The following is a 72089-nucleotide window of genomic DNA, read 5'->3' on the forward strand; positions in this document are numbered from 1 at the left end:
ATTTATTTTAAATTGAAATATTCTATTAAATAATATAAATATGAAAATATGGTGTTAGTTTAAAAATAATTAATTATTTTTTAAAATTTAAAATTTAATTAAAAATAATTTATATTTTTTAATAGAAAGAGTAGTTGAATCAATATTGTCACAAGATGTACATATTTCAACAAGTTGCATTATTTATGAATTATAAATAATATACTATTTATTTTGGAAATTCATTCAACACATAAAGTGATAAAACTCAGGAATTTGTACTTTTATCTTTTTCTTCCACGTGAATGGATTACATCTTCTTGTTTGTTAAGTTTAATTCATGCAATATTACAATGCAATATTTTAATCTTGTTTTTTTCAAAAAAAAAAAGTTTAATATGTGATGTAGCGCTATTTCTCTATTTGTCTCAAACTTTTCTTTTCTTTTTTTTTTTTGCCTTGTCACGGATTGATGTCTATGATTATTACTTTATAACCATTAAGTTTGTTTCTCACAGAACTTTTGAATAATACAATTCATGATCTAGGATTATTGCTCCTACTTCCACTAATTAAGAAATGATAGTTACATTCTTAAAATTATTTTATAAGATGTAATCTTTTAACTTGACCCTTCTTTACAATTAATAATTAAGGACTATAATAAATTGCTTCCTATACATTAGAATCGTAATAAATAAATAATGGATAAAATTGAAAAAAAAAAACTACTACATGACATTACTTTATATTAAAGATAAAAAGAAAATCCTTTTAAAGTCACCTTATATTAATGATTGTGAGGAGTATGTTGTATATACACTTTCTCCCATTCTAAAGATAGGAGATAGATAACCAAATTTTATATATTGAAAAATTAATTAAATTACTTATTTATAAAATAATAAAATAATTTAATTTTTTATACTTCGTGTAACACACTTGACAACACAATCACATGGACAATTTGTGATAATTAGGGCCTAATAAGGCATACACTTTTCTTTGTGGCCTATGCCAATGTGCCTTTATGTCGTCCCCATTCGTTGCATTGCATTGTCTTATTTGCGCTAGTTAGTTATGATCATGTTATGATTGATTATTTATCTTAGAATTTTTTTCTCTTTAAACAAAAATTATATATACACAATATATAGATTCATTATAATTTTTTATAACATCATGAGTGGATATAAAAAATTATTGAATGTTGATTTCACATATTTTATGTTTATTTTACCAAAATAAAAAAGAATGGTTAACATACAATTTGAACTCTAAACTATAAATTTAGGAACCATTTGAACCACAAACTATTATTTAACACATTTTAAATTATAAACAATTAAAATTAATGCAATTTTACTTTCATTGTTAAATTAAAGTAAATATCTGTTATTTAAAAAAAATAGGTTTAATGAGCTACATAGGGTAGGAGAGTGAAATTTGGTAAGAATCGTATATTAAATATCATTTTTTAATCAAATGATAGACATTTATTTTAATTTAATGGTAGGTTGAAATTACATAAAATTTAATTATTTATGATTTAAAATGTGTGAAATAATAGTTTAGGATTTAAATTATTTCTAATTCTGTAATTTAAGATTTAAACTGTATATTAACCTAAAAAAATGTAGAGGATCTCAATCGGTTTGATGCTATTGGTTTGAAAAAATATAGACGCAGACGTTGTTATTTTATTGGTCGGATGGTTTCTGAGTCATTACTTTCGTATTTTACTGACCTGCACGGCACGCAAATTCCATCTTCACGTGTCTAGCTTCGTAGTTGAATGGTGCAATTAAAAAAAAGGTATATGAGATGTTTTATGGCATATTTTTTAATCCCTTTTCGATTTATTATATCAAATCTATTTTTAATTAAACCTCTTAAAGAAAAAAATTACCGTGCATTCCATGAGCATGGAGGAGGAGAACTTGTTCTCATTTTGTTTTAATCTCACTTTTAAATATATCCCATGAATTATTGGCTGGCAAAATTTCATATTAGAAAATATTTTAGAGCAAAGTTAACTTAACTACAAACAAGTGGCAAGCATCTTAATGATGAAAAATTGAAAAATTAAAAGTTAAAGCATCCAATTCTTGTATAATACTCATTCCGTTCAATTTATAAAATAATTTTAAATAAAATTATACATGTTAATGAAGTTTATTAAATATAATTTACAATCTTAACTTTTTTACAAACTGTCTTTATTTTGGGATAGTATTTCACTTTTAAAAATATCCTATAAATTAAGATACTAAAAATAATATCTATTACTTCCTCTATTGCTTATTATATGTTCCAATTTAAAAATTTCCTTTATAAAAAATCCAAACTATCTATCTCACTCATGATATTTAAAAAAGCACTATTTCCCTAATTATTTAATTAAAGGTAAGAACAAAAAAGAAAAGCTAGTTTTACCAATCACATGAATTTTAATATATATTTAATTTATGTATTTTTCAATTATTTATTCTAAAATTATAAATAAATTACTCTTTTGTCCTAGATTACAGGGCATTTTTTGGCAGAATTGCACATATAAATAAAATTTATTAAATATACTTCACATTATAATTTTTTAAAACATAAATATAAATTTTTAAAAATACTCTTTAATTAACATAACCTTATTTTTGAAACATTAAAGAGAATGACAAGATATAATTAGAAAGGAAAAATAATATTAAACCTAACACTTCCTCCATCTTAAATTATAAATATTTTTTAATAAATTTTAATATTTTAAAATATAAAAATTTTAATAAAAATAAAATTTTATTAGTGATATTTTTTAATATTATATTTTTTATATATTATCCCTTTTTAACATTTTTTTGAAATAAAATAATAAATGAAAGGTGTTTTTAAAAGTTTATATTTTTATTTAAAAAATAATATCATAAAGTATATTTAATGAGATTTTATTTAAAAATATTTTATAAATTGAGATGGAGTATGTATAATTAATAAAATATGAATTTTAACAAAATATTTTATAGTTTGAAATATCTTATTAATGTTAAAAAAAATCTTATTTAATTTTGTCATTTTGTGAAGTGAGTCTCGCATGTGCCGGATCTGCCTTTGTGTCATTAACATCAGCCGCCCCTTATGATTGCCCCGGAAGTGGGTCTTTTCACTTTCTTTTCTTCCATTTTTCTACTTCTCTCATCCTTACCATTTATTAATTTTTTTATTTAAAAAAATTGTTTAATAATAAAATTTAAATGATGGAGATGGAAAAAATCGAGAAAAAGGGAGAAAAAAAAAGGGAGAGATCTGGTCTTGATTGCCCCACCCCTCCAAATGGGACTCGACTTTGATCCCCCATGCTTCATGGCTCCGCTGAATAGTAATGGAACATGCATAGTTTAAATTAAATTTTTAAGGTCTAAATTTAATATTTTATTTTTATCAAAATAAAAATTTTAAAAATAGTAATTTTTTGAATAAATCTGATTACACAGTATGTTTAATATTTAATTTTTTAGAAATTAATTATCCAAACATTAATATTCTAAACAGTTCAGGTTTAATATAAATTGTTCATATTTAATATTAAAAATTAAAAAAACTTAATTTAAATTCCTATACTTTATTTAAATTTTGCTATAGGTACTGTATTTTTTTTAATGTTCTAAGTTTTTATATTTTTATTTTTAAGTGTTATAAGTCCCTCGGTGTTATACGCACCTAGAACAACAACAAAAACAAAAGCATGAGAATTTAAAATATAAAAAAAGTGCATGGGCCTATAACATAATTTGAATAAAATGTAAAAATTTAAAGTTATATTTTTCTTAAAAATTTTATAAATTAACTACTTAGATATATTTTAGATAGTGCAGATATCTACTAACAAATACTTTTGAAAAAAATTATTATAAAAAATTGGATCATTAATATTAAATGTAGATTATTCAAATTGATAATTAGATTTATTAAAATTTTTATTGTATTTATATTTTTTTAATAAAAAATAAAATATCAAATTAGGATTGCTTAGATTCTCCTGTTGTGCTGAGGAGCATCCGAGGAGGGAGGTGTCAGAGGAGCAGATACATATCCCTTCAAATGACGGTCCCTCCCGCAGCACTCCTTTTCCAATCTTGTTACTTCTCCATTTATTTCATTTTTCCTCGTATAAAATATTTTACAAATATATCAGTGGATTTTATCTCAAAAACTCTTCCTCATTTAACTGATGAAGAAAGTGTGAGTTATAGATGCTACTATTAAATGAAGTGTGGTTTTAAAAGTTTATACTCTTTTTTTTTTGTTAACAGAGTAAATAGGATTTTAAATTATTTTTAAAAAAATCATTTTAAAATTTTAAAATATATAAAATGAATTTTAAATTTTTAAATTTATAACAAAATAAGCCATGACTGTTAACTTTTTAATACTGTTATTATCCACATAAGTACTGTTTAATGTTTATTGTCCTATAAATTTAGCCTTGACTGTTACAATACTCACATGGACAGTAACAGTATTAAAAAAGTTAATAATCAGATTTATTTTGTTACAATTTAAAAGTTTAGAATTTATTTTATATATTTTAAAAGTTTATGGTTTAGGACAATTTTTGAGCAAGAGTTCAGGATTCTATTTGCTCATTAACCCCCTTTTTTTAAATATAATTTTTAGTCCTTATAATTTTATCATATTTTACTTTTACTCCCTATTATTTTTTGGATTTTTAGTCCTGATAAAGATTAAAAACTATATGGACTTGAAAAACAAAAGCCATACAATTTTTTTTTTGAAACTATAAAGGTTAAAAATACTGAAAAAATTATATGAACTAAAAAAAAATCTAATCAAATTATAGGACCAATGACAGTGTTTTTTTTTTTTGCAGAGATTAATATTTTAAATACATTTAATTGTTTTTAATGGTCTTTACAATTTTTGAAAAGACATCTTATAAAAGGTAACATACAAGGTTTGTACTTTTTAATAGCTACTATCCTTGATTTTGGACATGAGAAATACTGTTGGTTTTTACTATATGGACTGAGAGAATCATCAAATAACTTAAGTTTCTGCAAAATCAATCTATTCCTTTTCTAAAATGTCCATGTGTTCTTTAAATGAAAATTATTTGACCGCTAATAAGTATATCAATAAGTGATAAAATTAAAAACAAAACATTTAATACTTTCGTGAAATATGAAAATGACACTTCGTTTTGAAGCATGAAAAAGAGATTTTTCGTGACACTTATTTATTACAAAATGGAGGGGGTGAATAGAATAACGTACAACCTCACCAGAGTTAAGTAATTATCCTTTTTAAATGTATCACAAATTGGCATTTTTTTCGAAACAAACGCCTCTAATTCAACCGTTCAAACTTTTACTTCACATTCATTGATTTCTAATTACCACTCTATATTATGAAAGGTACAAAGTACAGTTGAAATAATATGATTAATGTATTAGGCACGGACTTTTTATTTTATCCATTTTATACTTTCTAGCAAAACAAGTGTCCCACAAATGTGAAAGGAATATTCTATTAAAATATTTTATATTTTTTTAAGCCACTCAAAATATAATCATTTATCAAATATTAATTCTTGTACTAACTACTGTTGCTCTTGGAGCACCAGCCCAAGCACAAGTTTTGAATTTGAATGTATAAAATTCTTTTCATTTTAAATTATAAAATATTTTAAAAAAATTGATATCTTAAAATATAAAATATTTTAATAAAAATAATATTTCATTAATAATGTTTTTAATATTATTATTTTTATTATATTATTTTCCTTTAATATTTTTTATAAATAAAATATTAAATTAAAATTATTTATAAAATATATTTAATAAATTTTATTAGTATAGATAATTTTGTTTATAAATATATAATAGAAGAAAGTAGTAGTTTTTTTTCCCTCTTTTATCCCCTTTTTCCTGCTGGTATCCTTTCGTTCAATTTTTGTGGGAATAAATGAGCGCGTCTCGGCTCAAGCACTTGCGTGACTGTTGGGCTTGAGATCCAAAATCAAAAAATTCACTCTCCTTCAACTACCCACGCCTCTGTTTCTTCGCTGCTCTCTGCATCCTTCACCCTTCCTATAACTTGGCTTCTCAATTTATAGCGCCAAATTATCTGAGCTTCTTTTCCCCTCCACAAATGTCTCTTCCTTCATAGTACCCCAACGCCTTCTTCTTATTCTTGTTCTTCCTCCCACCCTGTTCCTTTTCTCTTGAACAATTCTAAAAGGTTTTGCCCAAATGGGTTGCTGTGAGAGTACTAACAGAGATCTATCCTCAGCTTCATCCTCGCCAAAACACCAGATTTCTCTTGTCCGCAAGAACCAGGTGCCACTGGGATCCAATTCTTCTTCCTGTACCAAAGCTTCAGAAAACAGAGCACCCCCTGACGTGGAGACTGTCAAGGAAGTTCTCTCAGAAACCCACAAATGGAAGCCCCGAATCACCAACTTGGAACCTCAAAAGACGCCTCAGAAATCCCAATTCCATAAGTTTCCAGAAGTGAACAGCAAGATCAGCAAGGTGCCGCTGCCCGTGAAAAAGGAAGAAGAGATCTCTGAGGTTTCGGAGGTTTGCAGCTTGAGCGAGAGTATGATGTCGACCACTACAATAGCTGACCGGAAAGAAGAGGATGACGAAATCCGCCAAAGGGTTAGCTCGTCTCCGGCGAAAATGCGGAAAAATCGATCCTTTTCTGGCGACGGAAGGGAGAGGATTGTGGGCAAATCTCCGACCAAGAGGCCGGAGCAATCCCCGGTTCGGAGGAATATCGGGTCGGCGAGGCTAACTCCAAGCAGAGACCAACTAGTTCGGAGTCAAACAATGGGCAACAGAGGAATGAGGAACGAGCCTCGCGGGCGGAACGCCGTCGAGAATTCCTGCCGGAGATCCAGGTCGCCTGCCATGCGCACGGACAACGGAGCCACTAGATCCGTCATGGGTCGGAGCCCATCGAAGAGAAGACCAAACCAGTCCCCTGTCCGTACCCGAGCCGCCACACCAGAGCGTGTCAGCCGGAGGAAAGAACATCCTGGAACGGAAGGCAAATGGCCGTCAGCGGCGGCGAACGAATCATTGGAGAACCCTCTTGTGTCACTGGAATGCTTCATATTTCTCTAAAGAATTCATCCAATTCCAAGGTGGCGGGACTGGTGGCACCTCCATTGCCGCCGGAGTGTTGGGGAGCTGAACGACGAGTCGTATATCAAATAAAAAGTTCTGTACTGGAATATTTGCAGTTAATGTAACATGAGGGTGTAAATATTTCTAAGTCAAAGGTCAATTGTAGGACATAGAGGAGGGGGCAGGGTATGGCAAGGCCTAAAGTCCTTAACTACGAATCGAGTATCTCAACAATTTATCCTGATGTTAACTTTTGGATACTGGAATACGTAACTGTTATTAGTTTACTGACCCGTTATCATTTTACATCATTGCTCTGTTTTCTCTTCTGCAAGTTGATTCCTTCTATTGCAGGGCTTCCCAGGTAAGGAAAGATTGCGTTTCTGCCATTTAGGATTCTCTGTGTATCAAGAGGCTTAGCTTCCCTTCCAGGACCAATCAAATACTACTACTCAATGGTTGCAATAATTTGTTCAGTACACACACTAGTAGGAAGAAGAATCGTACAATGACATAACTGTACTAAAGTTCTTTATGCAGAGAAAAGAAAATGGGTAGGGTAAATTTGCAAGGATATAGAAATTTTTTCTGGGCCAGTTAGGAAGTGTATTTATGGAGGTAAAATTTCCTATTTCATCACATGCACCGGATTCGACTGGTTTCAATTGGCAAGTAGCAACGCCTATCATGGTCAGCTGTTCCTGTGTGTAATGTTTATTAGCAAAACACTTTCATTGTTTGAAAAGTCAGAATTTACAAGAGTAACTACACTCATTAGTGAGTCAAATTTTGTTCCTATTTTCAACAAGCATGGACGAAGAAACTCAATATTACAGTAAACTTATTTCAGCCTGCACTAGATTTGGTTGAGAGATGGATGGAAAATTCATAACATAGCCGTTACTTGAGGGGAAAAATTCATGGATAGTGGTCCACTGATATTATAATAATAATACCATCGATGCTCCTTTTCTCTTTGTGGGCTTCTGGTGTCTTAATACTAGATATGTCATTTTGGATTGTTTCGCAGGTCGTCTCTTTCAGTTATCATGTGGAAGTGGAACGATTTGTTTGTTTTTTTTTTTTTTGGAGGGGGGGAAGACGAATGTCTCATTATAAAACCTCCGGAGTTCTTTTTGTAGACAAACAATATATATATATATATACACACGGATCGATGATTTTGGCGTTATTTAGTTTTGGGATTATTCATCAACATCTTCCACTACCACTACTGAAATTCAAAACGTAAATCACGGGTTCTGGCTACAGTTGAAATTTGCCCTTGGGGATTTGGAATTTTGGTCAATAAAATGTCAGTGGAAGAAGCACTTCGGCCTGCTTTGGCTAGGAGTACTAGTAAAGGGCCTATATTTAATATACTTATATTTGAACAGAAGGATTACTCACATTGGACTGCTCTGAAAAATAGCAATTTGGGAACAAAATGAAGCGATACTTCTTTGTCCACAGAGGAAGCAAAAGCATAGACTGTATCAGTTGAGAATTTCCATTCTTGTGGGTGGGCTCAAAATCACTAGCATAGTCTTGATTAAAAAAAAAAAAAAGTAAAACCCATCTTCTCTAATTTGAAAGAGAGAAGTAACATGAATAGTCGCAGGAGGCTACTCTATTGAAGAACTATTCCAAAAACAAAAACCAACGAGGTAGAGCGAACTGGTATGGATTTAACTAATGAATCAGGGAGCGCGCGCTGTGTGTGTGAGAGAGACTAGTGAAGAAAATATCTGATAATGATCTCAGAACCCCACTTGCTGTCTACATTTGAGTCCGACAAGTTTAGAGAGGGCACTGGTGGGCCATCATCCCATAAAAGGTCCAGTAGACTGAGCCCATGCTTGCCTTTTCATAGGTCCATTACTGATCCTTATGTCCAACGCAGACCAAGGCATAGAGCTGGAGGCAAAAGAAACTCAACAAATATTAAGAATTTGGTTTTTGGAACTGTTAAAGTTTTTTATCTACGCTGGAGAAAAATTAAAAATGGTCAAATATAAGATGTTGGCGTGTGAACGAACGAACGAGCAAAGAGAAGACCAGAGTCATGGATGGCCAATGTATGATGAACTTCAATCCAGCAACAAGCTCTTACCTACCAGAGTAGAAGTTAAAAGGCCACAGCTTGATTCCTTTTTACAAGGTTTACAATTTTGATAGGGAAGAATTACAATATGGAGAAACCATTTAACACTCATCCTCCAATTCCATGATCATGGACAAGAAAAAGGGACGGAATTTGATCTTAAACCTTGATAGCCTCACTGTCAAACCCAGTTTCCCCTACGCTATTTACATGCTAGGAAAAGGCACTGCTCCGAGTAAAAATATAAGTAAAACCTCAAGAACAGTCCCAATTCTTGTTTCTCTGTCTTCAAAGATGCTTCACCAATTCTTGTTCTCTAACTCATACTTGGTTAGTAATAGAGATGGCGTTGGAGGTGGAACAAGGTGATGATTTGTGCTCGTGGGAAGGCCACATAACTCGTTCAGGGCAACACGGTATTGGAGCTGGGTGAGCGATGAATCTGGGAATCTCATCTCCAGGCATCAGAACTGAAAGCCCACTGGAATACACACTCATCTGCAACAAGACAAGGAAACCAAATGAGTTGACGAGGCTTCACCTCATGAGTGATATCAGGTTCAGGAGATTATTGATTTGAAGATGAACAAAACCAAATGCATTTATGGCAACATTACACAATTCACAAGTGAAACAAAAAAAGGGCCTGACGCACTAGATTTACAAGGTCCACAGAATCTTTCTCCTGTTTCACTTTGCTCAGACCAGAATAAGATTAAATATTCCTACACAACAATGGAGAGAGCTTTCAATTTGAGAAGCTATCATCAAAGATCTTGATTTGCCTCCGAAATATTTCAGCACCCAGCATATGTTGACATCAAGTCTGACTTATATTTTTCCCTTGATTTACACTTTAATCCCCTCTGCTTCCTTTCTAATCCACTTTCCCTCTGAGATCCTTAAGCCCCAAAACACTCTGATCCAAAGCTTTCTGAGATCATTTCCTATGAATAACCAGTTATTAAAATATTCATTGCCATATCTCTAGCTCCCTGTTCATTCCTCCTCCAACAAAATGCTGTACTTCGATATTACACAAATTTTGCTCACAAGAAAAATGTTGCCCAATATGGTTTCCCTGAGTAATATCACAACCATAAACAATAGTAAAAGATAAAAGAATCCCCTTCAGAATCCCAAGTAAAATAAGCTTTTCATCAGATTACTTATTCTGCACTCCATTAACACCATGTCCATCATAAGATAATGTAATCTAAATGTCAAACAATTAAACTATGAAATTCTATCCTAATGGAATTTGAGAACTTTTTCATCCACAAGTCCAACGTTAGAGAATCATGATGCTATAGGCTATGCATCAATCCTCTCATTGAACACGGAGGCTGGATGAGTAAGTGGGCCTACCATGTCCCCATAAAAGATTGGCATGAGGTAGACACCACAACGGTTGGAGAGTAGTGGCTCATCATAGGATACTGCATTGAAATTTTGAATATTATAATGACATTCACACTTTTATCTACTAGCAACTAGTATGGTAGAGGTAGACAATTAATGTTATAAGATAAGAAGAAAATAAATAGGACATGGCTTGAAAGGTTGACCATCTGTCTCCAACCACAGACACAGGCCATGCACGGTATCATTAAAGATTGGGAGTGATGGGAGGGAGGGACAATAAGGACAACGGTGGGACTTATTACAAAGATGTTCATATAAAAGTCTTAAGACTGATGGCTAGAGATTAGAGAGTAGAGAGACCAATCATTCAGAAGAAAACTCCAAGGGAGGACCATCTGGTGACTGAAGACAGCACAGTTTGATTATAATGAAAGATTTTGGCAGAACGTGTAAATGAAGATGAGAACGAAGTTAAAAACTTTGGTGGGGTTAGGGTAGAACTCCAAGATTCAATGTCGACAAAAATCAGAAAAAGGAAAAACCTGAGATTTTCAGATGCCATTCAGATTTAACATCGTTCACTCTATTCTTAATAATGAAGGGAGCATGGGGTATGGTCGGGTGGGTAGTACCTTTCTTAACCAAATCAATCATCATCAATCCATAAACAAATATTTTATACTCAGACGCACGCGTATTGAAGTTTGGCCAATTGAAGAGAGGATCAACATGTACAGTAAAATGCTATTTTGCATTTAAGCAGAAAGAAAGAGAGCAAATGAAACAGGAAAAGAGTAACCCAGGAAGATGGAGATGTAGATCGAAGGACAGAAACTGTTTGAATTAGTCATGAACCTCGGAGAAACTACATTAGAGTGGGGAAAACAGAGCAAGACTAATAATTTTCTTCACAGATCCAGCACTCTAATAAACTAAGAGTTGATAGCTTAAGCAATTTATGAAAGAGGCATTTAAATGAGGAAGATTTCAAGAACAGGCAAGCATACTAGCAATATAAAAAAAAAAGTAATAAAAAAAACAACGAAACCTTTCGTCAGAGATAATTATCAACTTCCTCAGAAACGAGAGTAACCACCCAAATTATCATTCCAAGCTAAACAAAGTACGCAGAATTTCCATAGGGAAGAAAGAGCATCTCACATTTCCCAGTTAGGTTCAGGAGAACCTAAACTGAAAAAGAAAGGACGAGCTAAAAAGGAAAAAGCCTCTACATGCTAAAAACTTCAAATCTAAAACGAATGACTCACTTTAGGGGATGGGAAACCAAGCTTCCCCATCTGCTGTGACTCAACATCGCCTCTGCTCCGGCTACCTGGCGGCGGCGGCGACGCCACCGGCGAGGCAGGTCTGAGGAACCTCTCGAAAATAGCCATAATCAAGAACATGGAAATGAGAATGGCGGTGGCAACAAAGCCAAACGACACGGCATTGACGGAACTGTCGAAGCTGCTCCAATGTTCGTCTCTGGGAACAGTGAGAGGAGCCTCCATGGGCGGCCACCCAACATAGTTATGGTCCTCCATCACCATTGTTGCAGCTAAAGCTAGCAGCTTTTGACCATAGTAATAGTGTAACGTAGAGTGGAATTCGCAGGGAAGGTGAAGAGAGAAGAGACTGTTTACACTAGTGCAGTGGTACTCGGAGAGTAGGAGTGGAGTGTGGCAGGGGTAAGGATTTACGCCATTACCGAAGCTCGTTGGAGTACTTAAACTTGGAAATTAAGGGCCTTTTGGAGGGGAAGGTGGGGCGAGAGAGAGAGAGAGAGAGAGTAGCCGAAGGTGAAAAAAATGAAGAAGCTTTGGAATTTGGATGATTCTTGGTCTTCGGCTTGCTGACTATCACTATTCACCAGCGCAGAAAACTCCCTGACTGTAAAAGTTTGACCCTGTACTTGTTTTTAAACCTTGTTTTATACTACAGCTAAAGCAGTACATACAAATAAAAATCACAAAGGATAATATCTTTAAAATAATTTTTAATCATATATTCGCTAGTATTAAATTATAAGATATTTTTAAAAAATATTTAATATATTAAAATATAAAATTTTTGATAAAAATAAAATTTTATTAATAAAATTTTTAAAATACATTTAATAAATTTTATTTATATATATAATTTTATTTAAAAATATTTTATATGGACAATATATTTTAAAATATTACTTTCTGTAACCCTTCTTATCATGAAATTCAAGAAGTGAGACATCTTTGTATTTTTATAAAAGTTTATTTTGTGTATAAAAATATAAGAAATGTCATGATTTAAGAGACTTTTAAATAATTGAATAATTTTGCTTTTAATATCTTGACAGTACAAAAGATATTAATTGTGTATATTTATTATTATGATATTAATTATGATATTATTATTAAAAAATTAAAAAATCATTGATTTTTTTACCTTTTCCTAATGTGGGAAAACAAGCTAATCTATCTGATTGAATTAATAAACCATTAATTTAGTATCTTAATTGATTTGATAAAATGCTTTGTTCATGATCAATTTGATTATGATTCTATTATATTTTCTCTGGTCCTATTTATGTAATAAAAATAAATTTTTTAAGTAAGTTTTAATCATATACTCACTGGTATTAAATTATAAGATATTTTTAAAAGATATTTGACATATTAAAATATACAACATTTTGATAAACATATAATTTTATTAATAATTTTTTAAACTATATTTAATAAATGTTATTTATATATATAATTTTATTTAAAAATATCTTATATGGAGGAAATGTGTTTTAAAATATTACTTTTTGTAACCATTCTTCTTATCGTGAAATTTAAAAAGTGAGACGCCTTTGTGTTTTTTAAAAATTTATTTTGTGTATAAAAATATAAGAAATTTCATGACCCTGGAGACTTTTGAGTAATTGAATAAATTTGCTTTTATTGTCTTGACATTGCAAAAGATATTAATTGCATATACTTATTACTGCAATATTAATTATGATATTATTATTAATAAAATTAAAAAATTATTGATTTTTTTAGCTTTTTATAATAGGGGAAAAGAGTCAACCTGTCTGACTGAATTAATAAACCATTAATTCAGTATCTTGATTTATTTGATAAAATGTTTTACTCATGGTTGATTTGATTATGTAACAAAGAGATTTTTTTTTTGTTTTATTCATATGTTACCTCATTAAATTTTTATCATAAATTTTTTCATTTAAACTTCATGAAATATTAAAGAGAGAGAAAATATATTATTAAAGTATATATATTTAATAAGAATACAGTTAATAAATTATTAAATTTTTAAACATAGTTAATAAATTTTAATATTTTTTAATTTAAATAAAATATGTTAAAAGTGCTTTATAAATAATATAAAAAGAGTAATTTTAATCATTAACTATTAAACTGTACCTTAATTGGTTCAGTGATTATTTTAGTTTTCAATATTTTAAATTTTATAATTAAATAATAAACTTTTATTGATAGATGTGATTAGATAACTAAATTTAGGGGGAGGGAGTATGTTATTGGTTTTATGTTATACATAAACTAAATGAAAAACATTTCGCCAAAAAAAAAGTGAATGAAAAATAAATTATTTTTATAACAACATTATTATAAAATTAAGCAATTAAAAAATAAAAATACTAGGAGAAGAAGTAGAAAGAAGAGAATGAGAGGATTTTTTATGGATTATTATGTCCTTTAATATAAATTACATACTTTATTTATAAGTATGATCTTATGTATCAAAGGTTGTATAAAATGATAAAAGCAAATAAAAGACAATCATCTCTTATGATAGTGAAAGTTTTATAAAAAAAAATGAAGTTGGAGACGTGATGAAAATAAACATTTACTATCCTTGTAATATTCCTAACAGACATTATATTTTTAACTGATAATTATATTTCTTGTGATTTTTTCTAAATTAATGTTTATTATATTACAATGTGGATTTAAGTGGATTTTTTGAACCGGCGAACTTTTGTTGAGTAAAAGTTTAAATTTTTAGGATGTGATAATTTTAGACAATCAAATCATTTAACAATCTTTACATAGAAATATTTTTAATTTTAAAATTTTCAGCCATATTAAAAAAATAATAGAGGTGCCAGATGTTTTAAGCTGCACATGATTTATAGGTTTTTAGTTTTATAAATTTTTAATATTTACAGAAAACTCAAGAATCATTTTTTGGCCAATACACAAAACTCAAAATCATCAAATAATAAGCAATTTGAAATTTTTATAGACCAGTAAAAAAAAATAATAATGCAATAAAAAATAAAATAATAATATGGGGAAAAATGTTGGTAAGCCGTTCTTACTGTTAAATTTTTTTTTCCGAAGAAAAACTATTTTTTAATTTCTTTTGCCAACATTTTGCTCAAAAAAAAAAAATTCTTTTGCCAACAATTAGCTTTCGTTCCTAATGCGTAATATTAATACGGATGCTTTACATACATACATATATATAGAGGACATGAAATAGCATTTCATTAATTATTCTTTCCAAGACCAACAATACGAACGATATTACTCATAAACTAGTAATTCATAAATTGTGAACCATGTAATTTATTTTTCAATTTTTAAGATGAAAAAAATCGTTTGGTTGTCATATTTAGAGATTTTAATTGTATTAATTAAAACGCAACATAGTTCATTTTTAATATTGGAGGATGTGAAGTAGTATTGAGATAAGAAAGAAGGGCCTTTTTATGATGCTTTTGATTAATGGAAAACAACATTCTGCGTGTCTAATCAATTTCTGAATCATTGAAATTTGCATGGAGGCTGGGAACATGAGATGACCCAGAAAATGCTTCCACTTTATTTTTATTTTTTAAAAAGATGCTTTTTTTATTAATCAATAATTTAAAAGTGGATGTCCAATCAAATTTCGACAAAACTTTTAATTAACACGTTGTGACTAATTTCCCAATCAAACGACACCACTAAAGTATCACACTTCCCTTTCACCTTCCCTTGAAATTGAAAGCCCCACGCCCATATTTATTAAACTATTTTTATATGATTTGTTTGGATTATATTTCAATCATCCGATTGTTTAACAAATACTATTGAGAATAAAATCTCCTTTTTTTAATTTAAAATAATGTTTAGTGCAATTTAGCCCGACCAATAAATATAATATTAATAGCCACTGTCTTGTGGCCATTCTTCATTCTGTCGTTGGCTTGATTGATATTTTCCATAGGTATAAAAAAATAAAACAAATTTTAAATTTTGAACCGTTAAAATTAAAATAAAAAGGAATTATATTTTCGGTGGATTGATGGCTGCTGCCACTTGTGGTCCCAAATTGGGCCCTCCTTGTAGCGGGCCCCGCCGGGCGCCATAATCCCCTTGGTGGGCCCCACTCCCTAAATAGCAGAATAGCAGTTCCCTGCTTTTCTCAGTACTTTTTTAACCTATTATCAAACCTCGGCCGAAAAAAAAAAAACAAAAAGAAACAATAAAAGGCCCACATTTTCTCACTCTTTATATATATATATATATATATATATATTAAAAAAAAACTCACAAATAGCAAAGGGAATGATTAAGATTTTTTTTTTTTTTTTGGGTTCAGAAACAAATAGGAAGCTAATGACCAACCTGAAACATTAATCTGGAGGCAAACAAATGACATGGCCGTCATATCTAGTTTGCTACTGCATTCCATTTCTCATCTTGTTCACTTCGATGTTTATATTTATGCCTTTAATTTTTTTAAAGTATAAAAAATAGGCTTTGTGGATAATAGAGTATATCTTCCCCTAAAATACAGAGAATGACAAATTGACATCTCTTAAGTTCCAACTAAATTGCTACATATATAAATTAGAATTTGAAGTTTCAACTATTTATTTAAATGAATATTACCTCTATTACTTTTGCTAACTTTAATTAGTTAAACTTTTGTTTTTCTAATGACAACTCAATATTTTGGACCTGTCTTACGTTAAGTTGTGAAATTTATATTATTGACATTCATATATTCCTAAAACTTGAAATCCAGATGTGGTATCTAATTCATTTCTCTACGTCTTCTCCGCAATTCCCTTGTTTTAAAATCCATCCGATGAGTATAAAATACAGCTGTAAGGTAATGTTTGGCATTTTGCTGAGAAGGAAATGAGAAAGACCAATTCTGTTTCGCATTTTATTTTGAGAAAATATTTTTTCCCATATTAAATATTGCATAAATTTTAATATATTAACAGATGAAGTAATTATTATTGTTGAATGAGGAATAACCAACAAGAGATCCGAAGAGAGGCACAGGATCCCCCACCAAACACAAACACACTTTGAATTCTTTCGTTTTCTTTCTATCATGTTTCCCTGTCCCCTTCATTTCCTTTACCCTCACACTTTCCTCACTCCAAACATCACCATACAACTGGCACACACGCCCAAACACAAATCAAAATATGTACATATTTCTTTTTTCTTTTTAAAAACAAATTATGCATTAACAAATTAGGAAAAATAATCCCATGTTATTTGTACTTTATCTAAAACAGGGGAATGCGTTGTATTTAATTTTCTTGGTTGATAATATAAATATTTTATTTGTTTTCTATTATATGCAACCTTTAATCAACTCACCGTGGAACATGGAGTAGAAGTTAAATCACCAACCTTATATAAAAATAAAATAAATTTTTGAACTTACCAGTACTTAAATAAAAAATTAATTAATAACATCAAGTTTATCATAACTTTCCTAAACAGCAAGCACATGACCGCTGTTTCATTGTCTGTACTGGGGATCCTGTATTAAATTGCCACGTGTCGAGTCCACACTCATTCATCTTCCCCGCCACGTGGCATGATGGATTATTGGATCGTTCGGCATTTCAAGCGGAGAAAAAAATGTAAAAACTGAAAAATGAGCACCAAAGCGGGAAAAAAACAACTCCTCTCTCTCTCTCTCTCTCGTGTCGGCCTTTTCAGATCCTAACCCAACAACATGTCCCTCGAGATTGTATCCAATCGAGCGGTCCAGATCTCTCATCTAAACAAATCTCGCCCGTCCATCTCGTTCCAGCGTGGTCAGCCCGTCAAAGAAGCCAAAGACATCAGGCTCAGATATTGATTGCACGGCTGACGCGTGCAAGGGGAGCATCTCGCACGTGCGAAGGCCCCTTGCGTGACCCAGTCGGTTGAAGTGACACCGTACAAGTGTGGTCAGAGCGTGGGGCCCATCCGGTCAGGGTGGCTCGTGCCACCAACTGAGACTACGGCTCACGTGAACCAACCAACCGGCTCTCTTTTTACGGTTTCTCACTTTACTTTCTCTTCTTTTCATGAAGGCAATAAAAAAGCTTTTGAATCGTTGACCACTTGACAGTTTGAAAACCCTCGGGGTCCTTGCTGGGCTTTAAACTATTTAGGGCCTCGTTGTGGGCTTCAAGAGTTTGTGCTTGAGCCTACACAAGACAGTGCGTGGGGCCCATGTTTTTTGTCTTGGGCCCACCAGAGCCTAGTCTGTTCTACGACATATGGGCTTCATGTCTAGGGTTTGTGGTGTGTGCTTTGCCGAGAACTTCCAACATAATTTGAAATTTCCTCCTTTCAGTGAGGTATGGTGGGACATTGTTTGTTCAATTGACATCAAGCACTGATTAAAAGCTTCGTTTAAACAGTCATTAATGAGTAAGAGTAAAAATAATTTATAGAAAAAAGAATAATTTTAAAGAGGACTTATTAAAGGACCCAGTCATAATGTCGAGAAACATGAGCTTTTGCATGTGACTTTATTAATTAGGGTTATTGGGTACATGCAATAAAGTGTTTAGATAGATCGAGCTAAAGATATTCATGATTTGGAACACTTTCTATGTTACTGGGGATAAACATCGAGAAGTACACAAAAGAAGGGGAAAAAAGGCCTCTCAATAAAGAAGATAGATAGATTGACATATATTTATCATATATTGGATATGGTGGTCTTAAGTCTTAATAAACCATATTATATACTGGGTATGAAACCTGGTTTTTTTATTATTTCATATTAAATTTGTTTTTAAACAAAAATGAAAGAAGAAAAATTAAAATTGGGTTGTTGGTTCTTAAGTAACTATTTTTCTTTTCTATTTACAAAACTAACAGTGAACATTCAAGAAATTGGGATAATTTAAAAAAAAAAAACAGAGAGAGAGGAAAAAGCATTGAAGAAGGTGTTTGTTTCTGATTTGGCAACTAATAAGGTATAGACAAGTGCATGTGGATTGGTGAATAATATACACACAAATTGTGAATTAACATGAGAAGTCATTTCACTGGTGGCAACATGTAGTCCAAGACTAAAACACAAACTACTCCCACATGTCTTCTTTCTCCAACAAAGCTTACAACACAGTTATATTTGCCTGCATGCATGCATGCAGCAGCCCAGCAAATCCCATTGGTTCCGATACCTCCGCGTGTCCGTTCCGGCCAAGGTGTCAAACATGGGTTGGATAGCTGTCACATGTCTGGTGAGAGAAAATGGATGAGAGAGAGGGGGCAAAAATGGAGGCCAGGTTAGGTGAGGTGTGTTTGTTGGGAGCCAATCAGCCACAGTTGAGAAAGTAGGGTTTCCAATGTTGTGGAAAAGTGTCCATTTGTGTGTGCGCTTACTCTATCAACTTCATCCCAAAGCTTTCCTATCAGATCAAAATGTCCCTTCCCCCAAAGCTAGCTTTGGTAATTAATGGGATCTGATCTTCATTGATATAACTCACAGCCACACGTATCTCAGTTCTTGTTTGTGTCATTTGTGTCTGTGTGTGTGTGTGTGTGTGTGATAGACACATCACCTGAACTAACTGGCTCCAATAATTAGTCAAGCTGTACTGTTTTGTTGTGCATTCCATTTTCCTTTTCCGAAGTCATGGATCAACCGCATATACTCACTTTTCCTTGTCAAGTCACACAAGGGTAATACTACCCTACATTATATATTAAATTATGACTTTCATCATTCCATGTTACTTAAATTTTATTAAATTACATACTTTTAATGGCAATTTTATCAATTTTTTCCTTACAAAATGTTCCTTCACAATTTGTTCACTTCAAATGTATGGGGTTGGATTCTTTAATAAAAATTGATGAATAACTACTTTGGTTGCAAGTCAATATATATATATATATATATATCATATAGCAATTCAATGTTTTTAATAAATAATAATTAAAATATTAAAAATTCATTTTTTTAATATTAAAATAATTCATTCAAAAAAAAATACATTTTTTACTCCATGGTGTGCGGAATGTGGCCTCATTGAAACGTGAGACACTGCTGAAGGTATTGTTGAAATTTTGATAAAGGGTTATTTTATATGGAGTGTTTTGTTATATATATTTCAAAACTTACGTACTTTGATTCTTTTTATGGTTCAAAGTATATCTCATATAGGTCTAAAATGTGCAGACCTAGCAAACTTTTTAGACTAACGTTGCATCATGAATAAATAGATTATATTATTGAATCCAAATCCTTGAGACAAATTATGCACATCATATGGCTACAACCACACATATAATTGCAATAAAATATGAAAATATAGGCTCTTCTTTTTATTCCATCAACTGAAGATATTAAAGAGATGACAAGAGACTTGTTTTTGTGTGTGGGTGTGTGTTTGATAAATTAAATAAAAGGAAAACGCAGAAGATATTGAAATTATGGTGCCTTGCATTTGCCAGGAAATTTTAGAAACGAACACAGAAATCGAAAAAGAGAGAGAAAGAAAAAGACTGGCTGAGATCGAAAAAAGATCCTGAAAAAGATGAAGAGCAAATCCTAATGAGATGCTAATGCCATGATACTACGAACATGATCTTCCATAAATCACACTTTGATTTCTTTAAATAATAAAATATAATATTGTTTCTCAATCAGAAAACACACACACATCCAAGCTAGTTCGGCTCTAAGCATGTAGGTTTTGCTTACCCAAGAAAAATTAATAACATATTAATCGATCCTTTCTTAGTTTATTAATCATTTGCTTTAGTCTTTTTATACAAATTGAGATTTTTTTTAACAAATACCTCCAATTTAATGTTTGACCTTCTACTATTCTTAATTACTATACACCCAATATGAACGTATAATTAGAATAATGTAATTAATGCACCAAATATAAGTTCTTTGTTTCTCATAATTTGGACCGTAAACAAGTTGATCTCCTAAAATTCCATTGTATTTAATACTCTCTTTGTTTAAACATATAAAGTATTTTTTAGGGGTTGAGTGCCAAGAAAATATAAGGCAGTTTTTAGTTTTTTAAGGTGCAATTAATGTATTTTTTTAAAATATTCATAATAAATAAATTATTTTATATTTATTTTAAAGTGAAATACTCTATTAAATAGAGATAAATTTAAAAAAAATGATGTTAATTTGTAGACAATTAAAGGGAGAAATTTAATTAAAAATCTTATATTTTTTAAATAAAGAGAGTATAAGACAATATATATTATTTCTATAGTTTTTTAATTACATGGTTGCATATACAGTTAAAAAAGATCTTGCCCCATACTATCATACAACAAAGCAAACATGCCTTTAGTTCAACATATAAATTCTGCATATGAACTAGTGGTGGTTGGGTAAACCACCAGGTGCTTGCATCAACTAATAAGAAAATTGATTAAATTTAATTGGATTTATCAAGTTCGAGTCTTAAATATATAGTAAAAATTAAATTCTTGATACGAGACATACTCTTAAGAATTTTTTTGTAAGTTGCTGACTAAATTAATTAGGATCAAAGACTTAGATGCTGAACTTAGCAAAAACGGTCGTTGGATAAAATAAAGAAAATTTGGTGTATGTTGAATGTGTTTGATTATTTTGGGTTAATACGTTTTTGGGTTGGAGGTGAAAGTATTAAAAGCCCATTGTGGTCCAATGGAAGTGTGGACCATGTGGACTGCACGAGAGGGAAGCGTTGCAGTGACTACAAGTAGTTGCATTCCCAAGCCCTTCTGTCACGCCTCAAGAGGCAATAAACAAGCCGGATATTAATTAGGAAAAATTAACTATTTAATTCATATAATTTTAATTCAATTGAAATTTAATACTTGAACTTTACTTTTTATAACTCAATATTTAAAATTTTGATTTAATCATAACCCAATTTTTTAAATTTTGCAACTCAATTCTTATATTTTTAATCATTTAAAATATTAATCCCTATATTTTTAAAAAATAAAAGTATAAAAATTAAAATTATATTTAAATTTATAATTAATATTTTAAATTACTAAAACCTTTTAATCTTTAGAGAGAATGTAACTATTAAAAGTTTAAAATATTTTTAATCTCTATAATTTAATTTTTAAAAATATAGGAATCAATATTTAAATAATTGATCAAACTATAGAGGTTGAGTTGCAAGAGTCAAAATTAAAAAATTGAATTACAATTAAATTAAAAACATAAAAATTATAAGAACTGAATTACAATGAGTTAAAATTTAGAGATTGAGTCATAATTGGATCAACACTATATGAATTAAATGAGAAATTTTTTCATTAAGTATTATTATTATTTTTTAGTTCCCAAGATGTATCCACAGTTGGTATCCACAAAACTAATTGTTGGAGAAATTTGAACATCATGAGGTTGTCTTTTTGAAGCAATGCTCTTCATGCATACCTTCAGCAATTGAACTTTGAAATAGCGCTTAATTTAATTATTATTATTATTATATATATAGTAAACTTAATTTTAATGATTTTAAATTTAAAAATTATTTTAGGCGAATAGTTTCAAATAATTCTACAATGGGCACAACACATTGATTGCGATTAAAATTTGAAGTTTCTGATTTCTTTCAAATGATTGTGAAATAACCCTTATTTTTTCTTGTCCAAAAAGTGAAGAAATTAATGGTATGGTCCTCAAGTAGTAAAATTTCCATAAAGGAAGCAACAACTCTCTGTAAGGATGAAATCTTGAAATTGAAATCACTTGAACCAAGAGGTCAGATATTTTTTATTAGGTACATAATAGATGTGGTCCATAAAATAATTGTGGCAATATGTTATTTTGAAATGTACATCAGCGCATGTATCTTGTCCAGATCTGCTGGGCAAACCAGAAGTAGAAGAGAACACAATAAAACTAAACACAATTCACATTTCAAATGTTAATTGAAAAACATAAAAAATACTTCTCACAGTCTTTTTTTTTTTTTTACTCAAGCTATCCTCATAGCTTGTAGCTGTAAGACTTATCCTCCGAAAAATTTGAAGGTCATTTAAGAGATTACTTTCTTAAGAAATGCTTTTCTATACACATTTTCAAGAATCAAATCCTGGAATAATTGATGCTTAATAAATCCAAACTACTACCATATGTATTACACCCACTTAGTTCCTACTGGTGAAGTTGATTGCATTACTTTTTCGCTCTTTCTTTACAAAATTTTTTGGCGAGTTAGGTTTCATCAGGATTTGCACTATAATCAGATTATTAGGGCTGATCCGACGGGTGCTTACAATTTACAAAATACTCTATCTGGTTTTAATTATAGGCAAAAATTTTAAACTTTATTTAGCCTTAATGAAAGACAAAGATGTACTCCATTTGGTTATTAAGGCACATTTTAAAAGAGATTGGTAGTCCACCTAATTTAAAAGAGACAGGGACACCAGGGTGAGTAATGGTTTTTTTTTTTTTTTTGGGGCCAATAATAGCATCAAGTTGCAATTCCTAAGTCTAAGCACACTTTGTTGTGATAATTACTTTTAGTTTATTGTGATCATTAATTTTAGTGAAAAGGAAAATTGAAAAATCAAATATTTTTTAAAGTTTAATAATGTTTACTATCATTTATTAATAACTTTATTTTATTTTATAATTAGGACCTAAAAGAGTACTTTATCATTTGTAAAGTACTTCTAATTATGTAGTACATGACTTGTTAGAAGCAATCAGATATTGTTAACTTTGTATGAAAATATAATAAACTTTTAAGTTTACTTTTATTTAAATAATTTTTTTAAAATTTGTTTTATATTCTCTTTCATGGTTAATAAATTTAAATAGGTATAATATTATAAAAAATATACTTAATAATTAAGGACTAAAAAATTCTTTTAGAAAGCACATTAGGCTAGTATTAACTATGCGCAGCTGATACTAAGGATGAAGAACCCTGAACTTGGTCCGATCCCTCTGAGAGAGAGAGAGAGAGAGAGAGAGAGGGTGAGAGAGAGAGAGAGAGGGTGAGAGGGTGAGTTATAACAGTTTATTGAAGTGGAAGGAGGAAGAAGAAGAACAAAGAGAATGTGGGGAGAGAAGCGAAAGCAACAGGGCGAAGGAGAGAAATCAGACGGATGCACCAACCAGAGACACGAGAGAAGAAGACGAAGACGAAGACGAGTCCAATTAATATAATGGTGAGTGATTGTGGGGTTACGTACCTTGACAGAATCCATGAGCGACCACTATCAAACTATACAAACACATATATGTGTGAGAGTGATGAAGGTAACTTGACACTGCCAAATACGTATCATAATGAAGCCATAAAAAAGGTCCAGCTATCACTGATAGGGATATGCCTTTCACTGTTACCATTGTCACGCTGCTTTCCGTTTCACCCGACATCTGGATTGTCCCACATTGAGTTAAAAGGACTTTAACATAAGCTTAAACTAATCTAGATCAAAACAGGTCAGTATTCTTTCAGATAAAAGCTCTATATATATATAATCACTAATACTATTATATTTTAAAACTTAAACTCGAGATCTCTTATTAACTAGCCGGTATAACTTTCTTGCCAGTTGACATAAATATAATGTGGTTGTTCCTCTTTTAGTCTTACATGTTTACCAAAAAAATTATATATCAATCTTTCACTTACGCTATATTATATTCTATATTTAATGGTAAGTATCATAATGATAATAACTACGCAAATTTGACAAAACAAGATTTACACATTAGTGTGTTTGGATTAATCATTAACTTCTGCAAATTTAGAGTTTGCAAGCTGAAGTACTGTGAGCGAAAGTTAATCCAAGTTTGCAAACAGTTGAACAAACATGTTTTCTTAGTCTACATTAAATCAAACTACTCATGAATTAAGAGATAATAATATCATGTGTAAACGCGCCAAAAGACAGATACACATGAGTACGACAGAAGCGAGGCAGCAGATAAGGCGTTGGATTCTGAGAAGAATGACAAGTCATATGCAAAGCAAAGCTGGGACACGAGAATACGAACTCCTCAATGAGACAAAAGTGGATGGCCAGAATTCAGAATGCGTGTGAGTATAAGTATATGTGTGTGTGAAAATTTAAAAAAGCACAAGTCAAAAAGGCTTTTTGACATGAAGACACACAGAAAACAATAAGTTAAATAAAAAAAGTTGAGAGAGAGAGAGAGATAATGACTTCAATGATACATGTGCATCAGAAGAGAACAGAAGAGCACAAGTTGATGAAGGTAAAGGAAGAAGAAAAGAAAACAACCACCAATATGGGTTCTGGTTTGGTTGTGGAGGACAGAGAGCAGGGGGGGAGTAAAAAGGGAATGGCCTTTGATTTGATGGATCATGGGATCGTCATCTATCACATTAACTGTTTCACTTGTTTTTTCTTCAGTGTTTTTGGACCTTACTCTCATTTCTATATGTCAATCCTTTCATTCTTTTGCTACTCTTTGCCAAGTGCTAATGACTCTGTCCTTTGTTTAATCTGGTTATGTCTCAAGCTCTAGGTTCTGCCACTGTAATTTTCATCTTTTATTGCAAGTAGGCATTTTTGCTTGTTTCGTGCTTGAATATGATCAGGAACAATAAATTATCTGAATTTTTAATGGGTTATTTTTTAGTTTTGAAAACAATGTTAGTGTAAAAAAATATAAAATTGTTAATAAATCATGATTCCAACCGTAAGAAAAAAAATTCAAATCATAATGGTGTGGACTGTATATGCACGTATCTTCCAAGATCTTGTCTATTTCTATAGAGACATATTGTAATTAATGCAAATGCAAAGAATTTATTGTAATTATTTTAAAATAACAGTAAAAATATATAACAAAAATTGAAAAATGTTTATTTTTCTTCAAACATGTCAAATGCAAAGAATATGATGTCTGTCCTTTTAAAACTGCGCAAATATAATGTAGTAGTTTCCAAAGGAATTAATTAATTACCATTTACAAGAGGACTGAGTCCCTTTCTATCTGAACCAGAATGGAATTCAGGTTTATATGATCCATATTTTTAATGTATGAAAAGTTCAAATCAACAAATGTTAATATATTCATATTCTTCCGCTAAATTAACCCAATAATCTTTACAATATCAAAATTTTGTCCAAACCAAAACAATGGCATTAAAAACTAACAAGATATCCAGTGAAGTGCGAATATCAATTATTAGTTTTTTTTTTAAATTTTTTTTTACATTATTGTCTTGCAAAATGGGAATAGCCGAATAGGTGGAAGAAATTGTAACTAACCCAGAGATTACAGGAGAGAATTTGGGGTGACTGAGGGTTCATTTAAGGTGGTGAGAGAAAAACACAGCAAATCCGTTATGTTTTCTCTCTCTCTCACTCTCTCTCTCTCTCTCTCTCTGTGTCTGTCTCTCTCTGTGCGCGGCCACAATCCCCACCACCATCTCTGCCCATGGAATTTTAGCATCCCAATGTGACTCCACAGGAAAAAGTAGACATTGCAGCCATGTCTGCGGGTCTTCTTTGAAACCCCTCAACCCACCTTTTTTCTCTCTTCACTTGCCACCTTCCTTTACTGCTCTATAATCATCGTCAGAGTCTCGCCATTCTGGTAAAATGGGTTTCATGGGAAACTTGGAATGGGGCAATTACTTCGGCAAGAAGCGATGCAAGAGCCTGTTCTGGAGACTGAGAGCCAAGCTCAAGAAGGCTCTTAACCATGGGGCTACCCACAAGAAGCAGCTCAGGTTTCAGTATGATCCTTCCAGTTATGCTCTTAACTTCGATGATGGCTGTTTCACCACAATATTGAAGACGGAACCAAGAAGAGAACTTTCAGGAACGTACAAGTCCTGGGATTTTACACTGATGTCAACAACACCACTACCTGGGTTTGTGTCGTTTGGGACCTATTTTAGAGTTCTAAAGCTGTAAAAGCCCACCCCCATCTTTTTCTTTTTCTTCTACTTTCTCTTTTTCTGCTTTTCCATTTCCACTCTGTATTTTCCCCACCTTGGCAAAAAAGAACGATAGGACTTGACCATTATTCAAGCATTTTGCTCCCAGTCAAGTACTTCTTCATTGCATTCCTTTTCTTCTTGAGGCCGCATCACCAGGTAAAGACGCAGAATAATAATAGCTTGGGCTATTGTGCTCTTTCCAGTATCCCGTGGTTTCCTAATCACAATGTTAGGTCTGCTCTTCACCATGTGATTTCATTAATGAGGCTAACGAACAAAACCAATACATCTAATAGTAATAGTACGCTTATTCGTTTATTTATAATTTATAATTAATACTTGCTTAGGTATTTACATAACCTAACAATCTAGTACTGTATCAGTGTGATCTGACTTGTTTTGGTTGATGATAATGAAATGAAAAGGTGGGAATCGCCTCAAGGCTTCATTTATTAGGCTCTCAAAAGACATTAATACGCAACAGAAACTCTCAACAATCCCCAACGTCAAGGAAAAATCAATTTGATGTATAACAATCTTTTGTACAACCGTACAACACCACTGAAGCGGCTATCTAATGAGAAACAGGGCACCCAATTTTAGCAGCGCCACGTTTGGATTAAAGTACAATCATAGCTTTTTCGCGCCCATGGCTTTACCATTTTCACCTAAACTAAAACCCAAATGCTTCAAACTGCAATTGCAAGGTCACAAGCATTCAAACAGCAGGGTCTTCTAAAGTGGCAGTGGATAGATCCTTCATGCGAGGGTAAGCAGCTTTCTCATCCAGCTGGTTTTGAGCCCACATCAGCATCTTCAACACGCTTGGAAGTTTAGGATCTAATGTAACCAAATCAAACAAAATGTTACAATATTCCGAAAATTGTTCCACAAAATAATATTACAAAATTAGGGATACGGAGTTGAAGTTGTGTTAAACTTGAGAAGCAATCCATTTTCGGTTAAATATAGTCTATGCACATGCTAATGCTTAAGCAAATCTTGCAGTTAGCCCAATAGGAAAGCACAACTTGAACCCATTATTTGAACCACATGTACACTTGCTGCATTTGAACCCATTATTTTACCTTCACAATTGTTGTGATCATTTGTAAACTCGAGTTTAAATCCATCTTAATGGAATTAAATCATCACAACTTCATTGTGCACAAGCACGCACTAACTTAATATAAGATTACTGGGGCAAATTTGGCGTTGTTCAATTATCTCCTCACATTCAATAACAACAGTTTGCTATTTTAGTCACTAAAAAGTGATCGGAATTCTGGATCAGAATACATGTAATTTACACATGGTGTAAGGCAAACCAAGTGTACTAAGCATTGGATCTGAAGGCAAATCTTTTTCGTGACTCTGGCTTGCAAGTATTGCCTCATTCACCTCACTTGCTGTCTTTAGACGCTGTGATATGTCAAGAAGCTCTCCAACAGGACAGTTAGAAACATCTTCAAAGGCAAAAAGTGCCAGTCTTTTCCAACTCTTCCAAAAGGCTTTGCTGACAGGAATCAAAATTGTAGGCAAGTATAGGCATCAAGTCCACGCAACTCATTGTACAGCATTTACCCCCAAAAAAATACAGTTAGACTTGTTTCCAAATATCAGGCAAACAAAGTAAATAAACAGTGCAATAAATCTAGAGCTGTAAAAAAAAAAAAAGCTAATCTTTCAAGGCTGGTCCATTCATCCCCAAAAGATCAATAGGGCCAGGCTAATGAATGACATCATTTCAAAATAGGCTTATTCTGGCCTGGTCCCATTCGGCCCCAAACAGGGTCCAGGTCTTTAGTGCCAAACAATGCTTACCCTTTTGCAAAAATTCATAATTTAGTTGAAGCTGAAAAAAGGAAAGAAATAAACCATTTCATTGATAGTACTAAAAATTAAAAACCACTGATTGAACAAAAGAAACCAAAAAGATAAAATAGATTCCAATCACATTTTCCTCTCCACTTGGTGCAAGCTCCTCTAGAGCAAATTCTAAAGCCTCCTCAACTCTTCCATTCCTAATTAGTTCTATCAGCCATTGCTGTTGGAGGTGGAAAAACAACTGGGGATTTGCATCCAGTATCTGCACAGAAATAGAAGGTGCATGTTCAGCTCGAAGGACTGTCTATAATAACACGCAGAGAGGCATAAAACCATCAGGATAACAACACTGATGAATGCACGTCTTTATGAGTACAAAAATGTCCCTTTTACATTATAGCTCCCATGATTTGAAGAGGAAGATAAACAACTTAGAAGAAGGTATAAAATCATTTCTCAGCAAGAAAAGTAGAAATGACAAATCCAAACTTAAAAACAGCTTGTTAAACTCAATGGAAATTTCAGCTGATCGAGAACATGCACTACAGCTCTGCCAATATGTACGAAACCATACGAGAAATCCCAGGCAAGCCCACTACACGTGTTGCCATGCAGCTTTATGAAAATATCCTCAAGAGATGCACTCAACAATATTTTATCTGGATTTAGTCATACTCTTACTTCAAGACCAACTTATTCCTTTAAGGAGCCACAGTTATAATCAGGCCACTGTTTATGCTCGGAAATCAATGCCTGTTTACAAGATATGGTAAATTTAACTTATAAAATAGATATTTCAAAGCAATATATATACCTTTTTCCTTTATTAAGAAAAAGGGTATTTACAGGAGAAACAAATATAACAAAAACAAATTGTTGCCTTAAGCTTGAATTTATTTTTGTTTGTTCATCTCTCTCCCTGCCCCTCTCACATACACTGAGTCACTCTCTTAACACATACCAAATCACCAGATAACAAGAAGACAGTGCTAGGAGCTACATGGTCCATGAAGAAATGGCAGCCTACCTCTGGATTCAAATCATTTACTTTCTCAATTGCATCCTCCACATTACCACTTTGCACGGCCTTCTTCACAGCCATGCGATCAGTAATGGTTGCAAGGTCTATATCTGCTATATGTCTATAAGGAGAATGACAGCAGAATATTGAAGGCAGCCTAATTCCAAGGGAATAATATAAAAACCTGAATGAGGACGAGAAAATACATTTATTCAAGGATACGTTCAGTTCCAGACTCGATTTGGAATTTCTCAGCAGCTTCCACATAGCCCTCCGTGACAAGGAAATTCATCACCAATTTATTCATGTCTTCTTTCCTAATCTTCACGTCATTAAGTTTCTTCTCCCACTCCACTCTTGTTGTTACTTTCTTTGAGGCAGCCTGTGCGTAAATAAGTTTTTTTTTTTTATTTTCTTCAAAAAGCACATTAATATAACATCAAATTGTGGACTCCAGTGCAGTTGCATGCCTTGTTAGCAATTAGTCCAGATATAACAGCAGGAAGACTGAAAGTAACTCCACAAAGAACAGCATTTCTTGCCTGTCACTTTGTTGTCTAATATAGTAACAAGCAAGGGAAGATTTACAATATCAAAGATACAAAATCCACCACCTTCTGCCTGTTTCAGCAAAATCAAGAACCTAACAACTAGTCATCAGCAACTCTATCAATGCATCTCTTCAACTTATTCGAGGTGACTTTCAATTCGTAAAAGAAATTAACATACAAAATAGATGAAGTCTAAACTACCTATCTTTCTGAATTTATTTACAGAATGTAACAAGTACACAACATCATCTGCAGTTATTCGACGTGATCACGGAATTCTTCCGTGCCAAACCCAGTATCTCAAACGAGCGAATGCATACTAAAATACCCGTAGCAGTTAGCACCGTTTTATCAAAACAATAAATTGAATTGAATACGGATTATAATAATGCAAAATAAGGGGATAAAAAAATACCATTCCCTTAGATGCTGCCACCCGATGAAACAAAACCCAGAGCGGTGACATCAGCGCAACTGCTTGAGGCCCATCGAATCTCGAACTGATCTCACATCAATTCCGGAAGGAGAACAAGTTGCAGTTCGCAAATCTAGAATATGACTGCATCAATTATTCGAAATTCAAAACTGTTACATTTCGAAAATTGCATCGTTCTTATTGATCAAACACATATACTCAACAAACACAGGGCAACATCCTAATTACAAAAAGGGGAGGGGGGAAGCAGCAAGCGATCCACAAAGTAAAAAGGTAGAGTTAAATTTACCGCAAAATATGTTACAGGAGATTCTTGTTATTAATTTTTGGGGAAGTGGAGATTGGAAAAAGGTGACTTGACAAGGACTGAGTAGCAGTAAACTGGGAACAACTAGGTAGATTTCGGAGCACGAGGATCGAAGATCCCTTTTCTTCAAAATGATTCGTGACTTGTGTTTCCAGGTAGTATTTGGAATTTGATTTAGATTCCGCTTCTTTCTTCACGTCTTCACTTGACCATGCCAGGTTGGACATTAGTGAGTAGTGCTATTAATTTAATCTCAACCCTGTGGACATTCAAAGGCAAGCATGTTTGGGTCCACCCTCTTTCTTCTTTTACCTTTTCCATCTTAGAGAAGCAAGTAAAAACCATAAGTTTCATTCCTCCTGATGGAAACTACTTTAGGAAAGCATTTCAACCATACTTGCATGATTGCCAATTCAAAGATGCATATGGTTAGTCTGAGGGAACTTGGCAGGATACAAGCACAATGTCACAGGGCTAGTCTTTCGACCCGTGCGGCACTTAGACAATTTTCACTGGAAGTTGCTAAGTAAGCCTAACTCGTATGAAACGAGGATGCTTGGCTAAAAAGAGGAAAGGGAAAGCTTGAAGGCAAAGGAGAGTAGAGAGAGTTTGGAGAATGTGAGAGTTCTATAGCTTTGAAAACTCAAGGATGATTTACAAATGAGGAGGGGTGAGGTATTTATAGGCCTCCCCTTGAATCTAGAATGTTCCCACCTCCTTAATGGACGGTGGAGATTAAATCTATCTTATGGTTACAATTGATTCTCTAGAATTCTCTTAACAAATATCTAGATATTTTAATGAAAGAATCTAGAGACAATATTAAAATATTGAGGCTAGAGTTGTGTAGGCTTCTCTAGAATGTTCTTGCACTCTCTAGCACTCTTAAGGTTAGTTGGGAACCCTGGAGCATTCTTGGAGCATTCCGGACCTCTTTAACCTTGTGAAAAATGACGAAACGTGACAACAAGGAGGGAATGGTTTTAGTTTTAATCATTCTTATGCTCTAAGTAAAAGCCCTTACAGCAAAGCAGACATGGCGAACTACTTAAGTCAAGCCCTAATGCTATGTTGTCAAGTGATAATGCTACCTTTTTACGGGCATGAGATCTTTCGAACTCTATACTCACATGTGAATGCATGAGTTTTTAATATAAATTGATTTTTTTATATATAAAAAAGGTAGAGCTTTAGGATTGTAGAAAAGACAGTTCTGCTGTTGAGTCCCATTTTCATAGTATTTGAACAGTCAAGATTTACTTATTTTATTTTATATTTATTAAAATAAAAATAATAAATTTTAATAAATCTATTCTATTATTAATTTGGACAATATATGTTTAATTTAAATAATCTAATTTAATATTAAATATTTTTATATTTTTTATAAACTGATTATCTAAATATATTATGTACAGTTTAAATTTAAAATTTTTAATTTATAATTTTTTTTATTTTTTAAAGAGACAGTATAAAGATTATCTTTATTTTTATCTTTTAATATTATATTTACTAAAAAAAAATTTATAAATATTATAAAAAAGTTTAATATAAATTTAGACTAAACAACTACATCAAGTTAATCAATTTATGAAAATTATAAAAAATATAATATTAAATTAGATCATTCAAATTAAATTTGTATGTTCAAATTGATAATAAGATAAAATTTATAATTTTTCATAATGAATATAAAATAAAAATCTAAAAATAAAATATCAAAAACTGAATCGCCTGAAGTAAAAATTACAGTACTTATTATAATTACCAAGAAAGCATGGAACTGAAGCTTATGCATCGGACATTAGAAAATATAAATATAAAACATAAAAATATGTATGAAATTTATTTCTCTTTAATACTCTTGCTTCACTTTTACTGATTAAGATAAAGACTAGAGATAAAACATAAACATTTATTATTGATATTTCAATAAACTCATCTTTTTTAAGTATCTACCACTGACGCAGTAATTTGTCTTTGATGATTGAGCCGACCAAAGAATCCCTCTTTCGTTTCTTTCCATCATATTGGAAAATGCAAGTTCTTTGGTCCAACAAGAGAAAAAAATAAACGAAAGATATCATCAGCTTAAGGCTAGTTTCATTAAGATGGATATTAATACGCAACAGAATTCCTCATTGGTCGCCAACTTTAAGGAAAGAATTAATCAATGTATGGGCAATCTTTTGTACAAGGGTATAAACCCATCGTAACAGCTATCTATAAGAAACCAGACACCGATTTTTAGCAGATCGATCTTTGAATAAAAGTACATACATCATTTTTCAAGCCAGTGACCTCACCATTTCCATCTAGAACCTAAGCACTCCAAGCAGTGATTGCAAGGTCACAAGCGTTCAAACTGCAGGGTCTTCTAACGTAGCCGTGGATAGATCCTTTATGCGAGGATATGCAGCTTTCTCATCCAGCTGGTTTTGAGCCCATATCAGCATCTTCAACAGGCTTGGAAGTTTAGGATCTAACGTAACCATATAAACCAAATGTCACTACAATATTCCAAAATTTGTTCCCCAAAATAATACACAATCGCAGTTGAACTTGCGTAACACCAGAAATAATCCCTCTCCAACAAAGCATAATCAAGATACATGCCACAGGAGGATAAACCATGATTCAAATGGCATAATGCTTCAATTTATTTACAGAAAATAACACATCATGTTATAGCAAAAGTAAAATTATCATTCACAGAAAAAATTAAATTAGATCTCACTGCCAGGTGGGATTTAGTAAGATTCTTCTTGTCAAGTGGATGCCACTTGCCAATTATTAGAAAAAATTAGTGATACATGATCCATTGCAAACAATTATAGTCCAGTCTTATCTTCAAATATCACATACAAACATTATTTGACATCCAGATGAGGAGGGAAACCACCAAGTTATCATGAATGAATGATACTGGTAAATAAGCACTTAACGGTCTGTTGGGTTGCATGCATCAACATATGATGTGATGCAAAAGTTTGGTTGTTCCTTTTTAGTGAGTAGTAGCATCCAGTTTCCATTCAAAAAAAAAAAAAAAAACGATTGGTTGTATTTGTATGCGATCAGTTTACATCGTAAAGTATAGGGATTCTAATCACTTTGCCCATTGTCTAGCTAATTATGGACACAATATTTCAAAGATTTTTGTACCTTTGCATAAGCCATCTTTCTTAGAAGATGGAGAATGGTAAAAGAATTCTTGTAATTTGCTTGTATTTGTTCCTCTTTAGTGAATACCAGTATCCAGTTTTCTTTCAAAATAAAAATAAAAATGGTCGTGTTTTTATATGTTGAGATTACTTAAGATTGTAAAACTTGATTCCTCAAATCCCGTAATGCTTTTTAAATTTTACCCAAAATTCGGATACAAGATGATCACATCAATGTAATCCTTGCCAAAAGACTCCTTCCCACCACTGGTTACCGCCCTTCATTACCGCCATCCATCTTGAGGGGCATTTTAGCATTTTAATATTATTTTGTTTAATATAAACATAAAAATAAAATAGTTTACACGACTTTGGTAAACAAAATTAGATAATAACCATTATATTACATTCATTTACATTGACCTCCTAGCCAAATCAACCTTAAGTCATTATCTCCATATTCCCTTAAAATTTAGGTTTGCGAAACTGCGCAAACACATGGAAGTGATTGTAGCCAACCAAACTTTTTAAAACTAAACATTGAATCAAACTTATGGCCAAAAACAGAGATTAACGCAACAAACACATACCTTTTTCGTGACTCTGGCTTGTAAGTATGGCTGCATTCACTTCACTTGCTGTCTTTAGACGTTGAGATATGTCAAGAAGCTCTCCAACAGGACAGTTTGAGACATCTTCAAAGGCAAGAAGTGCTACAGTCCTCTCTAGCTCTTCCAAAAAGGTTTGCTGACAAGAATCAAAACGTTGGGCAAGCATAAGCATCAAGTTAATTAAACTGATTAACATGAAACGGAATTTTCCACAATCATAAAAATATTTAACATTTAGCATTATTTTCAATAGGCAAAGAAAGTAAATTATCAGTGCAATAATTCAGTGTTAAATGTGAAACCAAACAAAAAGTCAATGGATGAACTTTACATTCTCCTCCCCCCTTGGTGCAAGTTCCTCCTGAGCAAATTCCAAAGCTTCCTCTACTTTTCCATTCCTTATTAGCTCTATCAGTCGTTGCTGTTGGAGATGGAAAAACAATTGGGGGTTTGTATCCAGTATCTGCACAGAATTACATATCCAGAGTCAGTTTAGAAAAATTGCCCAAACATCAAAAGATGCATAAGACCATCATGAACAGTATTTTCATGAATGGATGCTGCGATAAATATAAAATCCTTTTCCAAGACACTCCAAGCATTTTCTTTTTCAAAAATGAGAATAACTAAAGAAAATGTAAAAATGTTTCGTAGCAAGAAAAAATTATATAACAAAAGGCAAATCCAAACAGGAAAACAGCAAGTTAAAATCATATTAGAACCTAGGTTGAATAAGAAAAACAGCTACAGCTCTGTATACATGTACAAATTATAAGAGACAACCCATGCCCACCCCTCATTTTAATACCTATATTGCTATGCAACTTGTTGAATTTGAAAACCTAGAAACATCCCAAATAGATTCCCTCAAGAATTATTTAACTCGCTCTTGCACTTTTACAATGGCTAAATTGTCATGGAGCTGTCCATTATTCTTCCCTTAAAACCAGCAGGTAACGTCATATTCTGACATTTGGGACACTATTATGCTCAGAAATTTCTTCCTTCAAACCCCCCCTCTCTCACACACTGACAGAATCAGCCAGAACCCAAAAAGAGAGCAACTGGAGCAACATGGCACATAAAAAAAAATGGCAGCTTACCTCTGGATTCAAGTCATTTACTTTCTCGATTGCATCCTCCACATTACCACTTTGCACAGCCTTCTTAACAGCCATGCGATCAGTAATGGTTGCAAGATCTATATCTGCTAAATATCTATAAGGAGAACGAACGTAGAATATTGGAGACAGCATGGTTCTGAGTGAATAAAATGAGAATTTGAAAGTGCATGAGGGAAAAAAACAGTTATTTAAGGATACGTTCAGTTCCAGATTCCATTCGGAATTTTTCAGCAGCTTCAACATAACCCTCCGTAACCAGAAAATTCATTACCAATTTATTCATGTCTTCTTTCCTAATCTTCACATCATTAAGTTTCTTCTCCCACTCTTCTCTTGTTATCACTTTCTTTGATGTAGCCTGAGCATAATAAGTTTTTCTTATTAAAAAAAGCACAATAACATTACAAATTGTTGACTCAAGGAAGGTTTCATGCAATATGCCTATAGGTCGGCAATTAGTTAAAGTATTATACTTTCAGCAGAAAGACTGAATGCGATTCCAAAAGAAAACATCATCCTACGTTCTATCATTTTGTTGTCTAGCATAGGAACAAGCAAGGACAGAATCGTAGTATCATAAATCTCAAATCCATCAGCCTCCGCCTGTTTTGTCAAAAAGATAAAAAACCAAAATGAAGCTAGTGATCCACAACTCCAAAAATTTATCTCCGATTTATTTGAGGCAACTTCCATTTCATGGGAGATATCGGCACCCATACACATGGACGAAGACATTTGGGTAACTCTCAAAAGTACATTCAAACCACGTCTGAGATATGCTATTGCCAAATCCAACAAATAGTTGGATCTCCTAAATGTGATTTTGTCTGACGTAAACTAAAAATCAAACACACTAAGTCTAGAGCCTAAACTTCTTTCTATAGCTATAACATGACCTCTACAGCTGTTCGACCTGATGATAGAATTCTTTCGAACCATATCAATATCTCAAATGAGATCATATATAAATGAATGAACCATGGAATGATATAAATTAAATTAAGGGTGGAAAATGAAATACCATTGCCTCAGATTCAGCAAGCTGACGAATCACAACCCAGAACAGTGACATCAGCTCACTGCTTAATACCCATCGAATCCCAAACTGATCTCTGCAAATCCGAGGGAATGGCAAGTTGCAGTTCGTAAATCAATAATAGGATAGCATCAATAATTCGAAATCATAATTATTACATTACCAAAAAATGGCATCCTTCCGATTATTCAAACACCTATACCAACCGAATCCAGCCAAAAACCCTAATTACAAAAGGGGAAAAACTCAGCAAGAGATCCACGAGCAAAGAAGCAGAGCGGAGTTTACCGTAATATATTTGCCGGGAGATCCTGGCGAATATTTTCCCCGGAAGTAGCACCAGTAATGGTGTCTTGACTTGCACTGCTAACAGCAACTGCGCAAAACCACGGTTCGGTGCAGAGTGTTCCGGCGATCTCCTCAGGTTCGTACGGAATGCAATCTTGAGTCCTTGACTTCTGCTATCGGGTGATTTCTGGAGCTCGGTTCGGCTACAACTCGCGCCTCTGCGGGTTCGCTCTCCAGGCCGGGACAAGGGCTCATCTACATTGAGGCCCAGCCCAATAGTAATAAAACAAGTATAACTTTTTCCCATCATTTTGAAGGGAAAATCAACAAAAAACCATACAAGGACGGTTATAGCAATTTGACTCGTCGGATTAGAAATTTCAATAAAAATCAGGGCTCTTGATTGTAATTAAAAATTTTCCCACTACACAAGATCTCCTTGCCAGAGCACTCATCGCTAGGCCGCTAGCAGCCATGTGTCAGCCATTGATGATCGGATTTATGCCATCGGTGGTGGAAAAACTTGCCGGCAGCAATCCATTATTTTGGACAGGTGATTTTGTTTTAAAAAAATTGGTCTTGACCATTGAAAATTTCTGAAGATAAATTTGAAATTGGCCTTCAGAATTTAATGCTAAAAAACTTTAAAGTTGCTTTTGAATGGGCAAATTTAAATTGAGAATTTAGTCTTAAAATCTCATATTTAAAATTTATAGTTTTTAAATTTTTTAAATGATATAAAAAATTTTAAATTATATTATTAAAATCCTTTGTTTGGATCTTACATAAAATTTTAAATTCTATATTTAAATTTAAAAGTAACTCAGAACAACGTTAGTGCTCCAATGCTAGTTAAAGTCGACGGTCTAGATGGCCGACTTTCACTAGGACGATATGGTGATGCCTGCTGGGATTGAATGGTAGCCTTCCATCGAGACCTATTGCCCACGACAACTAGAATCAAATAGCCAACTTCCATCACCAGGAAAGGACTGTCGGCATCAATCGGGATCAAAATACAAGCTAAGATGGAGACCAGACAGCTGATTTTCATTGAGACTGGATTGCCGGTGCCAACTAGTCTTTTGTCTTAAACCTATCTAATCCCAGTTGGCACTGGTGGTCTTGTCTTGGTTGGCGCTGGTGATCCTGTCTCAATTGATGCCATAGGTCTTGTCTCAGTTAGTGCTTGAGGTTCAACCTCAGTGGAAGTTGGCCGTTTGGTCCCCATTTTCACCTACACTCCAATCTTGGTCAACACCAACAGTTTGGTATGGTCTTGGTCAAGGTCACCAATCTTGTCTTATTGAAGTCGTCGGTCTGAGTCATAGTGGGATTCAATTGTTCGACCTTAGTTGCAGGCGATTGTCTAGTCTCGGTCGGTGCTGACAGTCCTATCCCGGTTGGTATTGGCAGTTTGGTTGCTATCAAGTTGGCCATATGGTCCTAGTTGTCACTTGTACTTTGATCCTAGTTGGAGTTGGCAGTCCAATCCCGATGAAAAATCAATCGTTTGGTCTCCATCATCATCTGCACTCTAGTCCTGGTCATTGCCTATAGTTCGATCTTGGTGGAAGTTGGTTGTTCGGTTCTAGTTGATGTTAGCAGTTTGATCTTGATGGAAGTTAGCCGTTCGGTCCAAATTGGTGGTAGCTTAATTTTGGTCGTAGTTGGCAATCTAGTTTTGTTTGGCATCGCCAATGAGCTAGTCAAATGACAAAGAAATTGAGATAGAATTTGAAATAATAGAGAGTTTAAAAAGAATTTTAAATTTCCAAGAGACTAAGGTAGAACTAGGATTTAGATTTGGGTTAAATCCAAATCCATACATTTTTAATTATCCAAATAATGAATTTGGCTCAAATCCAAATCCAAAATTAAATCTCTATGCTTCCCAACTTAGCTTACTTAGAAATTAACATATTTTAAGCATGGATTAAATTGTTGATGAAAAAAGTATGGAATAAACTAGTGGTAACTAAAAATAAAATTGCTCTGCTATTAAAAGAGAAAAAAGGTTGCTCACCTTTTTTCTGAGTAACATTAAATCTTCTTAATAGTGGAATTAAATAAAATCTATACCAATGTAAAAGTTGCTTTAAAGATTTATTTTGTTTTTTAATAATTAGCTCCCTACTGTTGAAGATATTTGAAATGGATGCAAAATTTCTTAATTGTATTAATGAAAAACTTTAAGATTGTATTTGGATGAGTAGATTTAAGTTGAGAATTTAAATTTAAAATATCATATTTGAAATCTTACATTTGAAATTCATAGATTCTAAATTTTTTATTTGGATAATATAAAAAATTTCAAATTGCAATATTAAAATTCTTTGTTTGAATCTAAAGTAATTTTTAAATGTTAAATTCTATATTTTAATTTAAAATAAATTTGGAAGATTAGTCAAACTTGACGATTTAAATGGCCAACTTCTAATGGGATTAGACAAAAGAAAGTCGATTAGGACTATAGCACTGGTGACTATTAGGATCGGACTATTGCAAAGACAGGGATGGGATGGCCGACTTCCACCAAGATATGACTGACGACGACGATGGAAATTGGACGGCCGACTTCCACTGGGATCGGACCGATGGCTATAATGGGGCCGAGACAATGACTACCACCAAGACCGGACCTGTGGTGATGATGAGGATCGATGGTCGACTTTCATCGGGACCAGATCGATAGCTACAATAGGCACCATTTGGCTAACTTCCATCCATATCGAACTGACATTGATGACGCAAACCGGACGACCGACTTCCACCGGGACTAGTCTAACTATGACAATGGGGACTGGATGATCGACTTTTATCGATACTGGATTGACATCGATGATGAGGATCGCACGGCTGACTTTCACTGGGATTGGACGGTAGGCTTTGATCGGTATTAGACTGACACCAATGATGGGGACCGCATTGCTGACTTCCACCGGGATTAGACCGACTATGACAATAGGGACTAGACAGCCAACTTAAACTAATAATGGATCAGATCGATGATGACAGGGATCAAACGGTCAACTTCCATCAACATCGGGCCAGATTGACGGTGATGGTGACCAGACTGAAGGGATGATGACGGAAGGCGATTGTCTGATCCTCACTAAGTGAAAGTTGGACTGTCGGTCCTCATCATCCCTGTAGGTTCGATCCCAATAGAAGTTGGCTATTTGGTCCCTATTGTCACTGTTGGTTCGATCCCGGTGAAAGTCAGCTGTCACATCTTAATCGTCGTTGTTGGTTTCGGTGGAAGTCGGCTGTCCCATTTTGGTCAACAGTTGCAATTTGTTTTTGTCAACTTTGGTGATTTAGTCTAATTACAGTTGGCAAGTTGATTAAGCCTTCATTCATTTGGGTCAAAACACAAAAGAGCTTGAGTTAGGATTTGAAATAATAAGAGTTTAGAAATAATTTTAAATTACAAAGAGATTAAAGAAGAACTTAGATCAAATCCAAATCCATACATTTTTAATTATTCAAATAATAGATTTGGCTCGAATTAAAATTAAAATCTAAATTCAAATTCATGTGTATCCAAACATAGCATAAGGTAATGCTTACATTGATGGATTTGAATTTAAATTTTAAATTTTAAAATATACTCTGTATTTAAAATATATGTATTTGGATGGCGTAAAAATTTTTAAAGATAAAATAGAGAAGAGTTGATAATCCAAATAAAAATAAAAAAATTAAGCATAATGGGCTTGTTTATATTTTTAAATTGCATGAGGGACCAAGATGAGGGATAAGAGAAGAGGTGAGATTAACAAAGGCAATAATAATAAAAATGCACAAAACAAAAAAAGAGAGGATCAAAATAGTAGAAATTTCAAATAATTAGAATTTAAAAAAATTTAATTACAAATAAATTATAGGTTTAAATTTATTTTGAAGCAAAATCCATTGGTATATATATATATCTAGATATGAGAGTTGATTCAAATTCAAATTTCTATATATCCAAAAGTAATCTGGTTACATTTAAAAATTGACCCATTTCATGCGTGATTTTCAGCAGTAGAAAAGAAAAGAATTTTCATATCCCTTTCCTGGAGCTTACAGTATTATTTCCTGTGAGCCAAAGAGACTTCCCACTTACGTCCTCAATTACTCAATTTAATTCTCCTCCTTCCTCCCATAGGGGTAAAATGGTACATGAGAGACAAATTAAATTAAAATGCCCAATAAATCAGGTTTAAAGGCCAATGTGGCGTGGATGGATTTTTAATTGGGAAAATAGTACACAAGAATCGTTAAAGAATATTACTCACAAATAAAAACCAATAAAAAATTAACTATTTTTACAACGAGAGCATAAACTTTTTATTTTCGAAATGATAATTTGTTATTGATTTTTTCCCCTACAAATAATACATTTTAATGGTCGTTGAATGCGATATTCCTTTTTGAACGAGAAAGGTTGCCAAAAATGACAAATACTATTACTAGTACCGACACTGGACGCGTAAATAGTACCGTCACTGGTGCTTTGGCCTTTACTTTCCTTTGTCACAGTGTCCTAAAAAGAAAGCAATTTAAAGCGCTAAAGGCCAATCCGAAAATACACGACGAGGAAAGTTCTCAAGCACTGCTCATAAAGCGCTCCCCTCCAACGAATTCCATTCACTTTCCCAATCACGTTCGCACCCACCGTCACGTCACCCCCCCGTGATTTCCGTGCTCCCCGTTCCTTGTTCCTTTCATTCTCTGTCTTCAACCCTCCCATTTTAGGTTCATCTTCGACTTTCTTCTCGACTACCGAATATGCCTGAGAAGGTGATTTGATATTTTAAAATAAAATTAAATGATATAAAAATATTTTAAAATTTTTTTCCTGACATTTTAAAATTTTTTAAAATATTTTTATCTCAAAAGTTTAAAAAAAAAATTTTTGCCGTATTGTTAAATATGAGAAATATGGATCATTAATTGAAGTTTGACAAGGTATTTCCTCTTTTATTTCTATGTTTTTTATTCTTCATTTTTATTTATTAAAAAAAAGTTAAAAAATTATTAAAGAATGAAATCGGAGGTTAAACAAAAAAAGGAAAGAAGAAAAAAATATTCTTAATCAAACTTTAATTTAATGATCAATATTTATAATTTTTAACAGTAAAATAAAAATGCTTTATTTTTTTTAAAACTTTTAAGACAAAAATGCTCAAAAAAATTTAGGATAAAAAATGTTTTAAGACATTTTTACGTTTTAAACGCATCAAAATATATAATATTTCAAAATAAATTTATCTTAGTAATAAATGATATCATTTTAAAAATATTATAGAAAAATTAAGTTTATAAACTGTATTTAATAAATTTTATTGATTTGTATATTTTTATTAAAACGATGCTCCTCATGAATTGGGACGAGGCAGTGAAAGTATGCGAAACGCTCCTTTACCTGTTTAATGTTTTTTACCCCCCTCAAAACATGTATCAATAAATAAATTACGAGAGAGAAATTTAAGATTTATAAAAAATAGAATTATTAATTCTGTGCAAATTGTTATAAATTTAATTAGTCTAACTAACTTTATTGACCTGCGACTATCCGCGAGGTTAGATGATATAATTTAATTAGTGTTTTTGTATTGGAGATTAGATGATCTCTTCTAATCCTAAATATAAATGTCTTTCTTTAGAAATGTTCATGGTCCTCTTTATAAGTCTTCGTATATTTTAAGACCATTAATTTTAATTAATTATTAAAACTTTAATTATACTTTAATATGATATTAGAGTTTAGTACGGTTTTTAGTACACGTATTTAGTGTTAAAGAATCCTCATGCTATCATAATCCCCTTCTGGATTAATAATTAATAATTAATAATAAATTAATAATTATTAATTTATCAGTAAATTAATAGAGATCAGGATAGGATTAATAAAGGCAGTCGCCGCAGGTGGCGTGCAGAGTCACGCCACCCTCTGGCTTCCAATGGTCAGCTTCACAAATAATTAAAAAAAAAAAATCTAAACTTAATAACCGATGGGGACCCGCACTGAGACAAAACGACGTCGCGCAGGAGTCTCTTTCCCTGTCCCGCGCGTGAAAACTTAAAATCCGAGATCGCAATTGGCAAATTCCCAACCGCATTACCACGGGGGTACAGTTTCCTAACCTACGCCCCCCCTCCTACAAATCCAAACCCTATTTAAACCTACACCAGCACATTCTTCACGATCCACGACTTTGTCCTCTCTGGCTTTTACGTTTTACCTCTTCCATACGGGAGGCGAAAGTCGCATCGCGAACCTTCTAAGAAACTGGCGTCGAGATTTACGTTTCTCTGTCGCTTTGGCCTCTGAAATTTCTCTCTATGCGAATGAGATTGGAACTGCCGTTGCTGCTTTTGTACCGGCGGAATCGGAACGGGCAGGCTTTACTTTAGGGGCTGCTCTTTGTGTGTTCTGCTTTTCTGAAGTTGGAAATCGATTTAGGGTTTTCTGTTCGGACACAATTTGAGTTGTTGATGGCGGACGAGGGGTTCGATTACTATGAACTGGTTGACGGGGATGCTGATGCTGATGATAAGTTGTGTATAGATCTTGACACCGTTATGAATGTCCTTGATGAGGATTATGATCCTTCGGAGGTACGGCTTCGAATTGGTTTGTCACTTCCATTGCAACAGACTGCGTTTTGTGATTGGTTATCGGAGCTTTGATTGGGTGTTCCTTCTTTGTAATTAAGTCCGAACAGTTCAAATTCTGTTGCTGTGAGATGGGATAATTGAGAATTCGGGTTTGGTCGTAGGCTGGTAGTTGTATCCAACCGTGCCAATTGTCCTGTAGATATGTAGGATTGCTTACCATAAAACTCTCAAAACTAGGCATCAGTGTTCTATGTTGCATACAGTCTGTACATATATTCATTGGTTTCTGGATGCCTCGTTTATAACGTTTTCTTCTGGGCTGCATCAATTTTCCTGTAAATTTTGTTTTCAGTTTCTCATATTCGCAGTCGCGGCTGCCTGGGATTTTTATGTTTGCTTATTCTTGCTGATATTTATCATAAAGTCGTGTGACTATTATGCACGATTCTTTTTTAATTTTTGGCTCTGAGTAGAACTTATATTATCGTCAGAATCTTCCTTTTTTAATGTAAAGTAACTTGATGAACGCAAATCCCGTAAAAAAGCAAAGATTTTCCATGATAAATAATGCCTCTTTGGAAACTGATAAGAAAGAAAAGAGTAATGTTTCTATATGGTGTTAAATTTAAGTAATATAACAAATTGAACTAAAATTGGAATAAATGTAATGGTGGTTGACAATGAAAGATTACTTAATTAGTTATAACTTGTGATTTCCTGTCTAGTGGAGATGGAACAATTTGTTTATCTCGCACGTGCCTTTGACATGTTGGTATTATTAGACTAATTTTGCTAGCTGTTTGTTTACCTTGTTTTGATGAAATAAGTTTCTTCTGATCCAAAATAACCACTAGCCTGTATCTATAATGCAAGTTAAACTCTTTAGTACATGCTTACTGATTCTGTTGTACTTCCATGCACTAAAATTAGAACATCCTGAGTTCAATTGCTCTGTCCCTAACATTTATTGTAATCCTTTATTTTTTAATTTCTTATGGTCAAGTTGCTTTGGAATTGGCAACCATAGCTTAGGTTGCTTAATGTTCCTTGCTTGAAATAATATTTCTAAATGCTAATACTTCTGCTAAACTTCTGAAATTTTGTGCACATCATAATGCAGAGTAGTCTGGAGGGTTTTTCGTTAAAAAATGTCTCACCTGGCGAATCCAGCATCCAGGATAATTTTCAGCTTCAAAGTGGTATGTGGACTTGCATGTCTTTTTGGCCCTTGCTGCTTTTTTATTTCTCATCAAGACAAGTCAATATCTTTGGTTAATGCTGGATCTTGTATTTATTATAAGATTGCTTGTTTTTACGTTAGATTGCTTCTCTTTCTTATTTATGAGGCCTCCACAATAGGGTCCCAGATGTTATACAGAGTCTCTTTTCTGTTTTGAATTGAATTTTATTTTGTGGGTTCAGTCCTATGCTGTTCACCGCTTAGCTTTCATGCATTAGACTCTGTGGTCCAGACCTCAATTGTTTTATTCTACTTTCCAGGAAATTCTGTGCTTTACAGTGAGCATGAAAATCAAGGACCTCCTTCTCAGACCTGCTCTTCCTCTCATGCTGTCCCTGACAGTTTTCAGCAGTTGGATCCTCTGGATGCAACTAAAGAAATCGGCTACACAGAAAGGGAAGGAAGTTCGGGATGTGAGATGCCAGCCCAATCTTTGGAACCTCGTGTCCCTGAGCCACATTTCATCAATATATCAGTTTGCGGGGATAATTTGAATTTTAATCCTCTGTGGAAGGAAAAGAATGAGAGCCAACTCAAGCATGCAGGAGAGGATGTTAAATCTGAATGTATGTGAATTTTCAATGTGGTCTGGGTTTTTGAATTTTGACCATTGTTTGATTTAAAGTTGAGTCCAGTCTGATTCTGTTTTCTACTTGCAGATGCTTCATACAGCCCAATCATTGAGAATGGTGATGTAAGTTTTGCACAATATAGGGCTTTTGATGAAGATATGTGCGAAGGAGTTTCTGGGCAACAAGAAACTGACTCATGTACTTCTTTTGAAATATCATTCATGGATGCCAATGGAGGTTCACATATTGCGACACCTACCAATTCTACTATTTGCCAAGGTTCCAATGCTCTTAGTGATTCTCGTGACTGCTTTTCATCGTTGCATGGTTATAAGGGTACAGATGATAGACTTCTACCATCTGACTTGTCTCTTGCTGGTTCTTATTTTCCTAATGTTTTTGGCTCTCAGTGTTGGCCAAATCAAGAATTACTGGATAATGTGAAGGGTGAAAATATGGAATATGTGCCTGACGCCTCACATGTGAGTGTAACATGCATTCCATTTCTACTGGTAGGATTACTTTTCAAGATAATCAATTTATATCAGGCGATAGTGAATTTTCTTCATTTTTTCTTGGTAATTCATACTTTCCAAATGAAGACCAAGTAGTTTGTGTCAAAGGTGAAAGAGATGAACTGATGGCACCTTACCAGAACCCTTTTTATGAAGATTACTCGGAGTTCAATGGAGGCCAAGAAATGAATGAATTAAATGGCGGCCTACTGATGAATCAGTTAAATAGTGCTTTTCCTTCCATGGGAAATCATAGTTTTAATGTGTTAGAGTGTGAGGATAAAGATGCTGATATATTATCCAACATACATCATCATTATCAAGAGATGGTTGGTGGTACTGACTGTAAATTTCCCAGAGACATAGGTAATTTGAATAGGCAAGCCTTAGACAAGTCTTTGCCCTATGCCCAGACATCAATTGCTAGTGACAAGCAGTTTGGTTATGCCAAGAATGAAGGGGAGGGAAATTTGATTCGTTGTAGGAATTTTGATGCTAACGTTTCAAAAGCTGGCACTGAATTGGTTTGCAGAAGTCTTTTAGAGGGATCCCATGTTGAGGATGATGACTCTGATGTCTGTGTTATTGAAAGCATTAGTCATCCTGCACCTACAAATCGATCAACAGACTATTGGAATTCTCATAAGATATCACAGTACTCAACAAATGGTGATTCACAACCATGCATGTCACGAAGCACAAGGGGAAAGGCCTGTGATGAGCAATATATATTACAAGTTGCACTGCAGGTGAACATCTTTACTTCTGGGATCATCATAATCTGTGTAGTGCACGTAACTCTTTTTGCAAATATGGGATAATCATGACTTCAAATTCTCCTCTTCATGAAATAATGGATATGGTTTGCAATTTATACTATGCTTTATGTCATTGACACATCAATGTTTAGTTTACCTGGTAAGGTGATAATTTATGCTTGCTTTATTCCAAAAGAGAAAAAAATCTTGCTAATTTGAAGATTTCTGTGCAAAACTGTTGCAATCAGTTTTCAAAATGCTAATGTTCACAATTTTTATTGGGTCTCTTTGATCGTGGTATCATTGTATTTTATTATACAAGTTGAATTTCGCATCTGTGCTTGGAATTGTTAGTTTTTCTTTTTCTTTTTTTGTTTTGAAAAAAAATTCATCATGACAGGTGGAATTTAAAAGCTGTCTCAATTTCGGTAGAAACACAACTCGTAAACTTTGTTGGAAATCTTGTGAGTTTGAGTTTGAATCTAGGTTACCTTGATCACATATATCATAAACTTAATTTTGGTTAACATTATATGATTTCATGATTGAGTTAATAAACCCGCTTTCTCTATTTAAACTTGGCCACTTGCTATCTTCCGTATATAATTGTGTGCGCTTTTGAATCCTTTATGGATTGTGGGGATATAACATTTGGAACTTATAAGCATTTGACATGTCTTATCCAAGTCATCATACTTGTTTGTTCATGTTGCCTTGTGTGAAGACTTCCATGCTTCCTCTGTTGTCAAGTTTAATAGACTTGTATCTTACCCCTACCAAAAGAAAAGGAAAAAGAAAAGAAGAAAAATAAGTACACTCTTGCCTGCAATTGAAACTGAGTGAATAAATTGTGATGTTCCTTGCAGGATTTATCTCAGCCAAAGTCAGAAGTTATACCTCCAGACGGATTGATGGCTGTTCCTCTATTAAGACATCAGGTTGCTTTGAAAATTCTCCTTCCCCTCTTTCTGATGTGGCCCGCCCTTAATATTTTGTTATGCTTGTTCTGCAAAGTTGGAGCAGGGTCCTGATGTCTTGATCTGATCTAACCTATAATGTTACCTACTACATTATTGAATCATTTTTGTAATACTGTCACAGCATTTTCTGGCTCAGCTAATATGAGTTTGATCATTCCCTTGTTGTAAAGATGGGAGGGATCAAAGTTGTTATCCTTCACTGCCATATGATTTCATTTTCTAATATTTTTTATATTTGTTATTGAATGTAAACATAATTCATATTTATCAGAGACTGAGATAATTTTTGTTCCTGGGGGTTAAATATTGTTGTAAACAAAATGCAAAATCTTCAGATATGTTTTTGAAAGTAGTATATTTCAGATGTGTGACTGTAGAGCTTCAGCTTATTAGTCTGATGTGCCTAATTCAGATTCCTATCCTTGCCCCTTATTATTATGACCTTTTGTCACTTGATGTTTTCATGACTTATTTCATTTGTGTATCCATGTGTTGTATGACTAATGGTAGTTGTTATCCCTTTGTTCTGTTCAGAGAATTGCTTTGTCATGGATGGTCCAAAAGGAAACATCAAGCTTATACTGCTCAGGGGGAATCCTTGCAGATGATCAGGTAAGAGCTCTCTGTGTCTTTTCCTCTGGTCTTTATTGTTTTCCTAAAAAATCTATTTCTTTTAGGGACTTGGAAAAACAGTGTCAACCATTGCTTTGATACTGAAGGAAAGACCTCCAACACTAATAGCTTGCCACGGCACACAAAAGGGTGAATTAGAAACTTTGAATCTGGATGTGGATGATGATGTTCTTGCTGAGAGTGGAGTGAAGGAAGACAAGTCTGGTGTATGTCCGATTGAAAACAATAAATTGTTGGTGCAAACAAAGGGAAGGCCTTCTGCAGGAACACTTATTGTTTGTCCCACAAGTGTCCTACGGCAATGGGCTGAAGAGTTGCAAAATAAGGTAACTAGCAAAGCAAATCTGTCTGTGCTAGTGTACCATGGTAGCAGTCGAACCAAAGATCCGTATGTACTGGCCAAGTATGATGTTGTTCTAACGACCTATTCAATTGTCAGCATGGAGGTACCTAAGCAGCCTCTAGTTGACAAAGATGATGAAGAGAAAGGAAATTCTGAAGTTCATGCTGGTCTACCACTTAGTAAGAAAAGGAAATGCCCTCCTTCTAGTAAAAGTGGCAAGAAGGGATTAGACCGTGCTTTGCTTGAGGTTTCTGCTCGGCCGTTAGCAAAGGTGGCATGGTTTAGGGTTGTCTTGGATGAGGCCCAGAGTATAAAGAATCACAGAACTCAAGTTGCAAGGGCCTGCTGGGGTCTTCGTGCAAAGCGAAGATGGTGCTTGTCTGGGACTCCTATCCAGAATGCTATTGATGATCTTTATAGTTATTTTAGATTTCTCAGATATGACCCTTATGCTGTCTATAATACATTCTGTTCTACTATCAAGATTCCAATAAACAGAAGTCCAAACAAAGGGTATAGAAAGCTACAAGCTGTCTTAAAGACAATAATGTTACGCAGGACGAAAGGTTAGATCCAAGAACTTCACTAATGCTGGGCCATAATGTACTGTTTTAACTTATTCCCTTACTCTGTTCTCTTAGTCCTATTGTAAAATCTACTTTGCCATGTAATATGTTATTTACTTATGAAATTTATGTTTGTTATTCCAAATCTGATAGGAAATAAATCAAGCATAGGCTCAGGAAGGCTTATTTTAATTTCTGTAGTGGTTGGGTGATGTGCCTAATTACAAGTTTGGACTGATGATTCTGGAGCTGAGATGTACAATTCTATTGTATACATGAATATTTTATGTAATTTTCTTCAATTTCAAGTGAACAAAGAGTCCCCTGGCCTCTGTCGAAGCTATTGCATAGTGTATGAACTCATTTAATTTTATGATCATTGCTTGCTTAGCTTGAAATGTGCTTTTGACCATATCATGGTTATCATTTGCTAGGCACACTTCTTGATGGTGAGCCTATTATTACACTGCCACCTAAATATGTAAAGCTGAAAAAAGTGGATTTTTCAAGAGAGGAGCGTGATTTCTATTCCAGGCTGGAGGCTGATTCTCGTGCACAATTTCAGGTTTGATCAGCTTTTTGACAATTTTTGATCGACATGGATAATCCTTTTATTTGTGTGCATGTGCGTGTCCCCCCCTTGATGATTTTACTTTTCATTCCCTCCCAATTTAAAGGAAGGTTTATTAACGTTCAGCAATATGCTGGCTGCATATTTTGGCTGTAAACTATTTTAAATTGCGTTTTTGGCATGTCATGTCAGGAATATGCTAATGCTGGAACTGTCAAGGAAAATTATGTCAACATTCTGTTGATGCTTTTACGCCTTCGACAAGCTTGTGATCATCCTCTACTTGTTAAGCGCTATAATTCTAACTCTCTATGGAGATCTTCAGTTGAGATGGCAAAGAAACTTCCTTGGGAAAAACGAACATCACTTCTGAATTGTTTGGAGGCTTCATTGGCTCTTTGTGGCATCTGTAATGTACGTATTGACCATCATTTGCACACACGATGCATGGAAATATGATTGATTTCAGCCTCTATCTTTGCTTTCATGTAATTTTAGGGAGCACTTGGGAGAAGAGTGTAAAGTGAAAGGTAGTAAAGAGGAGTGGAAATGGAAAGGGTTTTTAATTTTTACATGTTAGATGTTTGTTTCTGGAGGGAAATGTGGGTAGCTTGGTTAAAACATGAGTCAAGTTCCAAGGAATGGGAATATGTTATATCATAATTACCATTGCATCTTTTATATCAAATATCTTATGAAAAGCAGTCCTCTTGTACCCTTACTTCTCTTGCCATTTGTTGCCCAACAGGATCCTCCTGAAGATGCAGTTGTTTCAGCTTGTGGTCATGTTTTTTGTAACCAGTGTATTTGTGAACATCTTACTGGTGATGACAATCAGTGTCCTACTACAAATTGCAAAGCTCAATTGAGTATGTCTTCAGTGTTTTCCAGAGCTACGTTGAACTGTTCTCTTTCTGACCAGGCTAGTGATAGTTTGGTTGGTTGCTCTGGTTCTGAAATGGAGGGTTATGAGCCTTGTTCTCAGAGTCGGCCAATTGATTCTTCAAAAATTAAGGCTGCTCTTGAGGTGTTGAACTCATTGTGCGAGCCACAGGTTAATGCATCAAAAAATATTTCATTGCAGATTAATTCTGATGAGCATAGTGACTTCCATGGGAACTCTGATGCCAATGGGGTGAAATCTTTTGAGGATTTTCCTGGGAGTCAAAAAGTGTCCGATGGAAACTCTAGTGATTCAATTGTTAAAGAGAAAGCAATTGTATTTTCTCAGTGGACAAGGATGTTGGATTTGCTTGAGGCGTGTCTTAAGAATTCTTCAATTCAGTATAGGAGGCTTGATGGCACAATGTCAGTTGTTGCGAGAGATAAAGCTGTTAAAGATTTTAATACTCTCCCCGAGGTTTGTGAAATCATAGATCCCTTGATTGCATGATTTAAGGCTAGATCTCCCATGTCATATTCATTTGGAGTGCATGGACAAAATGAGTGATTAGCATCTTTTAGTTTCTTTGCCATCATTATGATGGTTTACTTTTGCACTTTATCTGGCAGGTAACAGTAATGATTATGTCTTTGAAAGCTGCCAGTCTTGGTCTCAACATGGTAGCTGCCTGTCATGTACTTTTGCTGGACCTCTGGTGGAACCCAACAACTGAAGATCAAGCAATTGACAGAGCACATCGAATTGGGCAAACTCGCCCTGTAACTGTTTTACGGTTGACTGTGAGAGATACAGTTGAAGATCGTATTTTAGCTCTACAGGTATCAATCATCAATCTAACATATAACAAATTCTTTTATCATCGTTTTACTATTCACTTTGGGTTCTGTAGTCCCCCTGCGGATAGGAAGGTGGTTCTAGTATGTAATTAGAAGAAAGTAGTGTTCGAATATGATGTTATATGTTATTGTAGTCAGCACTTAGGCGATACTCCAGTGTGTGAAATTTTGCTATGGAAAACAATATATTGAGCAATACAAGGGCATAAGTTCAGAGGCCAGACTCTGAGTGACATTTCAATTTCAGTTCAGTTTCTTGTCTTTGCTTTAAAACAGGATTTGATATTTAGATGGCCACTCAACTTGGGCACAAAATTGAGTAGAAAACATTTATGGCCTGTATAGTACGCTGAATGGAATAAAATGGAAAAAAATGATTTTGTGTATCCTTTGTATCTTCAAATAAAAGAAAAATAAAGAGATAGCTACTGCTTAGTAATGATAACATGGTGTAATTGATGTTATATCTCCTGATTTTTATACAAGAGAAATTGAATACCTTTCTCTTGTTGGGACATCAATATGTGCATAAGGCAGGAAAAGGAGAAGACTTGCGATTTGTAAAGACCATTCTGCTAAAGAAAATACTTATGTTCCATCTCGATCCAATGTGCAATTCTAGGGCCTAGGGCAAGAATAGAGGGGTTGTTAGTTTGGGATTCGAACAAGTTCCATTGACATTGTCATGTTCTGGGTGGGAGACATTGCTTGAATTTAGTTTACTCCTGATAGTTGAGCCCACCCTGCTCTCCCAGACTACCTTCTTAGGGATTTGCCTATAAAGACCACAGTTACGAGGAGGAACGGTTTGTTGTATGAATTGGCGTGTCATTTGACCAGTGCTCTGACTGAGTCTGTCACTTGTTTAGAGAACTTGTTATCTAGACGACTGCCTTTCAGAATTATGGATTTTACTGGTTGCTCATGCAAAGAATGTTACATGTACCTTGCAGCAAAAGAAGCGAAAGATGGTTGCATCTGCGTTTGGAGAAGACGAAACTGGCGGTCGTCAAAGTCGGCTCACAGTGGATGATTTAAAATACTTGTTCATGATGTGATTAGACACATACATTCGTACAGATACAATTTGTTTTTGCAATTTTTTTTCCAGAAGGGGGTGGGCTGTTGGTGGAAGCAGAAGTCAGGGAACAACAAAACAGGCATTTGCTAACCAATACTGACAGTAACTACAGGGGCTCTGTTGAGGTTTGACAAGAAGATTAAAATGTGTTGTCATCGTAGCTTGGTTGAGATGATTCATTCTTTCACCTGGAAATTTTGGTGTAGTCTCTTGCATTTGTATAGGATGGAGACTAGGAGCAGTTGCAGACAGGAAGGTAGATAGATTCTGAGATTTTTCTTGTACATAATAGAAGGTTTACTTTTCCTCATAGTGAATAGTGTACTAGCTCTTGTGTATGTTTATTTCCCTTCCCTGGTATCATACAATCATATTAATATATCATATATTTTATACGCCTGGAGCAATGCCAGTGTACAGCTCACTTTAGAATCTAAATTCCGAATAAAACATTGGGTCCACTATTTAGTGTGTTGTAGATCCAGCCGCATGAGAGTGTGAATTTGTAGTTCCCTTTTGGGGCTTAGGAACGTGTTAAAAACGCGTGTTGAAGAAACAATATATGAATTTGGTATTTGAGTATTTATAATTGTATTTAAAGAATAATTTGAAGTTATTTATTTGCAAGTTAGGTGATTGCCTGGGAGTTTTTTTTAAGTACAAGGTAATGAATACAGAAGTATAATGTTTAGTTTTGGGAAAAATATCTATTGGCTTGTATAATTTGTATTAAAGTGGAATTATGATTTCGTAGATTAATAACATTGCCTACCTTTTTTTATTTCATGTTTGGAGTTTTAATTTGTTAAATCATAACTCCATTGTATCACAAAAGTGAACGGCGGTAACAAGTATATTTAATATCCTTAGTAATATATATCAATATAAGTTAAAGCTACATTAAAATAGTTATATATTTATAAGACTTGAATTTGAAATTATAAACAAGATATGAGACTTTATTTTCTAACTCAAGACTCTTGCTACTTTGCATGTGAAAGATTTAAATAAAAAGTGTAATAGTCTACTAAATAAAAAAAATTAAATTGTTATTGATGTTTTTTAGGAAGTTGCTGTAATAGTGAGACTTGGTTGGGCAAAACTTCTACTTGTTTTTGTCCAATACATGAACCATCTTGACTTCAAAAAAAAAAAAAAAAGAAAAGAAAAAAGAAAAAAGGAAGCTAAATTATCTTCAGAAAATATTATTGAAAAGAATCCAAACACTACATTCCACCACAAGCGCCACTTGACCTCGTGATTCGTTCACCTAGGAACACGAAACCTGAAAATTAATAATATTTCTCCAGAATAACGAAAGTGTCGCGATTCCGCAAGTCCATCTGCCCTTTTGTTTTTGTTTTTTGTTTTTCAAACGAAGAACATATGATGAAGACTATAACATGCCATTGCGATGCTAATTGCAAAAGCTTAATTCAAAGTGGGGTTTCAATATACATATGCCATCAATAATCAGTTCATCACTGGCACCAAGTATTGTGCTGGAGAACGAACGAAACAATAATCAGATTACCCACAAAGGAATCAATCAAATAATTATAAATAACCCATCTTCATTCTTCAATCCGTCGTTGTTGCGTCGCATCTATCATTGAGCCACGACACAATGTCATTCCGAACGATTTCTACATTCTCATCAGTCTCCCCAAACAGTAAGAGTGCATCATCCCTTCGTACACCTTGATACTCTTATCTTCACTCTTTGCCACTTCATACAACTCTCGACTCACATTTGGGTCTGTAACAAGATCTGCACTCCCATGTAACACCACAAATGGAATCTTCACATCAGACAACCTTTGACTCAAATAATCTGTGACCCTAAACAGCTCCACCACTGTCCCTAATCTGGGTTTTCCCCTGTACCTCATCGGATTCATATCTGCGATCACTTTCTTGTGATCTACTTTCACGGACTTGTACAAGAGATCAGGGGCAGGAACAATAGGCAAAGTGGGGAAAAATCTCGCCAGAAAAGTAAGAATCTGAGGAATCGGCCATCTGGGTCTGACCTCGTCGGAGATTTTGCACATGGGTGCGACCAATATCGCGCCGTCGAACCCTTTCGGATCGGCGAAGTGGATGAGAAGGCAGATCGCACCACCCATGGACTCGCCGTAGAGGAAACGAGGCAAGCCCTGAAAGTTGGGGTCTTGCTTGACGGATCCGAAGAAGGAGAGGCAGTCGTGGACGACAAGATCGACGTTAGGGACGAAGGCCCTGAGGCCTTGGGATCGGCCATGGCCTTGGAGGTCGAGAGCGAAACAAGCGAAACCCATCTGAGCGAGGAAGATTGGAGTGGCTTGGAAGGTCCAGCTGATGTCGTTGCCGTAACCGTGGACCATGAAGACGACGGCGCGTGGAGGGGTGAGAGGAAGCCATGAACGCGTGAAGAGGGAGAGGCCTCTGGGAGTGGTGAAGAACGATGAAGACGAAGAGATTCCCTGCTGGGCGTAGAAGTCTTGCTCAGGATTGAAGCCCCAGTAGTGCGGGTAAGATTGAACCAGATTTTGACGTTCCTCCATTGTTGGAGGGCGTGGAGGAGGCTATCCTGTTTCCCTGCAGATTGCGTCCACAAATCGTGCGTTGGATTCTTGCCTTGCCGTGTGAGCTGTGACATATGCACTGAGTCGACGCGTCCGAGTTTTCTTCGACTAGGTCATGTTTTCTTTTAGGAAAAATTACAGCCTAAGACTGCTGAAAAAGATATTCCCCGCTGAGAGCCAATTAAATTTGAAATTACATTGTTGTCTGGATGTCCTAACAATAGTTAATTTGCATTGAGAAAAGACAAAAATGCCCTTAATGTCAAAAATAATAAAAAGAGATCATTGGTTTTGGCCCCCCCTCCCATGACCTTTGCACAATTGTTGGCTTAGAGGCGGTTTGGTTGTATTGAAGGCAGTTTTCTCATATTTGAGTTTGGGAGAAGCTACTCATTAAGTTAATCGAGATTTGGTGTGCTACAGAAGCTTGTGCATAATCGTGGAATGTCGTGTTGGCGAGCATTGTTGGAGTTTGTGAGAAGTAGAAGCTGCATTGAGCTATAAATTGAGTTTCTTCAACCTTCTTTGTTTTGTAAACCATTGCATTGTTCCCTCCAAAGAACTCATGTTGCTTGATTAATGAATGCTGGTAAAGGAGAGGACAAATGTTGTTGGTTGTTTGTTGTTTTATTGTGATTGATAAGTATATAATGTTGATGATTTGTCAAAGAGTTAAATATGTAAATGGATGCAAAAGATAAGTGCTATTATTAGTTTGACAAGTATAATGTGCAAATGACAAGTACTGTTATAATATTTTTTGACAAGTATATAATCTGCAAATGACAAGTCCCGTTATTATTTTGATAAGTATATAATGTGCCTTATTTGTCCGATGTTTTAGGCAAGTATATAATCTTCTAAAGACAAGTTCTGTTTCTATTTTGACAAGTATATAATTAGCAAATGACATGTATTATTGTCATATATTTTTGACAAGTATATAATTTAAAAATGACAAGTATTGTTGTTATATTTTTTTTTACAAGTATATAATCTAGAAATGATAAGTCCCGTGATTAATTTGACAAGTATATAATGTACATGATTTTTCTGAAGTTTTGTTAAAGAATATAATTTGAAAAAGACAAGTTCTGTTTCTATTTTGACAAGTATATAATGTGTAAATGACAAGTCTTATTATGTCTTACTAACAATTATATAATGTGCATGATTTGAAGTTCTAGACAAGTGTATCATCTTATAAAGACAAATCAAGTTAGTATTTTGATAAGTATTGAATCTGAAAATGACAAGTCCTGTTATTACTTTAACAAGTATATAATCTGCAAGATTTGGATAAGTTTATATTCTGCAATAGACAAGTCCCGTTACTATTTTGACAAGTACATAATGTGGAGATAACAAATCCTGTTATTTTATTTTTGACAAGTATATAGTATACATGATTTCTCTAAGTCATGGAATTGTTAATATGTGCAGTGGTAGAAAAATGGATGACAAAAAAAAAGGAACGTGTGGTAGGATTTAAGTTATTTAAGAAGGATTTTTATGCAAATATGAAAGAAATTAAGAGCTTTCAAGATGCAACAGATGGTGTTAGACAAGCTTGGAAGAGAGTGAGTAAGGAAGAGAAGAAGAAATATAAAGAAATGGCATTAGAAGGAAGAGTAGAAATCTGTAAAAAGTATACTCTACCATTCATAACTAGATGCTCACTTAGTAAGTTTATAGAAGTTGTTGAATATGTGAAGGGGAATGAAAATTTAAGGGAAAGGGTGGAGAAAATTAGGTTTTGGGGTTTCTTAGATATTAGCTGTAGGAGATTCCTTAAGAACTTGTCGTAAAGGTGATTAATGTGTATGATCCACATGCTAAAAGGATTACCATGAGAGGAAAGACTATTAATATTAAGTTGGCAGATGTTGAGCTCTTACTGGGGTTACCTAATGAAGGTAAAAAAGTGAAAATAGTTGTTAATAATGAGGTTATAAGAGGAATGAAGAGAGTTTATTCCCCTCTTTCTTATAATGAAATGAAAAGGAAGATAATGTTTGGAGAACATGATGATTCCTTCAAGGTTTTGTTTGTATTATATACCTTGGATACTCTATTGTGTCCAAGTACATGTTTTAGTGTAAGTGATCGTCTATTGAAAGTCATGGCTTGCACCAACAATGCATGGGCATAATATGATTGGGCCTCGCTTGTTTTCAATGAACTAACAACTAAAATTGAAAAGTATAGGAAGGCTATTAAGAAGGGAAAGCTTTGCAAAACTAAAAATATTGGAGGTTGTGTGTTCTTCTTACTGGTACATACATATTTGTCACTTTTATGAACTAAGTTAGCCCTTTTGAGTTACGTGTGATGTGTGTATTGCTTCCAAATTTTGTTCCTCTAATATTTCCTATTGGTTGCAGGTGGCCCATCCTTAAATGATGCTTTAAAGCACTGGAATGAGAAAAGAGTGAACAAAAGAGTGGACATGGAGAGAAAGAGCTGCCATGGATTTATATATGTTCTAGGCATTGGTGAGGATACTTCTTCAACAAAGATGCTACCAATAACATCATTTTATGACCAAGTTGGTATTAAAGTTGAAATTCATAATATATGCTTTGATTGAAAATTGTCTTACACAGTGTGTGCCTTATGTAGGAGTTAAAGGAGACTTATTTGAGGATTAACAATTTTTTTTCATGAGGAAATGATGAAGGTACAAACATTTGTTGCTGAGGAGTTGCTGTTCACTATCAAGTGTTACTGCAAGCGTAAGGGTCGTCACAAGTATAGAATATTTCAGAGTTATCATTTCCACAAGAATTTAGACAAATGAGGGTTAAAATTCACTATTAAACTTTAAGATAGGTTGAGCAAAATCAAGAGTATGTTTGTGTAAAAGTAATAAAAATTTAATTAAAATCATTTTAGAGCAATTAAAACTTATTGAAACCTTGACTTTCAGAGATGAGGATCTAGGATTATCTCTCCCATTTATATTCATAAAACTCAAATTAATTCCTCTCAAATAGATTTTTAATGTAAATAAGTGTTAGTCTAAGATTCTAATTCACTTGAAAAAGCTTTCTAAAGTCAAAATCGAGTATATTTAAAAATATTAAAATTTCACAATCTCTTGAAAATAGTTAGTGAAAACAAATTTTTAGCACCAATTTTAATGTGACTATAAAGAGTTAATAAAATATCTCTATTTTATCAATAAAACTATCCGTTTATCTTTATAAATTTCAAGTTTAATACTATTTTATCTAAGTTTGGCACCTAAATTAGCTTTCTCAAATACAACTCAAGTGAATAAAACAATCTAAATGGTGATCAAGCACTTAAAAGCATTAAGCATAGGATAAAATAAACACATATATATCATTAGCTACTAAAAGAGAAGAATATCCAAGTCTTAATCCATACAAAGGTTCAAAATATCTTAAAACAAAAGAACTAGCTACTCATGTTCATAAAAGAGCCACAAATGTCAGAATATACAGCATCCATATCAAAAACAAAGGGAGAGAAGGGAAGAGAAGAAGAAAAATAAAAAAAATCCACTTGAATCTCTTCAAATATTCAATCCTTGGCCAAATCTCCTTTAAGAATCCCAAACCCTAGCAGAGCAAACCACAAAGAATCTCCAAAAATTGCAGTTGAGTGTCTAGAGGCATGTTTATGGCTCATCTACCCTAATCTTTCCATTTTGTAGCTCAAAATACATAGTAAGATTTAGGCTGTGTACTGCGATGTGCTGTCAATGTGCTGCGGCATATGTGGCAAAATGTGAAATTGCGCTGTGGTTCTCTTGCATCTCCAAGACTCTCGTTTCTGTGCCACATGCCGCGGTGCATTATGCATACATCGTAGCACATGATATAGAGCCTCTAATCTTTGCTTTTGGCTCCAATTTTTCTATTGATATGTTTTCATATGCATCTTCAATCATTATTTGGCTATCTATCTTCAACATTACTTAAGATAAATTACCTGAAATAGTAGATACATCTATGAGATCTTTTAAAGTTTAAAATCAAAGTAAGAGTCTTGCAAAGTTCTTAATAAATTCTATTTTCTAGGTCAATTTGGAATAAAACTCATTTTCCTATATTTAAACCCAAAATATTTACAATTGATCTAATTCATCAAATAAAGTGCAGGAAAATATGCTAAATTGACATTAATTTCAATAGGTTATCAACTCTTGAAGCTACAAGTAAAGAGGGGTGCCTTAGAAAAAGAGGAGGATGGAGATGAGAAGGAAGGAGAGAGTAAGGAGGATGGAGATGAGAACGAAGGAGAGAGTGAGCAAGAAGAGGAAGAACAGAATGAAGAAGAACATAAGTTTGGAGATAGTGAAGAGGAAGTAGACAGTGAAGAAGAGGATGAAGGAGAGCATAATTCTGAACATAGTAAAAAGAAAGTGGACAATGAAGAGGAGGAGGAGGGAGAACATAAATCTAGACAAAATGAAGAGGAAGATGATACAAAAGATGAGAACAACTCAAAACAAGTACATACAATGAGGAGAAGGAAGGTTTAAATGAATCAGAATATAATGTTGGAGGTACTTTAAGGAGGTCAAAAAGGGTGAAAAAGGTGCAAGGGTATAAGGCTGGTGAACAAGTCACCATTCATGAAACTATAGCTCCCCCTTCCTATTTAAGAAGTTATTCCATCTAGCAAATTTAATTCCATTCACTGATACATAACTAATACTGATGCATACAGAATCAAACTTTTAGTATACAACTTCCATTACAATAAGAACAAGTTAATATTAGTATATAGACAACATCAATTTCACCTAATTTCATATTGATACTTGTCATGGTAGCAATAAGAATGCTCATGAAATTTTTCATCCATTTATACCATATTGTTGCACAGATGTAACATCTTAGATTTTAAATTTAAGAATTTTAAGTGTTTAGAAGGGTATATTAGTAAAATTAAGTGAATTTGAATTAATGATATTTTGAGAGACTAATGTACTTAAATGATCCTTGGACAGCCTTAGAAGAGGGCTAGGTCAGTGTTTGAGTATGCCGTAGCACGGAGAGATAGACCTAAAATGTGTGGGACTCTTTATGCCATACACTGTAGTGGATGCACCTATGCATCACGGCGCATGTGCAAAATATACATTTATTAGACTCGTGAATTAGACTAAAAATCAGAAATGGGATAAGAGAAATCGTGAGAAGACATTGAAGAATGACCGGTGGCTACTAGGGCATGACCTCTAAACCAATTTGGATGCTTTTAGTGTAATAACCGAAGAATTCTAAATAAAAATTTAATAAATATTATTGTTGTATTTTAATTGTAGTTATATAAATGCATGGGATATATGTGATGATAAGGATAGCTGGTATAGTGGAAGCTATGTAGGTACTACTCCCATCATGTCTTGAGCTCAAATCCCAGAAAGCTGATGTTTTATTTTTTTCTGCCTTCTTCACTATGAAATTACAAAATAGGCCTTCCTTTAAATCTGATAAAAATCTTCAACTTTCTTTTTGATTCCTCTAGAGTTTATCAACAGAGAAGAAGTTCTGACTATCCTTTCAACTCTGTAAATTCGTCCATCCCCTCCAGCGTTCTAATGTTGTTGATGTGGGTTTCAATTCCATCGTGAGTTTACTGTTGTTTTCTTCTTCTGCCATTTTCTTGTTTCTGTTTTGTTTCTTTTCTAATTTTTGTTACCGTCAATCGCTGATGTGAAGGCCATGGGTGGTCTGTGTGAGAGGCAGAAAAGTTTGGTGCTTAAGGTTTTTGAACTTTCGACTGTCCTCTTCCTTTCTGAAATAGCTTGTCACTACCGTGGGGAGAGTTTCATTTGTTGCTTGAGCATCTTCTTTTCTAATCCTCTTCTCAGTTTGGCTGCCTTATCCTGCTCCTTTTGTTCTATTTTGCTGGGTTTAGGTGAGGAGATTCAAACCTTTTCATTGCTGGTTTTGCTGTGAGTATAAGTGTACTCTGTTGTTGTTGCGCGTGAGATTACAGTGTTTTTTTTGTGCCCTGTTGCTGCCGTACTGTTATAGAGAGGAGGAAATTCAAATTTGATTTGGAAATTATCTTAAAGGTTAATAATGATATACATATGGGTCAACTTTTGAGTTAAATTCATTTTGTTTAAATTAGTTGATAATGAAGAATTGGTTAGGATTATGTTAGAAGAAATGAAATATGAAGCTTGAGGAATGATGACTATAAGATGATTATTGAAGTGCTTATTAGCTGAAATTGAAATTATTTTTGAGTATTCATGGAGATTCATTAGTTATTGTGGGAAGTATGAAATTTAATTCAGATGTTGCAAAGGACATTTGTCTATGGAATTTATAATGTGATTTTTTTTGAATGTTTGAAGATGGATAGTTGTTGAGGAAATATTGAATGCTAGCATTTTTATGAGGAGATCGAAAATAATTTATGTTTGGTGCTTTGGCCAAATGCTAGTGATGATTTTTTTTAAAACAAAATTCAAATGTATTATAGTTGAATATTGGTGATGAGTGAGCTTGGAAAAGGAAATTATTGTATTGGTTGAGAGTTAAATAAAATTTTAATATGATTTATAGTGAGTTTGGAAGGGGAGGAAATTAATTAAAGATGAGAGGAGAAATTTAAATTTTGAGATTTCAGGTAAGTGAATAGCATTCCCTTTAATTTATTTTATTAGTAGTTTTTATTTTTAATCAAATTTTTGTTGAAATATTTTATTCTTGTGAATTACATTAGTTTTGAACTTTGTGATATCGATGCGAGATGTTTAAAGGAGGATATATGCATTTATTTCCTTAGGGAATATGTTTCAAAGAGTTATGAAATTATTTGTTTATTAAACTCTTAAAATCCTTGGTTATTTAGATAATGCAAGCTCGTATATTATTTTATGAAAGACTATTTTCAGCAGGTCTTAAGTTGAAATTTCAAATGATGCATGCGAGTTTGGTATTGGGAGCTCAGATTATATTTTAAAAATAATTATTTTTCTTTTATGTTTGAAACACAATTTTTGAGAGGACTCTAAATAGAACACTGCTGCTAACGATAGTTTTGTTAGCCCGTAGCGCGCTGTGATTAAATACTAACTAGTTTGTTTTGTGAGTTTTATTCTCACGTTTGGTACTCGTGGGCTTTATGCCCGGGTTTGATTTTGTGGCCTGAGCTGCGTTTGGTTACTTATCCTCGTGGGTTGTGTGTCTACGTTTGTTTCGTAGCTTCAGCTACGTTTGGTTACTTATCCTCGTGGACTGATGTCTCCACGTTTTTTTTCATGGCATAAGCCGCGTTTGGTTATTTACCCTCGTGAACTGTATGTTGACGTTTGTAACTTGTTCTATTGAGTTCTCAAAAATTTAAATGTTAATTAATATGTATTTTCAAAATTTACTGATTTTGACTAGTAATTTGTATCATTTTGGGTTCTATGAGAGCAGATTGACTTCTTTTAACATGATAACATAATTGTTTTCAATTTATTCTTATTTTACAAATATGATTATGACTTACATGCTTATAAATTTTGGTGGAATTACTTTCCATTACCTGACACCATTATTAGAGATTGTCAATTTAAATTTTAAAAAATTTTATCATGGGAATGCTCTTCACCGAAAAAATTATTTGGCTTCAGATTGGTTAGCTGACGCCATTCCACAACGACCTCAAAAAGGGCAAATAGCTACAGTGGGTGGACATTTTGATTAGTATTGTTGCTTTAATATAAATATATAATTTGTATGTCTTTTTGATTTGAAAGAAAGAGTAGATGCTCCATGTAAGTTGTTGATAAACTTTATTTTTGATCTATATATTGGTTGCTGGCTGGAAGGAGCTACGCTCCTGATTTATACTCTTATCTGTAAAAATTTTGTTGTAGAATTTTCGGGAGATCTAGTTACAGGAGAGGTTCTGCCAAAATTTCTACAAAAATATCGACACTCTCTTATAATATTAAGTTTAAAGAAGTTATTTTAATTCTCATAGGATTTGATTAAATTTTGTTCCTTTCTTTTGTAAAATAAAATAAATGTTCATTTTGAGGCTTACAGAATGTGTAAGTGACTCATTCCCGTGCCAGTCACTCTCTATTTTGAGGCGTGACATTTAGAGCTTGAATTATCACTGGGTAAGTTTTATATTTCCTCTCCTTCCCTTTTGCACAATTTTTTGACTTCTTGAGGTAATGGGGTTGTGATTTCATGTTTTCCTTGAGGTTAGACTGACCATTGACTTAGTTAAGGTCTTAGAGAGTTAAATCAAGCCTCTAACCTTAGGTTTATGGGTTTTGTATGGATTTGAGATTTTTGATAAGGGTTTGAACGAACCCTGGCATAATTTGAGAGTTTTGGAATAATATAGGGTAAATGGTTGATGATATTGGTGTTCTTGGATGTTAAATATGATTATTGAAGTGTGTTGGAAGGGTTGAGGTGTTAGATAAAGATTTTGGGTGTAACAGGTACTAAAATCTAGTGATTTTAGAGTTTAATTAGAGTGATAATTGATAATTATTGCTTAATTGTGTAGATTAAGTTTGCTCGGGTGTTATCATGTGAGTGGAAGTGTGTAGAACAAATGTTAGACCACAATAACACTTTTGTGACAAAAGGTTGAAGTAACAGAATAATTTACACTATTTGATCAAAGTGCTTAACTAACTGTGAGTAGATATGTAAATTTTCTATCAGTGATTTGAAAGCTTTATATATTATGAAATGAAATTTTTATGCATTTGAAATGATTTTCCAAATGATAAAAATTTGTGGAAGTCTCTTACACCTATTAAATGTGAAATGGATATAAATATGTATTATGTATGAGATGTATGTAATGATCATAATAGAGGGTGGAAGTTCACCCATAGAAAGGAGTAGTAGAAGTCCATATGGCATTATCTCCTTAGTTCCTAATAAGGTACAATGTTAGAGATTTTCTCCTTAGTGTTCATGTGGGATATGACGTTAGAGATTGATGATTCTTAGCATATTGACGTGGTGTTAGAATAACGACACCTCGATTCATGTGTGATAAGGAGAGACTATAGTCTGAAAGTGGGATAGGATACATTTGGCTAGATGATCCTACTACTAAAGGTGAGCTTGAGCCATTATGAATGTGCACTTGGTCTAAGAGCTTATAGATTTAGTTGGGATAGTATGGAGGCTCGGATGATAGAATGATCATGTTAGAGTGAAAAAGAATCATAATTATTGAAAAGATTGTACTGATTATACTAAAGGTATCTTTTTTGTGTATATTAGCTTTACTCTCTTATGGTTGTGCATGTTAATTAATAGTAGTAAGTTATTTTATTACTGAGATGTTTATCTTACCTCATGGTTATATTTTTACAAATGAAGCCATCGGTAGGGGCAAGGGGAAGGAAGAAACGACTGAAGAGTGAAGAGCCTTGTTTGTATATCTCTTCCTTTTCATATTTTAGTTTTGTAATGAACATGTCATGATATTATGCCAACTTAGGAGCATTTCATTGTTTTGCTATCACTTGTGTAAGCATTTGTGTTATGGGTGTGTATCTCGGCCTAGACTTGAGGTGATTATGGTTAAATGAGTATGAATGGTCAAGATACTAGCATAAGTGATATACTTATGATGATTATGTGTTATAATGGTTAAAGTAATATTTATGTTGAATTTTATCCACCCCTTATAGTTGTCGTGAATTGGGGGTTTTGATAGTTATTTTGTGTATGAATATTTATTTGCATGATATGATTGGCCTAATATGATGTGTGTGGTCTATTTGAGTTAGTCAAAGTAGTTTCGAAGCTAATGACATTAGGTTTTGTGTTTTGGAAACCATTGAGTGTGCTATGGTTTGAAAATGGACTATTTTAGGTTCAGTTGTCCAACTTCTTATGAAAACTTGGGTGTGAGACCAATGCCATTTGCTAAAGGGCTTGAGCTTCATGTGGATACTTAAACTGATCAAATTGGACATTGGATGGCAAAGTAGCGCTCTCTTGAAGTTGGTCCGAAGTGCTGTCATGACAGTAGATGTGCGTGCCACAGTGCAATTGCCTAGTGAGAGCATGGATCTCTATGCCATCCACCGCGGCGGGAGATGGTCTATGCCACAAAAGACGGGAAAAATTCTAAAATATTTTGGAATACTCCTTTTATCCTTTTAGCTGTTGTTTTATATACTTCTGTTATCGCATATAATTTAGTTTAAACTATAATTTGAGCTCAAATGACTTTTGAAAAAGGATTTTCTTGGGATCCCATTACTTCAAACAATTTACTGTAATGATTTTTCTTAGGGATTTTAATTAATCTTGGTTATCACAATGATATGTTAGAGTGCTGTCCTGATGTGTCAAGGTAGACATTATAATAGACATATACAAAAGACATATAAAAAAACAATAACCCATTTTCAAAAAAATACTATATTGCGTTATGGGTATATAAAAGCTATACTCTCTAACTTTTAAAAAAATACATGTTGGGTGACTTCCATATACAAAAGTAAGTACGTATGTGAAATAAAAAAAATTAGCATGATCTCCCATTTTGTAAGTTGAATTTGGGTTCCTACAAGTCTTGTGAGTGTGACTAGGCTCCTTGCATCTAGAACAATGACGAACTTTTTCATTTTGAAATTGTGACTCTATCCTCTTACTTCGTAGCCTCCTTGGAGGTTGGGTTGTCAACAACGGTTGGAGGAAGATTGATGCTTTAATCTTATGTGATACTATGAGGTTGTCTTATGCAGAATGTGAATGTTTATTGATGAAACTTCTAATAAACAAGAATCAATTTTGTTTCCATGCTCCTTTATATGCTCCAACTTTCCATGGACACCCCTTAGCCATACTCTCCGCAATGATTTTGTCGCCATCATTCTTCTAGAATTTGTATGCAAACTTATTGGCAAGGTTATATTTGTGTAATGCTTGTTTGAAAGCCACTTCATTAGGAAATGTCTTTCCTATAGTAATAAGTAAATCCTTCCATTTTGGTGCATTCATCTTTAGCATTAGAGCTGGAATACTTTCCACAGCTAAACTTTGCTCAACAGAGGATGTAGCCAAGGTTTGAATCGGAAGTAGTAAGCTTAACGTATCAAATTGCCATTCAATTTCACATGTGGAGGGTGTTTCATAAATTCCTTGGACATTACTTATGCTGCATTCAAACAATTAAGGCTCTATATTAAATGTCAAGAGGCTTAAAGAAATGAAATTGATTTTTAAAATTAACATTTATTACTTACTCTTGAGGATAGTCATTTAGTGATGATTGTGTAATGTCATTTGCCTTTACACCAACATAAACATGACCACTGTTGCCATTAAACTCAATAAGTTGTGCCACTCCAACATCATCTACAAGGTCTATCATTGTGGTTATGGAAGTTTTAATATTCACTATAAAGTTTAGGTCCATCTCTTTAATTCTAGGATGCATTTCAACTAATATCAATATTCTAAATTCATCATATGTCACACCCTCTGTTATTATTCTAGTAATTACATTTCCTCCATCATATTTGACATTGCCTTTATTTGTCCTCTCATAAAATCCCCCATAATGGATGAAACAAAATAATTTTTTTTCCACTATTGCTTCCCATCTATCATGTCACCCTGCAACTATTTCAAACAAATTTTACTCTATTTTTGAATTTACAATTGCAGTTCAAATATCAACAATACATTATTACTATCTTGATAACACAAAGTTCAACAGTCCTAGATTTCAACTAAATTTTACTCTACTTTCTAATTTACAACTAGAATTTCAATATCAACCACATATTATTACTATTTTATCAAAAAATAGTTTATCACTTCTACACTTTTTTTCCCAGGTTATCACAATAGATTGAAAAGAAAAACATAACCAAATTATAAAATAACAACTACAATCTTCATTTTAACAACAACATACTATTATATTTATAACACAACATTCCACAACAAAATAGAATGCTGTTGTGACTGCCAAGAGAGACCCACATTAAATGAGACTGATTAATGCTATTGGATGCCATTATTGTGCACTTACTATTGCTAATTGTACATGCCAAATCCCTAACTACTTCGTTCCCGCATTAAACACATTTCTTCAGTGCCATAAATATATATTGTAATCAAGAATGTCAAAGCTAATATCAATTAAGGCTAGATCATTTATCTTGATAACACCATAGACTTTAGATTTAGCTACCTATCTCTTCAAGTATCTTGACAACAAGCCTATGATACCCAGAAAATAGAACTAGATACAAGTTAGGTGAAAGAAATGAAGCAAAACCAGTTCACTAAAGGAAGATAGGGATGGAAAAAGAAAATTTACAATTTTCAGCTTACCTGCTTGCACTAGCTAAGCCTTTGAATGTTTTCATGTGAATGAAAAAATTTCAGTTGAGTTCCATGCTTCATTTTCTTTCCATTACAAGGGCATTTTCATCTTTTCTCAGTGTAAATTAATTACTGTTAGGACCTCCTAGACTGCAATGTAATTTCAGATTCAATTAGTCTTCAGCTGTGAATATCTTTCACTAGTAGTCCTTGGCTACAATTTTTCCTTTCTTTTAGGGATAATGAAATTTGTAGACCCATAAATTTGTCACTTTTATCTATTTCGTTCTTCAAATTTAACTTTTATTGATTTAATTATTTATGTTTTCAAGAATTATTATACTAGTTCTTTAAATTTAAAAATTTAAATTAATTATAAATTTTATCAAATTTATATACTCATGACTTGGCATGCTTATATTACTAAATGAGAATAAATTAATCATTAAACTAGTTTAATTTTTATTAATAATTCTTTATGTACGTTGTGTTTTGTTTTTTAAAATTTTTGAGTTTGTTTTTTCTACCTAAATAATCACGATTATTTTCATTAATCTATTTAGCTGTTATTAATATTCTGTTATCTATGTTAGTATAGTTTAATAGTTCTACTTGTCTTTAAAATAAGGACCAACTGAGGCAAATTCAAGAGATCAAATTGATAAAAAATTAAACTTAAAAAAACCAAGTTGATAATTGAGGCAAATTTGATGAAATCTTTTAATTTTTTTAGTAGTTAAATAAATTTTATTTTTAAGCACTCGTCTTAGGTGGTTTTTTTAATTCTAATATTGGTAATAAAATAGATTATTTTATTATTATTCAGTATCATAAATTCTAAAATCATTTAAATATATTTTTTGAGATATTGGAAATAAAATATAAACTAAATTTACAGTGTCAAACTATGACAGCAGAAAATTATGGTACGAAAATTTTATTTGAGCTTCCAATTATTATATATATTTTTTAAATTTGAATTATTTTCATTTTTAAATAAAGATCTCACTTTATTATATTTCCAGATCTGATGTAGGGACTCAGCACCGAGAATCGGTTGTCATAGTCTCACAGTTGATTTGGATTGTAGAGTGGGACTAATGTGCGAACGAATTGGGATTTAAAGATTAGAAAACTGTCAAAGTATATTTTGATAATTGGGCTAAAATTCACATAACCTCCAACCAAGTAGTATATTTCACGAAATGATCAAACGCATAGAAATTGACTGTCAATTTATATGGCATAAGACTTTAAGAGATTGTAGTTTGTAAACAAGTTGAGAACCTTAGATCCTTAGAAGCTTTGATCTCTTTAAGAACAATCGTGCTTGCATCTTATCTAATGCACGGGTAATGTGTGACTTCGTAAGGAATATATTGTTACATGGTTGATCTTGCTCGGACTTACATGCTTGTCTCAAAGATTAAGTGATGCATAAATAAATATGAACTAATTCAACGTGTGAAATTACAAATAGCTCATTACATTAGTTAAGAGACTATACAGAGATTTTCAACTTGCAGGGAGTGTTAAGAGACTTCATAGTTGAGCATCGTGTATTAGTTACACAACTGACTTAGGATTTTGGATATCTTTGTAGATATTATTCATTGGGTTTCTTGTATTCATCCTTTATCGAGTCTGCTACACTTATGGGCCCATATAAAGATGTCGTAAACTATTGTGTTCGCTTGATACTGATTAATAAAGTTGCAGTCATGTTTGGGACTGTAATTTAACAGTTAAGCAAAACACAAACAATGTCACTTCACTGACAAATTTTGATCTGGATAGTTAAAATTTGACCCATAACCTACAATGTCGGTAGATCAAAACCTTGTAAGTTTGTAAATACTCTATATTTGGATCAAAGAAACCGGCTATAATTGCTACTGTGCTTTGCTAATCGTCTTGTAGTAGCAGGTTACCAACAAACCCCCATTAAGGCTTCCCCGTTTATCTCAGTGCCACGGTGATGACGTTAGGAAACTTATCATCAGTTTTTAACAAAAAGATTTTTGTTTACGTTTTAAGAAAGGTCTTTTTAAAGTTAAGTTTTCAAAAAGTTACTAATAACTTCTAGTAAAATTAAACAGAACTTTTTCACACCTTTGGATTTAAATTATTATAGTGTCAAATGTTAGATTATAACGTCTAAATACTTATTCCCAAGCAATATAATCACTACAACATTTTTTACTTCTAACAACACTTTGCTTTGCAATCATTTTGAAAGTGTTGTCTAATATGTAAATAAGCAGCATTTTTCACGTATTGCAATTGATTACTACTTTAAACAAAATATATTTGACAACATTTAAAAAATATTTTTTGATATAAAATAGGCAACAATTGCATTTTCAAATACGCAACACGAAAATTGTTGTTTATAAAATAAATTTTTTTTAAATAGTTAAAAATCTGTTCCTTTTTTAATAAGCAATAATTACATAAATGCTGTCTTTAATGTTTCTTTTTGTGATATTTAATAACCGTAGCTTATTTTGTTTTTATACATAAAAACCTTTCACTTTTACACTTTTTAAAATTTTTTGTCATACTTTTATTAATTAAATAATTAAATAATTGATTTATTAAATTATTAATTGGTTAAATTCAAAAATCACTTTCACATTATCTATATATAAAATAATTTGCACCAAATGATATGATGGCAGCTTTAGAAAAGTGGTGACAGTTATTTTTGACTTTTATGAAATTTAGGGTTTGAATATCATGTATAAATAGAAGTCTTAAATCCTTTCTATTTTATTTTTATGTTAATGCAACAGTTCTTAACTCTTGTTTATTACAACATGATAGACAATATTTCATAAATATTGCAATGGGTTAACATGATAACTGTTACTTATGCAACAGTTTTTGAAATATGCAGTTATGGAGTGCGAAAATTGTTGCCTTGTATAATATTGGAATAGGTAAAGTTTTTGGCAACAATTTTCATGCTTTAGCTATAACTTTTTTTTTATTCACAGATATTTTTTATTTGAGATAATTATATCCAAAGTATGATTGTGTACTAAATACAAATATTTTTTTTAATAAAAATTTAAATTTAAATTTGTCATGTTGTGAGAATTAACCAACTCTTTATACTAAATTCAACCCCCAATAGTTAGTCAGCTTCAGCTTTAACTATTGTTATAAGACAAACATTTTGTAGTGTAATACACAGGAAGATGGCAACTTTAGAGTTTCTAGAAGATTGTGCCCATGTTTTTAACATTCAAAAACTATTAAAATTTATGTAAAAATACAAAAAAGGAATAAAAACAAAATTGTGGTTGAGTTAAAATTTAAAAATAAAAGTGACATGAAACCTAAAAGAAGTGACATTGTTCATTATATTTATAAATAATACAACTGCTTATAAATTTCATGTTCTCATATTGATATTTAATATAATATGAATATGAATGGATACATAGATGAAATTCTCATGCACTGCACTGTTTGAAGAACAAGTGGCAGTGGCATGCGCCTCATAGAATTAAATTCATAATATATATATATATATATATATATGGTTAAGTTTTAATTTTATTTTTATACTTATTTTTTAAGAGCGCTAGGCACCTTATACTTTTAAGCGAAGTAATTTTACTTTTAAACTATTTTTTGGAGGAGCAAAAATCTCCTTCTGCTAATCAATTGTTAATTTTTTCATTTTCCACTGGTGTGACATATGCGTGGGGCTTACACACAGTGACATGTAAAGACGTGGCATGTTCTTTGATATTAATTTACCTCTAAATTTTTTTTAAGAGCGCTAAATACCTTAAAATTTTTTTCTTAGGGCGCTAGGCACACTAAACTCTTATTAAAATAAAATTGAATAAATATTATTAAAATATTATAGTATTTTAATATTTAATACTTTAAATATTATTATTTAAAATATTATACTACTCAATTTAATATTTTTTATATTTAAATACTATTTTTTCTATCATTTTATAAATTTATAGATGACTTCTTATTTTTTATATATCAATCTTCGATCTTCTCTCTGATACAGTATTCAAATTGTTATGCCTTTTGTGCATGTTGGAACTTACTTATATTTTTAATATTAGTTAAATTCCTTAGTTTGTTTGGTCAACTAATGATCTTCCTCCAAAATATTGCATTATTCAAATTTAATACTTTCTATATGTTGTAGTGTTAATAGTAAAATCATAAACATAACAAATTAGGGCCAACAATATGACAACAAAAATATTTATTTGAAAGATATTGCTTATTTCATTAATATACTACAAAAAATTATTTAACAAAAGAAAAATAGAGAGATGAGAAGAAAAAAAATCTCTTCATTAACTTGGAGGTTCATTTGCATAATTTTTAATACAAAACTATAAAATATAAACAAATATTAAATTGGGTGGTGTAATGTTTTAAATAGTAATATTTAAATTATTAAATATTAAAATGTTTAATATTT

The 72089-nt window shown here is 33.1% G+C and overlaps 7 protein-coding genes and 1 pseudogene across 10 annotated transcripts; 4 read left to right on the top strand and 4 right to left on the bottom strand.

Annotated features, from left to right (window-relative positions):
- The first annotated feature begins 6242 nt into the window (after positions 1 to 6242).
- Positions 6243 to 7121, top strand: LOC129305399 (uncharacterized). Its single transcript, XM_054945436.1, has one exon. It carries the CDS (start codon positions 6243 to 6245, stop codon positions 7119 to 7121), a length of 879 nt encoding a protein of 292 aa, XP_054801411.1.
- Positions 7122 to 9203: 2082 nt separating this feature from the next.
- On the bottom strand, positions 9204 to 12454 carry LOC129306798 (uncharacterized). Its single transcript, XM_054947530.1, has 2 exons — positions 11862 to 12454; positions 9204 to 9726 (listed from the first exon to the last, which is right to left on the bottom strand). The coding sequence occupies exons 1-2, from the start codon at positions 12141 to 12143 to the stop codon at positions 9550 to 9552; spliced, it is 459 nt and encodes a 152-aa protein (XP_054803505.1). The 5' UTR covers positions 12144 to 12454; the 3' UTR covers positions 9204 to 9549.
- A 13678-nt stretch (positions 12455 to 26132) lies between these two features.
- On the top strand, positions 26133 to 26893 carry LOC129307377 (uncharacterized). Its single transcript, XM_054948314.1, has one exon. It carries the CDS (start codon positions 26424 to 26426, stop codon positions 26739 to 26741), a length of 318 nt encoding a protein of 105 aa, XP_054804289.1. The 5' UTR covers positions 26133 to 26423; the 3' UTR covers positions 26742 to 26893.
- Positions 26894 to 27293: 400 nt separating this feature from the next.
- On the bottom strand, positions 27294 to 31146 carry LOC129307378 (protein GID8 homolog; annotated as a pseudogene).
- A 1849-nt stretch (positions 31147 to 32995) lies between these two features.
- Positions 32996 to 37354, bottom strand: LOC129304621 (protein GID8 homolog). Of its 4 annotated transcripts, none has more exons than XM_054944344.1 (8): positions 37130 to 37350; positions 37005 to 37037; positions 36827 to 36917; positions 36004 to 36163; positions 35785 to 35891; positions 35013 to 35144; positions 34661 to 34817; positions 32996 to 33391 (listed from the first exon to the last, which is right to left on the bottom strand). In XM_054944344.1, exons 3-8 carry the CDS (start codon positions 36875 to 36877, stop codon positions 33270 to 33272), a joined length of 729 nt encoding a protein of 242 aa, XP_054800319.1. In that variant the 5' UTR covers positions 36878 to 36917; positions 37005 to 37037; positions 37130 to 37350; the 3' UTR covers positions 32996 to 33269. The 4 variants fall into 4 exon arrangements, with proteins under 4 accessions (XP_054800319.1, XP_054800318.1, XP_054800320.1 ...); XM_054944343.1 differs by having other exon boundaries at positions 37005 to 37065; XM_054944345.1 differs by lacking the exon at positions 37005 to 37037 and having other exon boundaries at positions 35785 to 35888; positions 37130 to 37354.
- A 5915-nt stretch (positions 37355 to 43269) lies between these two features.
- On the top strand, positions 43270 to 53135 carry LOC129305059 (helicase-like transcription factor CHR28). The gene is given in 13 exon segments (XM_054944972.1): positions 43270 to 43741; positions 44862 to 44940; positions 45242 to 45547; positions 45641 to 46039; positions 46042 to 46817; positions 47693 to 47764; positions 48341 to 48418; positions 48484 to 49348; positions 49783 to 49913; positions 50112 to 50333; positions 50668 to 51279; positions 51432 to 51641; positions 52613 to 53135. Coding segments are annotated over 13 exon segments (3978 nt in total). The 5' UTR covers positions 43270 to 43618; the 3' UTR covers positions 52718 to 53135.
- Positions 53136 to 54069: 934 nt separating this feature from the next.
- On the bottom strand, positions 54070 to 55430 carry LOC129304917 (caffeoylshikimate esterase). Its single transcript, XM_054944765.1, has one exon. The coding sequence runs from the start codon at positions 55284 to 55286 to the stop codon at positions 54387 to 54389; it is 900 nt and encodes a 299-aa protein (XP_054800740.1). The 5' UTR covers positions 55287 to 55430; the 3' UTR covers positions 54070 to 54386.
- A 1726-nt stretch (positions 55431 to 57156) lies between these two features.
- LOC129305400 (uncharacterized) lies at positions 57157 to 59820 on the top strand. Its single transcript, XM_054945437.1, has 3 exons — positions 57157 to 57223; positions 57692 to 57859; positions 59471 to 59820. The coding sequence occupies exons 1-3, from the start codon at positions 57157 to 57159 to the stop codon at positions 59818 to 59820; spliced, it is 585 nt and encodes a 194-aa protein (XP_054801412.1).
- Positions 59821 to 72089: the final 12269 nt, after the last annotated feature.

This window comes from Prosopis cineraria, unplaced genomic scaffold (genome assembly GCF_029017545.1).
Source record: "Prosopis cineraria cultivar Desert tree isolate PC_DT_omini unplaced genomic scaffold, ASM2901754v1 PC3, whole genome shotgun sequence".
In the NCBI taxonomy this organism is placed as follows: Eukaryota; Viridiplantae; Streptophyta; class Magnoliopsida; order Fabales; family Fabaceae; genus Prosopis; species Prosopis cineraria.

Bases quoted from the DNA above. Each gene is read 5' to 3' on its own strand.
- LOC129305399 (XM_054945436.1), top strand. From the start codon at position 6,243: ATGGGTTGCTGTGAGAGTACTAACAGAGATCTATCCTCAGCTTCATCC.
- LOC129306798 (XM_054947530.1), bottom strand. From the start codon at position 12,143: ATGGTGATGGAGGACCATAACTATGTTGGGTGGCCGCCCATGGAGGCT. The intron at 9,727-11,861 runs GTGAGTCATTCG...GTCTTGTTGCAG, and splicing joins TTGGTTTCCCATCCCCTAAA to ATGAGTGTGTATTCCAGTGG.
- LOC129307377 (XM_054948314.1), top strand. From the start codon at position 26,424: ATGGGTTTCATGGGAAACTTGGAATGGGGCAATTACTTCGGCAAGAAG.
- LOC129304621 (XM_054944342.1), bottom strand. From the start codon at position 36,877: ATGTCACTGTTCTGGGTTGTGATTCGTCAGCTTGCTGAATCTGAGGCA. The intron at 35,892-36,003 runs GTATCCTTAAAT...ATAGATATTTAG, and splicing joins AATGGAATCTGGAACTGAAC to CAGATATAGATCTTGCAACC. The intron at 35,145-35,784 runs GTAAGCTGCCAT...AATTCTGTGCAG, and splicing joins TAAATGACTTGAATCCAGAG to ATACTGGATACAAACCCCCA.
- LOC129304917 (XM_054944765.1), bottom strand. From the start codon at position 55,286: ATGGAGGAACGTCAAAATCTGGTTCAATCTTACCCGCACTACTGGGGC.
- LOC129305400 (XM_054945437.1), top strand. From the start codon at position 57,157: ATGAGAGGAAAGACTATTAATATTAAGTTGGCAGATGTTGAGCTCTTA. The intron at 57,224-57,691 runs GTAAAAAAGTGA...TATTGGTTGCAG, and splicing joins ACTGGGGTTACCTAATGAAG to GTGGCCCATCCTTAAATGAT. The intron at 57,860-59,470 runs GTATTAAAGTTG...TAATTTCAATAG, and splicing joins ATCATTTTATGACCAAGTTG to GTTATCAACTCTTGAAGCTA.